Source organism: Lissotriton helveticus, chromosome 11 (genome assembly GCF_964261635.1).
Source record: "Lissotriton helveticus chromosome 11, aLisHel1.1, whole genome shotgun sequence".
Taxonomy (NCBI): Eukaryota; Metazoa; Chordata; class Amphibia; order Caudata; family Salamandridae; genus Lissotriton; species Lissotriton helveticus.
Window position 1 is genome coordinate 365976671 of NC_136072.1, and position 70378 is coordinate 366047048.

Below are 70378 nucleotides of genomic sequence, written 5' to 3' on the forward strand. Positions count from 1 at the left end.
AGATTTTACTCTTGACAGGCAGACTGTCTCCAGTGTCAACATCATGGGTACACCAATCAGTTTGGCTGGGTGTCAGAGAGAACATATGTCTGAAGGATTGCAAGACTGGCCTGCAATCCTGTTGCTGAGGTTCAGTGAGGCTGCCACAAAAGACAACACCATCAACTGATCCATCATCAGGATTCTGAGTGAGCAGGTCTGGGAGAGGGTCACTCTCTTCCTCCTGTCCCTCATCTGTGGCCATGAGCAAGCTCATGTCCTTCCTGTCAACATATGCCTTGAGCCTGTTAACATGGAGCACTCTGAGAGGGCTCCTGGGAGTTCCAAGGTCCACCAAGTAGGTAACCTCTCCCTTTTGCTCAATGATGGTGTGGGGCCCAGACCATTTGTCTTTCAGAGCTGCTGGGGCCACTGGCTCCAGCACCCACACCTTCTGTCCTGGCTGGTACACAGTCAGAACAGCCTTTTGGTCATGCCAGGCTTTTTGAAGTTCCTGGCTGGCCTCAAGGTTTTTAGATGCCTTTTCCATGTACTCAGCCATCCTGGAGCGGAGACCAAGTACATAGTCCACTATGTTGGTTGCAGGCTTTTTGAGAGGTCTCTCCCATCCTTCCTTCACCAAACACAGGGGTCCTCTCACAGGATGCCCATACAGAAGCTCAAAAGGGCTGTAGCCAACCCCCTTCTGTGGGACCTCTCTGTAAGCAAACAAGAGGCAGGGGATCAGGACATCCCATCTTCTCCTAAGAGGTTCAGGTAGTCCATGAATCATCCCTTTGAGGGTCCTGTTGAATCTCTCAACAAGCCCATTGCATTGTGGATGATAGGGTGTGGTGAACTTGTAGTTCACACCACACTCTTTCCACATTGCAGTCAGATATCCTGACATGAAGTTTGTACCTCTGTCAGAAACGACCTCCTTTGGAAAACCCACTCTGGAGAACACTCCAACTAGGGCTCTTGCCACCACAGGGGCTGTGGTGGTCCTCAGGGGAATAGCTTCAGGATACCTGGTGGCATGGTCCACCACCACCAGTATAAACTTGTGCCCTGATGCTGTCTGGGGTTCCATTGGACCAACAATGTCAATCCCCACTCTTTCAAAGGGGACCCCCACCACAGGTAGTGGTATGAGGGGGGCCTTTGTTGTGCCACCTGACTTACCACTGGCTTGGCAAGTGACACAGGAGCGACAAAACTCCTTGGTATTCTCATTCATATGGGGCCAGTGAAAGTGTGAGACAAGCCTGTCCCAAGTCTTTGTCTGACCTAAGTGACCTGCAAGGGGAATCTCATGGGCCAAGGTGAGAAGGAAACCTCTCAGAGACAAGGGGATGACCAGCCTCCTGGTTGCACCAGGCTGGGGGTCTCTTGACTCAGAGTACAGGAGTCCATCTTCCCAGTATACCCTGTGGGCACCTGTGGCATTCCCTGCAGCCTCAGCAGCAGCCTGCTGTCTGAGGGGTTCAAGGGAAGGGCAGCTCAACTGTTCCTTCCCCAGGTCTGCTCTGGAGGGTCCCCCTGAGCCCAGAAACTCAACTTGATCAAGTTCAAGCTCTTTAGGCTCAGTTTCCCTCAGTTCTCTCAGATCAGCCTCCTCAGAGACTTGATCCTCAACCTGGGGTAAGGGGGGAGGCAAAGCCTTACCCTTACTGCTCTTCTTCTTGGAAGGTGTCTGGTCCATAATTTCAGGATCCAGCACCTGTTCAGTGGGGCATCTTCTGGCCTGTGACCTAGTCACAGCAAGCACATGTGCTGGCAAGCCTAACATCTCCATGTGAGTCCTCTGCTCCACTTCTGACCATTGTGATGACTCCAAATAATTGCCCAACAAACAATCAACTGGGAGGTCTGAACTGACTACAACTTTCTTTTGTCCCTTCACTCCACCCCAGGAGAAAGCCACAATTGCCACACTATGACTAGTAGTGACATTGCTAGCATTGGTCACCAGGAAATCAGTACCTGGCATGATCTGTCCAGGGTCCACAAAGTTAGGTGTCACCATGGTGACACTGGCACAAGTGTCCCTATAGGCCTGAGCCATCTTGCCATTAATCAAAGGTGTCTGCCTGTATTTGCCCAAAGTATTGGGACTTATTTCAGGGGACATATCCACATCCCCTGTACAGACAAGGACAGCCTGAGTGAGTGTGCCACTAGGTTGTCAGACCCCTCAGTACCCAAGGTTAACCCAACTAATGCCTTGGGAGGTACACTACCACTACTGACTGTACTAGGGGGTGCAGTTGCCTTAGGGGCTGTAGTGGCAGGAGTTTGTCCTCCTCTTTTGGTGCACTCACTAAACCAGTGAGATTTACTTTTACAGTACTGGCACCACCTTTTTGACTGGCCTTCTTGAGTCTTCTTCTTCTGGGAAGCCTGACCCCCACCCTCTTTGGTTTGTTGGGGACCTGGTGAAGACTTCTGGTCATTTTGCTCATTCTTAACATTACCCTTCTGGTCTGCTTTCTTCTGACCACCCTGGTTCTGGTTCTGGTTCTGCTTGATCCTTGTCCTGACCCATTTGTCTGCCTTCTTTCCCAATTCTTGGGGAGAGGTCAGATCTGAATCAACAAGGTGCTGGTGCAGCAACTGGTTCTGACAATTGTTTAAAATTTGTTCTCTCATCATTAGATTATACAATCCTGTGTAATCTGTAACCTTGCTACCCAGCAACCAGCCCTCCAAAGCCTTAGTGGCACAATCCACAAAGTCAGACCAGTCCTGAGACTGAGTTTTCTGGGTGTCTCTGAACAGCAACCTGTACTGCTCAGTGGTTAAACCAAACCCATCAACCAGTGTATTCTTCAGGACCTGGTAATTGTTAGCATCCTCTACTCTTGTAGTGAGGAGCTTATCTCTACCTTTACCATCAAAGGAGAGCCACAGTATAGCTGCCCACTGACTCTGGGGAATGCACTGCACAGTGCAGGCCCTCTCCAGAGCAGCCATCCATTTCTGGATATCATCCCCTTGCTTAAAGGGGGGCACTATTTTAGTCAGGTGTTTAGTATCTAAACCCTTCTCTCTATCTCTTGGGAGATTGCTGCCACCAGTGGGAGCTAACCCACTCATCTGCTGCTCTCTTGCCAGGGCAAGCTTCTCTTTGGCCAGGGCAATTTCTTCCCTTTCAATCCTCAGTTCAGCTTGTCTCATCCTAGCTTCATGCTCCCTTCTCTGATGGGAAGTAAATCTCCTCTGGGGAGGATTCCTTCTCCCCTGAGAAGAGGCATTAGAGTGCAGAGATCTATTGGAGTCCCTAGAAAGAGATCTATCTCTCCTAACTCCAAGGTTAGGCCCACTTCGGGTTAGTACTGGGGGTCCCCCAGATCCTAGCCCAAGTAAGTCTAAGTTGGCCCTGGTTAGCCTTCTGACTACCTCAAGACCTTTGTCTACCTCATCCCCAGAGAGTTCCTCTTGATCCTCCTCCTCAACTGCAGTAGCAATGTTGGGGAGATCTGGATCCCCAGAGGTTCCCTCTAAGGCTGGCATGTTCTCATGTAACTGAGAAAGCTTTCTGGCATCATATGTCTCTAAGAGACCTATCAGAAAGGGAATGGTGGGGTTAGACCCCTGCTTCAGTTTTCTGGAGATACAGATCTGTCTCATCTCCTGGAAACTGAGAGCTGCATATCTTGAAGTGACCTGTGGAGGGTCAACACTGACCAGGGGAGTCTCAGTAGAATCTCCCTGGGTAGACATGCTTTTCTAGTGAGGTGTAAGTGGTGCACTTACCTACACTATATGTTTGCCTACTGATCCCTTGCTAGAGTTGTAGTTTAGGGTGTGCTAGGCCCTAGGAGCTACAACAGCTGGTTCAGTAGAACTCAGAGTATTCTAAGCTAAGTTATATGTACCTTTAGTACTTATGTGATCTTTCACAAGATATTCTTAGGGCATGTGTGGTAAAACAACAGCAAGCTCAAATCCCAACCGCTGCTCACCAATGTGAGAAGTTGGCCTGATGTGCAGTGTTCACTATCCTAGTGATCACTATATATCAGTCCAAACAACCCTTATTGATGATTGGTTGTAAGTCAACCTTATAGACCAGCTATCCTAGTAGCATGGATACGAGCAGTCTAAGGCTAAGACTCTAGAGGGCGTGTTAAGCCAGCTGTTTTACCATCACATTACCCCTTGAACACCCAGTGAAAGGACACCACACAAGTGTTATGAAAATAAACAATGTATTCATTAGAATCACAACAACCCTGTACTCATTATGAGGACAGGGTGCTAAGCACACAACAAAACTCTTATGAAAATACTTAAGTTAGCACGTTATACACAAATGCCCGAGGGGCACGAAAAACCATATACTTAAAAAGTGGAATGCGAAATTACTAGCAGGTAAGTACAGTACTAATAGGCTTTGGAATCGCTAGGACTTGACTATAGAATCGTTAGATAACTTCTAGGAGACCTAGGGGACTCGGGTGCAGAGTGTGCACTCTCACGCGGGATGCGGGACAAAGTCTATGGGAGCTAGTAAAGGCAAAGTTAGTGTTCACGGGCGAACCCGACCTGGTAGGAAGAAAACGACAGTGGATCCTGACCCTAGGATAGTGAGGCTATGCTGGGACACCGAAGTGCCGAAGTTACCTAGCCCAGGGGCTGCAGCTGCATAGGTCTGAAAAGACGTCGGGAATCTCGTTGCCGGACCAGGAGCCTGGAAGAAGGAAGTTGCTGGCAGGCGACCAGTGAAGGAAAGTTCGATGGATCCAAGCCTGGATCAAGGAAGAAGAAAACCTGAAAGCAGAGGGGACCAAGTTCTTGAATCACTAGCCAGTGATTAAGTGGGCACCAGGATGGCACCGGGCGAAGTCACCTCGACTAGGTGAGTGGGCGACGCTGACTCTGCAGATCTCACGGACCAGGAGGCGTTGTCGGCGACCAGGATGGAGAGGCGAGCTGTCCCACGGTGGATGAAGCTGTCGGCGTCGAAGTTACCCAGGATTGGGCAACAAGCCTTGGCTAATTCAAGCCCACGCGGTGGACTCAAAATGGCGTCTTGAGTGGACCAGGAGGGTCCGGGGTGCTCCTCTTTTGGAAGGGAGCAAGGGCCAGCCTGGAGCAACCAGACCAGCAGCAGAAATGTCGTCGGGCGTCGTTCAGAAGGCCACAAGCCAGCGGGCTAGTAGCCAAACAACGCGGTGAGCAGCAAAAAGCAGAAGGGCCCCACGCAGGTCGTGGAGATGCTGGGAGGCTGCACTTCGGTGCTGGAGCTGCTCAGGGTCGGGGCTTCTCGGACCCCAAAGCACTCACCAGGAAATTACTCGGCGGGCTTGCTGGAAAGAAGTCGTGCAGTCTTGAAGATGGCCGGTCCCTCGAGGTCTCGTCACACCCACGAATCTCAGCGTGACTGATGATGTAGGTAGAGGTCAGAGGTGCCAGGGAAGCCGGTTCTCGTCGAGCTGGGCAGTCTTGATCCGGAGGAGAGACTTGCAGCAGACCGCAGTGTTCTTAAGATGGTGCCTGCGGATGCAGGGTGACTACTCCTTAGTCACAAGGGAGAAATCTTAGGAAGAAGTCTTGAGTTCCTTTCGTGGAAAGTAGTTTCAGGATTCAAAGATGATCTGATTTGGAAGGGGGCCAGTTCCTACCTTTATCCTGTAAAAAGGGGCTGGCACGCGACTAAGTCCTGCCCTAGGGGTGGGACCAGGAGGGGGGTGGTTACACCCACTTCCTTGGCGGGCTTTTCCCCAGCACAGGGTCTGGAGTGACCCTGGAACTGGTTCCAGCCAGCCTATGCACAGTGAGCACCGGGGTGCCACGTGCAGTCACCTTCCTCTAAAGCCCTGCCTACCTACAATACACAAAACCCTGTCTGGGACGGTGCTGGCACCGCCCCTGGCAGGAAACCCTTTGTCCTTATCTCCTGCTCTGGGAGGACTCCCAGCAGCAGGAGGGCAGACTTGTGTCTCGGTGGCAGCATCCATTTTGTGGAGCTGAGGCTCTGTTTGACTTTAACCGGGGTTAGGGGTTACATACATGTCGTGTCCCTCTAGAAGGGTGGAATGCTAACCCCGTCGCCAGAATTGGCGAGGGGTTAGTATTCCAATTCGTATGACACCTTACTCGACATGTTTTGATAAAGCGATACCAGAGTTGGCATTTAACCGCGAGGATTATAATGCACTTAAGAGTATATGGTATGCGATATCATGGAAACGGCTAAGGGATGGATCCCGAAAGCCGCAGACAGGCTCAGCTCATGCCAGAGCACCATCTCACACGATTCCAAGCACTCTGCCTTCAGGATTGTTAAGGCCTGCCATAGGAGTGACTGATAGGAGATCTGTGTGTCCATTTTAGGGCTAGATATAGGTATACTATATCTAAAGCAAAGGGTGAGTACACCACCTTGCCCCAGCTGTTGTGCAGCCAGTTGTGTCAGTTTAGTTAGTCAGCCCAGGGGTGGCATAATACATGCTTCAGCCCCTGGGAGACTTCTGGGTACCTCAGCCCTGGGTACAGGGACTTAGAGAGGGCCCAGTGCCAATTCAGTACCTGAGTACAATTTGGATAGAGAGAACAGCTAGGCTGTGGGTCTGATTAGCAGGCCCACAGCCAGGGAAAGTCGTAAACCAGTGCAGCAAAAAGCAAAAAATCTGGGTGATCATAGGATTGCAGACCCTACTCTCCTACAATGAGTTAGACTTGGCACGACTCAGATTAGACGGAGAATTGAAACTGGCGGAACAAAAAATAAACTTAGAACACTTACGGCTCAGAGAAGAGCGAGAGGAAAAACAGAGACAGAGAGACCTCGAAGAAAAAAGACTGGCATACGAGCACGAGTGCAAACTAGCGGTGATAGAAATACGCAAACTGAACAAAAACCTAGGGGTGCCCGAGCAACCGCACTCCCCGGGTCCTACCGAGCAGAAGGTCCACATCCCCAAGGATGTGGTCCGAGAATATCACCGGAACGACGACATACAGCAGTGGTTCAAGGCCTATGAGATTGCCATGACCGCCCACCGGGTCGCTCGAAGTGACTGGGGAGCCGGTCTATGGGGGAGATTCGTCAACGAGGGTCGTGATGCCCTGCTGCAGCTTCCGGACCATCAAATGACGTCCTATGACCACATGAAGGCCGCCCTCCTCAGTCGATATGGGCTTACACCCGAAATGTATCGCCAGAGGTTCCGCAACTGCACCCGGATCCCAGGTACGACGTGGTTGGAATACGTGAACTATTTCAGCCGAGCCTTCGAGGGGTGGATCAAGGGTAACAACGTAACCACTTACGAACAACTCTTCAATCTCATTGTGTGGGAGCACCTCTCCAACAACTGCTTCGTCGAGCTCAGGCAGCACCTCCTCGACAGTAAATTGACTGAACCCCGGCAGCTCGCCACCGAGGCTGACCGGTGGGAGAGCACCCGAGTGGCCCGGAGTGGGCCGAATGAGCAGAACAGAACCAACCAAGGTCATCATCGTCCCCGAGGAGGAGGAGGAGGAGGCCCGGGCCGGGGCCGAGATGCCGTCCCGGCCGCGCCCACTAACGCCACCCCGGCCCCAGCAGGCCGGGGAAACCCCCCGATGCGCCCGGGGTTCCGAGCTAACGTGACGTGTCATCGATGCCAGCGAGTCGGCCACTATGCCAGTGACCCGACCTGCCCGAAGAACCAGGTCCCCTGCCCCGCCAGATGGCGGCCGCCGCCCTGGGAGAAGAACAAGTCTCCGAAGACACGGAGACCTATGAGTCGGAGCAGTTCGAGTGGGAACCCGCCGCCATGACCCTGGCATGCCTGGGAGGAAGAGACATGGTCCCGCGGACTCCCCTGCCCGCCAACACTCGGAAGTACAGCCAATGGGTGAGCATCAATGGGCGCAAGGCCGAGGCCCTGCGTGACACCGGGGCCAGTGTGACGGCCGTCCGTTGTCACCTGGTGACCCCAGAACAAATCCTACCAAACGTACTTTGCCCCGTCCGATCGGCAGATAACTCGGAGAGCCTGTGTCGGATGGCCTGCGTCCCCTTCGAATGGGGAGGAGTGTCCGGCATGCTGAAAGTAACTGTCCGCGACGATGCCCCCGTGGACTGCCTCCTGGGGAACGATCTCGAGAGCTCCCCGTGGGCCGCTGTGGAAAGAAGAGAGCATCTGGGGATGTTGGGTCTCCCGGACTGGGCGTGCGTAACCACCCGGTCCATGGCCACCCGCACCATCCCTAGACCAGAAGAACCAGAATGGGCAGCACCTCCGCCCTCGATCACTCCAGAAGAAGACTTCCTCCAGACCGACCACCCGGACCCCACCACAGAGGGGTCCACACAGCCCCCCGAGCTTCCCGACCTGGCTCAGTGGCGTCAAGAAGGGGGGCCCACCCAGGAACAATTCCGGCAGGAGCAAAAGACCTGCCCCTCCCTCGAGGGATTGCGACAGCAAGCGCTCGCCCAGAGCCAAGGAGACACCACCGGGGCCCACTGGGTTTATTGGGACAATGATCTCTTGTACAGCGAGCAGAAAATCGCAGAACTGGGGGCCGGACGAGTGCTGGTGGTGCCCCTCCACTTCAGAGACTTCCTGTTGAACCTAGCCCATGATGTCCCCCTGGCCGGGCACCTGGGCCAAGACAAGACCTACCACCGCCTGGTGACTCACTTTTTTTGGCCCAAAATGAGAAATGACGTCTCCAACCATTGCCGGTCCTGCCCGACCTGCCAGGCCAGCGGGAAGAGCGGCCGCAAACTCAAGGCACCCCTACAACCATTCCCCGTGGTGACCACCCCGTTCGAAAAGGTGGGAATAGACATTGTGGGGCCCCTGGACCCCCGAACAGCACAGGGGCATCGCTTCATCCTGGTCCTGGTGGACCACGCCACCCGCTATCCTGAGGCGGTCCCCCTTCGTACTATAACAGCCCCAGTAGTGGGTCGAGCCTTGATGGGGATCTTCTCTCGAGTGGGCTTCCCCCGGGAAGTCGTCAGCGACAGGGGTACGAACTTTATTTCAAAGTATATGAAATCCCTCTGGCAGCAGTGCGGAGTCACTTACCGCTTCACCACCCCCTATCACCCCCAGGGGAACGGACTGGTCGAGCGGTTCAACCGCACCCTCAAGGGAATGATCATGGGGCTGGAAGAACCCCTACGCCGCCAGTGGGACGTGCTACTACCGTGCCTCCTCTTCGCCTACCGAGAAGTCCCCCAGAAGTCCCTCGGCTTCAGCCCCTTCGAACTCCTGTACGGACACCCCGTTCGCGGGCCTCTCAGCCTAGTGAAGGAGGAATGGGAAATGGCCCCCCTAAAGACCCCTCCGGACGTCTACAAATACCTCCTGACCCTCCGAAATCAGACCCGGAAATTCAGGGAGATCGCTAAAGCCAATCTGGAGGCCAGTCAAGAGGACATGAAGAAGTGGTACGACCAACATGCCTCCTCCATCGAGTTTGAACCGGGTCAGCAGGTATGGGTGATGTCCCCCATCGAACCGTGTGCCTTGCAAGACAAATGGACGGGGCCCTTCAAGGTGATCGAGCGCAGGAGTCCCGTCACCTATCTCATCGACCTGGAGTCCCCCCGGAACCCCCTCCGGATCCTCCACGCCAACAGGCTCAAACCCCACTTCATGCGCTCAGAGCTCAGCCTGCTGATGGTGACCGACAGTGGCACAGAAGGAGACTCCGAGCCCCTCCCTGACCTACTGAGGACTCGGGAAAGAGATGGCTCGGTAGACGGGGTCCGACTCTCCGAGGCCCTGACCCCAGAGCAGCGTCATGATTGCCGGGCCCTCCTGCTGCCGTTCGCAAACCTGTTCTCCCTCGCACCCGGAGTCACCTCCTGGTGCCTGCACGACGTGGACACGGGGGACAGTCCTCCTGTCCGACACCGGGCGTACCGAGTACCGGATCGGGTACGTACATGCATCCAAGAAGAAGTCTCCAAGATGCTCGCCCTCGGGGTCATCGAGCCTTCGGACAGTCCCTGGGCCAGCCCGGTTGTCCTGGTCCCCAAGGCCGCGGCACCGGGCACCACGCCGGAGCTCCGATTCTGCATCGACTATCGGGGGCTGAACGCGGTCACCCGAACCGACGCTCACCCTATCCCCCGAGCAGATGAACTAGTCGACCGCATGGGGGCAGCCCGCTACCTAAGCATCTTTGACCTGACAGCGGGCTACTGGCAGATCGGCCTCACCCCCAGGGCCCAAGAACGTTCCGCTTTCTCCACCCCGGATGGGCACTACCATTTCAGAGTGATGCCCTTCGGCATGAAGAACGCTCCAGCCACCTTTCAAAGACTGGTGAACCAGGTATTGGCGGGCCTCGAAGAATTCAGCGCCGCCTACCTGGACGACATCGCGGTATACAGCCGCCACTGGGCAGACCACCTCCACCACCTCAGAGCGGTCCTGCAGGCCCTCCAACAGGCCGGCCTCACCATAAAGGCCAGCAAGTGCCAAATCGGCCAGGGGTCCGTGACCTACCTCGGACACCAAGTGGGGAGCGGTCTGGTGGCCCCCCTCCAACTCAAGGTAGCTGCCATCCAGTCCTGGCAACCCCCTGAAACACAAACAGAGGTCCGAGCCTTCCTGGGGCTCACCGGATACTACCGGCGGTTTGTGAGGGACTATGGCAGCATTGTGGGGCCCCTCACGGAACTCACGTCTAAGAACAACCCAAAACGAGTCAACTGGACTCCCGACTGTCACGCGGCCTTCGAGACGCTGAAGGCCACCATGTGCACCGCTCCGGTGCTCCAGGCCCCCGACTACAGCCGCGAGTTCATCGTGCAGACCGATGCCTCCGACCATGGTATTGGGGCCGTCCTCTCCCAACTGAACCCCGAAGGAGTGGACCAACCCGTGGCCTTCATCAGCAGACGCCTACTGCCCCGAGAACAGTGCTGGAGCACCATTGAGCGAGAGGCCTTCGCAGTGGTATGGGCCCTCAAGAAGCTCCGGCCGTACCTCTTCGGAACCCATTTCCGGGTACAGACAGATCATCGGCCCCTGCAATGGCTCATGCAGATGCGGGGGGAGAACCCCAAACTATTGCGATGGTCCATCTCCCTGCAGGGGATGGACTTCACTGTGGAGCATCGCCCTGGCCAAGACCACGCCAACGCGGATGGCCTGTCCCGCTTTTTCCGCCTCGACGAGGAAAGTCCCCAAGAAGATGGGTGACTCTCCCCGCCTTCAGCTGGGGGGGACGCATGTTGGACAGGCCACATGAAGGGCTCGCTCCCTCCCCGCAGGACAGGGCCCGGGCCGCCGTCAGCACCATTGCCCGGCCCAGCCGCCATCTTGGACACGGCACCACGCGGCCGCGCGGCCTCAGCCCGACCCCAACCCTGGGCCTGGCCAGGCCCCGACATCCCGGCACCACCCTCCACCCAGGAGGTGAACGGACCACTTGGCAGGTCAATGGGAGTAAGAAGTGTCGATGGCTCTCCCCCGCCAGGTGCCGAGCACCCCCAGCCTCCTCGGGCGCTGGCTCCACCCCCCTGCTGGGTGTCTGGACTCCCTCATCCCAGACCTCCCGACCTCCAAGAGCGAGGGTCCGGACATCAAAGGGCGCCAGACCTATAACTGAGGCCGCCCCAGGACAGGAAGGCAGTTGTATCCTGGAGTCGAGAGACACCGCAACGAACTCATCCTTGACGGACTGCTGGCGCTGCCACAGCCCTGCCTTGTGAACTATTGTCCTGCCTGCTGGCGCTGCCGCGGCCCTCTGCAACCTTCATCCTCGTGGGACCTGCTGGCGCTGCCGCGGCCCTCTGCAACCTTCATCCTCGTGGGACCTGCTGGCGCTGCCGCGGCCCGTTGTAACCTTCATCCTCGTGGGACCTGCTGGCGCTGCCGCGGCCCGTTGCAACCTGCATTCCCGTGGGACCTGCTGGCGCTGCCGCGGCCCGTTGTAACCTTCATCCTCGTTGGGACCTGCTGGCGCTGCCGCGGCCCGTTGCCACCTACGACCTCTTCGGGACCTGCCGGCGCTGCCGCGGTCTGACCCATCCGAACACCGAGCTCGAGGATTGTGAGCTATCACCGTTACACCTCAGTACCCGTGGGTACCAAGACTGTCCCGCTACCCCCTTCCCTTACTAGAGACTAGAATTGAGAGGATCATCGTGTCCTGATCGCCTTGTATCGTACCACTCTACTACCAGAAGTGCCTATAAAAGGTGTTACCCTGATCTTTGTGTGGTGTCCATCTGTGGGGGGGAAGTTACCTGTCTGTGCGATCACTGTGCTCGGCCGACCCTCCAGGTCCCCGTCTAACAGCAGGTGACTTGTACGGGCCGTTGGCGGGGGCGTTTCTTGGTCGCTTGAGGGGGGTGTGCGTGTCATACTTGTGCGTGCGGTTGACTTGTAAGGGCCGTTGGTGGATGGGGGGGTTCGCGTAGGCTTGATGGGGGTGTGTGCGTGTCGTACTTGTGCGTGCGGGTGACTTGTACGGGCCGTTGGTGGGGGGGTTCGCGTAGGCTTGATCGGGGTGTGTGCTTGTCGTACTTGTGCGTGCGGGTGACTTGTACGGGCCGTTGGCGGGGGGTTCTTGGTCGCTTGAGGGGGGGTGTGCGTGTCGTACTTGTGCGTGCGGTTGACTTGTACGGGCTGTTGGCGGGTGGGGGGGTTCACGTAGGCTTGATGGGGGGTTGTGCGTGTTGTACTTGTGCGTGCAAATGACTTGTACGGGCCGTTGGCGGGTGGGGGTGTTTGCGTAGGCTTGATGGGGGTGTGTGCGTGTCGTACTTGTGCGTGCGGTTGACTTGTATGGGCCGTTGGCGGGTGAAGGGTTCGCGTAGGCTTGATCGGGATGTGTGCGTGTCGTACTTGTGCATGCGGGTGACTTGTACGGGTCGTTGGCAGGTGGGGGGTTCGCGTAGGCTTGATCGGGGGGTGTGGGTGTCGTACTTGTGCGTGCGGATGACTTGTACGGGCCGTTAGTGGGTCGGGGGGTTTGCGTAGGCTTGATGGGGGTGTGTGCGTGTCGTACTTGTGCGTGCGGGTGACTTGTACGGGCCGTTGGCGGGTGGGGGGGTTCGCGTAGGCTTTATGGGGGTGGGTGCCTGTCGTACTTGTGCGTGCGGTTGACTTGTACGGGCCATTGGCGGGTGGGGGGGTTCGTGTAGGCTTGATGGGGGTGTGTGCGTGTCGTACTTGTGCGTGCGGGTGACTTGTACGGGCCATTGGCGGGTGGGGGGTTCGCGTAGGCTTTATGGGGGTGTGTGCCTGTCGTACTTGTACGTGCGGGTGACTTGTACGGGCCGTTGGTGGGTGGGGGGTTCGCGTAGGCTTGATCGGGGGGTGTGCGTGTCGTACTTGTGCGTGCAGTTGTCTTGTACGGGCCGTTGGCGGGTGGGGGGGTTCGCGTAGGCTTGATCGCGGTGTGTGCGTGTCGTACTTGTGCGTGCGGGTGACTTGTACGGGCCGTTGGCGGGGGGGGTTCTTGGTCACTTGAGGGGGGTGTGCGTGTCGTACTTGTGCGTGCGGTTGACTTGTACGGGCCGTTGGTGGATGGGGGAGTTCGCGTAGGCTTGATGGGGGTGTGTGCGTGTCGTACTTGTGCGTGCAGGTGACTTGTACAGGCCGTTGGCAGGTGGGGGGGTTCGCGTAGGCTTGATGGGGGTGTGTGCGTGTCGTACTTGTGCGTGTGGGTGACTTGTACGGGCCATTGGCGGGGGGGGTTCTTGGTCCCTTGAGGGGGGTGTGCGTGTCATACTTGTGCGTGCGGTTGATTTGTACGGACCGTTGGCGGGTGGGGGGGTTCGCGTAGGCTTGATGGGGGTGTGTGTGTGTCGTACTTGTGCGTGCGGGTGACTTGTATGGGCCGTTGGCGGGTGGGGGGGTTCGCGTAGGCTTGATGGGGGTGTGTGCGTGTCGTACTTGTGCGTGCGGGTGACTTGTACGGGCCGTTGGCGGTTGGGGGGTTCGCGTAGGCTTTATAGGGGTGTGTGCCTGTCGTACTTGTGCGTGCGGGTGACTTGTACGGGCCGTTGGTGGGTGGGGGGTTCACGTAGGCTTGATCAGGGGGGTGTGCGTGTCGTACTTGTGCGTGCAGTTGTCTTGTACGGGCCGTTGGCGGGTGGGGGGGGTTCGCGTAGGCTTGATCGCGGTGTGTGTGTGTCGTACTTGTGCGTGCGGGTGACTTGTACGGAACGTTGGCGGGGGGGTTCTTGGTCGCTTGAGGGGGGTGTGCATGCCGTACTTGTGCGTGCGGTTGATTTGTACGGACCGTTGGCGGGTGGGGGCGTTCGCGTAAGCTTGATGGGGGTGTGTGTGTGTCGTACTTGTGCGTGCGGGTGACTTGTATGGGCCGTTGGCGGGTGGGGGGGTTCGCGTAGGCTTGATGGGGGTGTGTGCGTGTCGTACTTGTGCGTGTGGGTGACTTGTACGGGCCGTTGGCGGGTGGGGGGTTCACGTAGGCTTGATGGTGGGGTGTGCGTGTCGTACTTGTGCGTGCGGTTGACTTGTACAGGCCGTTGGCGGGTGGGGGGGTTCACGTAGGCTTGATGGGGGGGTGTGCGTGTCGTACTTGTGCGTGCGGGTGACTTGTACGGGCCATTGGCGGGTGGGGGGTTCGCGTAGGCTTGATGGGGGTGTGTGCGTGTCGTACTTGTGTGTGCGGTTGACTTGTATGGGCCGTTGGCGGGTGGGGGGGTTTGCGTAGGCTTGTTCACGGTGTGTGCGTGTCGTACTTGTGCGTGCGGGTGACTTGTATGGTATGTAGGAAGGTAGAACCCTGACTATGGTTGCCCCCAACTTTTTGCCTGGTGTTTTGCTGGTTTTCTGCCTTAGTTGACCTGGGGCCCTGCTATTCAGGACCCCAGGCCTACTGCTCTCTCTGTAAAATGGATTCCATGTACCTTAGGTACATATCTAAATTGGATACTGAGTCACCTTATCAGTCCCTGTACTGTGTACCTTAGGTACCCAGGGCATAGGTGTACCCAGGGCCTACCAGGGGCTGCAGCATGTATTATGCCACCCCTGGATGGCCATCCAAATCTGACACAACTGGCTGCTTGACAGCTGGGGCAAGGTGGTGTAATCACCCTTTGCTTTAGATATAGTATACCTATATCTAACCCTAAAAATGGACACACAGATCTCCTATCAGTCACTCCTATGGCAGGCCTTAACAATCCTGAAGGCAGAGTGCTTGGAATCGTGTGAGATGGTGCTCTGGCATGAGCTGAGCCTGTCTGCGGCTTTCGGGATCCATCCCTTAGCCGTTTCCATGATATCGCATACCATATACTCTTAAGTGCATTATAATCCTCGCGGTTATGTGCCAACTCTGGTATCGCTTTATCAAAACATGTCGAGTAAGGTGTCATACGAATTGGAATACTAACCCCTCGCCAATTCTGGCGACGGGGTTAGCATTCCACCCTTCTAGAGGGACACGACATGTATGTAACCCCTAACCCCGGTTAAAGTCAGACAGAGCCTTAGCATCCACAAAATGGATGCTGCCACCGAGACACAAGTCTGCCCTCCTGCTGCTGGGAGTCCTCCCAGAGCAGGAGATAAGGACAAAGGGTTTCCTGCCAGGGGCGGTGCCAGCACCGTCCCAGACAGGGTTTTGTGTATTGTAGGTAGGCAGGGCTTTAGAGGAAGGTGACTGCAAGTAGCACCCCGGTGCTCACTATGCATAGGCCGGCTTGAACCAGTTCCAGGGTCACTCCAGACCCTGTGCTGGGGAAAAGCCCGCCAAGGAAGTGGGTGTAACCACCCCCCTCCTAGTCCCACCCATAGGGCAGGACTTAGTCGCGTGCCAGCCCCTTTTTACAGGATAAAGGTAGAGACTGGCCCCCTTCCAAATCAGATCATCTTTGAATCCTGAAACTACTTTCTGCGAAAGGAACTCAAGACTTCTTCCTAAGATTTCTCCCTTGTGACTAAGGAGTAGTCACCCTGCACCCGCAGGCACCATCTACAGAACACTGCGGTCTGCTGCACGTCCTTCCTCCGGAATCCGACTGCCCAGCTCGACGAGACCCGGCTTCCCTGGCACCTCTGACCTCTACCCACCTCTACAGCACAGCTGAGAACCGTGGGTGCGACGAGACCTCGAGGGACCGGCCATCGCCAAGACTGCACGACTTCTGCACAGCAAGCCCGCCGAGTATTCCACTGGTGAGTGCTTTGGGGTCCGAGAAGCCCCGACTCTGAGCAGCTCCAGCTCCGAAGTGCAGCCCCCCAGCATCTCCACGATCTGCGTGGGGCCCTTCTGCTTTCCGCTGCTCACCGCGTTGTTTGGCTACTAGCCCGTTGGCTTGTGGCCTTCCTGACGACGCCCGACGACATTTCTGCTGCTGGTCTGGTTGCTCCAGACTGGCCCTTGCTCCCTCCCAGAAGAGGAGCACCCCGGACCCTCCTGGTCCACTCAAGACGCCATTTTGAGTCCACCGCGTGGGCTTGAATTAGCCAAGGCTTGTTGCCCAATCCTGGGTAACTTCGACGCCAAAGACTTCATCCTTCGTGGGACAGCTCGCACCTCCATCCTGGTCGCCGACAACGCCTCCTGGTCCGAGAGACTGCAGAGCCCAGCAGCGCCCACTCACCTGACTGCGGTGACTTCGCCCGGTGCCATCCTGGTGCCCACTTAATCACTGGCTAGTGATTCAAGAACTTGGTCCCCTCTGCTTTCAGGTTTTCTTCTTCCTTGATCCAGGCTTGGATCCATCGAACTTTCCTTCACTGGTCGCCTGCCAGCAACTTCTTCCTTCCAGGCTCCCGGTCCGGCAACGAGATCCCCGACGTCTTTTCAGGCCTATGCAGCTGCAGCCCCTGGGCTAGGTAACTTCGGCACTCCGGTGTCCCAGCATAGCCTCACTATCCAAGGGTCAGGATCCACTGTCGTTTTCTTCCTACCAGGTCGGGTTCGCCCGTGAACACTAACTTTGCCTTTACTAGCCTCCCTAGACTTTGTCCCGCATCCCGCGTGAGAGTGCACACTCTGCACCCGAGTCCCCTGGGCCTCCTAGTAGTAATCTAACGATTCCCTAGTCCAGTCCTAGCGATTCCAAAGCCTATTAGAACTGTTACTTACCTGCTAGTAATTCGCATTCCACTTTTAGTGTATATGGTTTTTCGTGCCCCTCGGGCATTTGTGTAACGTGCTAACTTAAAAGTATTTTCGTAAGAGTTTTGTTGTGTGCCTAGCACCCTGTCCTCATAAAGAGTACAGGGTTGTTGTGATTCTAATAAATACATTGTTTATTTTCATAACACTTGTGTGGTGTCCTTTCACTGGGTGTTCAAGGGGTAATGTGATGGTAAAACAGCTGGCTTAACACGCCCTCTAGAGTCTTAGCCTTAGACTGCTCGTATCCATGCTACTAGGATAGCTGGTCTATAAGGTTGACTTACAACCAATCATCAATAAGGGTTGTTTGGACTGATATATAGTGATCACTAGACTAGTGAGCACTGCACATCAGGCCAACTTCTCACAGGGCCGTTAGCGGGGGGGTTTCTTGGTCACTTGAGGGGGGTGTGCGTGTCGTACTTGTGCGTGCGGTTGACTTGTACGGGCCGTTGGTGGATGGGGGGGTTCGCGTAGGCTTGATAGGGGTGTGTGCGTGTCGTACTTGTGCGTGTGGGTGACTTGTACGGGCCGTTGGCGGGTGGGGGGTTCACGTAGGCTTGATGGGGGGTGTGCGTGTCGTACTTGTGTGTGCGGTTGACTTGTACAGGCCGTTGGCGGGCGGGGGGGTTCACGTAGGCTTGATGGGGGGTTGTGCGTGTCGTACTTGTGCATGCGGGTGACTTGTACGGGCCGTTGGCGGGTGGGGGTGTTTGCGTAGGCTTGATGGGGGTGTGTGCGTGTCGTACTTGTGCGTGCGGTTGACTTGTATGGGCCGTTGGCGGGTGGGGGGTTCGCGTAGGCTTGATCGAGGTATGTGCGTGTCGTACTTGTGCGTGCGGGTGACTTGTACGGGTCGTTGGCGGGTGGGGGGTTCGCGTAGGCTTGATCGGGGGGTGTGCGTGTCGTACTTGTGCGTACGGATGACTTGTATGGGCCGTTAGTGGGTCGGGGGGTTCGCGTAGGCTTGATGGGGGTGTGTGCGTGTCTTACTTGTGCGTGCGGGTGACTTGTATTGGCCGTTGGCGGGTGGGGGGTGTGAGAAGTTGGCCTGATGTGCAGTGCTCACTATTCTAGTGATCACTATATATCAGTCCAAACAACCCTTATTGATGATTGGTTGTAAGTCAACCTTATAGACCAGCTATCCTAGTAGCATGGATACGAGCAGTCTAAGGCTAAGACTCTAGAGGGCGTGTTAAGCCAGCTGTTTTACCATCACATTACCCCTTGAACACCCAGTGAAAGGACACCACACAAGTGTTATGAAAATAAACAGTGTATTTATTAGAATCACAACAACCCTGTACTCTTTATGAGGACAGGGTGCTAGGCACACAACAAAACTCTTACGAAAATACTTAAGTTAGCACGTTATACAAAAATGCCCGAGGGGCACGAAAGACCATATACTTTAAAAGTGGAATGCGAAATTACTAGCAGGTAAGTACAGTACTAATAGGCTTTGGACTCGCTAGGACTTGACTATAGAATCGTTAGATTACTTCTAGGAGACCTAGGGGACTCGGGTGCAGAGTGTGCACTCTCACGCGGGATGCGGGACAAAGTCTATGGGAGCTAGTAAAGGCAAAGTTAGTGTTCACGGGCGAACCCGACCTGGTAGGAAGAAAACGACAGTGGATCCTGACCCTAGGATAGTGAGGCTATGCTGGGACACCGAAGTGCCGAAGTTACCTAGCCCAGGGGCTGCAGCTGCATAGGTCTGAAAAGACGTCGGGGATCTCGTTGCCGGACCAGGAGCCTGGAAGAAAGAAGTTGCTGGCAGGCGACCAGTGGAGGAAAGTTCGTTGGATCCAAGCCTGGATCGAGGAAGAAGAAACCTGAAAGCAGAGGGGACCAAGTTCTTGAATCACTAGCCAGTGATTAAGTGGGCACCAGGATGGCACCGGGCGAAGTCACCTCGACTAGGTGAGTGGGCGACGCTGGCTCTGCAGATCTCACGGACCAGGAGGCGTTGTCGGCGACCAGGATGGAGAGGCGAGCTGTCCCACGATGGATGAAGCTGTCGGCGTCGAAGTTACCCAGGATTGGGCAACAAGCCTTGGCTAATTCAAGCCCACGCGGTGGACTCAAAATGGCGTCTTGAGTGGACCAGGAGGGTCCGGGGTGCTCCTCTTTTGGAAGGGAGCAAGGGCCAGCCTGGAGCAACCGGACCAGCAGCAGAAATGTCGTCGGGCGTCGTTCAGAAGGCCACAAGCCAGCGGGCTAGTAGCCAAACAACGCGGTGAGCAGCAAAAAGCAGAAGGGCCCCACGCAGATCGTGGAGATGCTGGGAGGCTGCACTTCGGTGCTGGAGCTGCTCAGGGTCGGGGCTTCTCGGACCCCAAAGCACTCACCAGGAAATTACTCGGCGGGCTTGCTGGAAAGAAGTCGTGCAGTCTTGAAGATGGCCGGTCCCTCGAGGTCTCGTCACACCCACGAATCTCAGCGTGACTGATGATGCAGGTAGAGGTCAGAGGTGCCAGGGAAGCCGGTTCTCGTCGAGCTGGGCAGTCTTGATCCGGAGGAGAGACTTGCAGCAGACCGCAGTGTTCTTTAAGATGGTGCCTGCGGATGCAGGGTGACTACTCCTTAGTCACAAGGGAGAAATCTTAGGAAGAAGTCTTGAGTTCCTTTCGTGGAAAGTAGTTTCAGGATTCAAAGATGATCTGTTTTGGAAGGGGGCCAGTTCCTACCTTTATCCTGTAAAAAGGGGCTGGCACGCGACTAAGTCCTGCCCTAGGGGTGGGACTAGGAGGGGGGTGGTTACACCCACTTCCTTGGCGGGCTTTTCCCCAGCACAGGGGCTGGAGTGACCCTGGAACTGGTTCCAGCCAGCCTATGCACAGTGAGCACCGGGGTGCCACGTGCAGTCACCTTCCTCTAAAGCCCGGCCTACCTACAATACACAAAACCCTGTCTGGGACGGTGCTGGCACCGCCCCTGGCAGGAAACCCTTTGTCCTTATCTCCTGCTCTGGGAGGACTCCCAGCAGCAGGAGGGCAGACTTGTGTCTCGGTGGCAGCATCCATTTTGTGGAGCTGAGGCTCTGTTTGACTTTAACCGGGGTTAGGGGTTACATACATGTCGTGTCCCTCTAGAAGGGTGGAATGCTAACCCCGTCGCCAGAATTGGCGAGGGGTTAGTATTCCAATTCGTATGACACCTTACTCGACATGTTTTGATAAAGCGATACCAGAGTTGGCATATAACCGCGAGGATTATAATGCACTTAAGAGTATATGGTATGCGATATCATGGAAACGGTTAAGGGATGGATCCCGAAAGCCGCAGACAGGCTCAGCTCATGCCAGAGCACCATCTCACACGATTCCAAGCACTCTGCCTTCAGGATTGTTAAGGCCTGCCATAGGAGTGACTGATAGGAGATCTGTGTGTCCATTTTAGGGTTAGATATAGGTATACTATATCTACAGCAAAGGGTGAGTACACCACCTTGCCCCAGCTGTCGTGCAGCCAGTTGTGTCAGTTTAGTTAGTCAGCCCAGGGGTGGCATAATACATGCTTCAGCCCCTGGGAGACTTCTGGGTACACCTCAGCCCTGGGTACAGGGACTTGGAGAGGGCCCAGTGCCAATTCAGTACCTGAGTACAATTTGGATAGAGAGAACAGCTAGGCTGTGGGTCTGATTAGCAGGCCCACAGCCAGGGAAAGTCGTAAACCAGTGCAGCAAAAAGCTAAAAATCTGGGTGATCATAGGATTGCAGACCCTACTCTCCTACATGACCCCCCCCCAAACTTTGGGACAATAAACTAACCTTGACCAGGTGAGTCTTCTTGCTCTAAGTGGAAATACCTGGAGAGCCCATCAGCATTGCTGTGATCAGTACCAGGTCTATGCTCCACTGTAAAATCCATCCCCTGTAGGGAAATGGACCACCTAAGCAGTTTGGGGTTTTCACCCTTCATCTGATTTAGCCACAAGAGGGGCTTATGGTCTGTCTGAATGGTGAAGTGAGTGCCAAACAAGTAGGCCCTCAGCTTCTTCAGGGCCCAGACCACAGCAAAGGCCTCCCTCTCAATAGCTGACCAATTTTTCTCTCTGGGTGTCAACCTCCTACTAATGAAAGCAATAGGCTGATCATTACCATCAAAATTCAGTTGAGACAGAACAGCCCCCACACCCAACTCAGAAGCATCTGTTTGGACAATGAATGGCTTGGAGTAATCTGGACTCTTTAGGATAGGTGCTGTGCACATGGCCTGCTTTAGGTCATTGAATGCTTTCTGACAGCTTGCTGTCCACTGAACTTTCTTTGGCATCTTTTTGCTTGTCAGGTCATTAAGAGGGGTCACTATGGACCCATAATTTCTGACAAACTTCCTATAGTACCCAGTCAGGCCCAAGAAAGCTCGAACCTGAGTCTGGGTGATTGGAGGAGTCCAGTCCTTGATGGCCTGTATCTTACTCTCCAGTGGCTGAACCTGGCCTCCACCTACAAGGTGGCCCAGGTATACAACCTGTGTCTGCCCTATCTGGCACTTGGTGGCCTTGATAGTGAGGCCTGCCTTTTGCAGGGCCTCTAACACTTTCCTCAGGTGGACCAGGTGATCCTCCCAGGTGGAGCTAAAGACAGCAATATCGTCTAGATATGCTGCACAGAAGTCATCCAGCCCAGTGAGGACTTGATTCACCAACCTTTGGAAGGTGGCAGGTGCATTTTTCAGTCCAAAGGGCATTACCACAAATTGATAATGCCCTCCAGGGGTAGAAAATGCTGTCTTGGGTTTGGCCTCCTCAGCTAACCTGATTTGCCAATACCCAGCTGTCAAATCAAATGTACTTAAGAAGTTGGCAGAAGCCAATTTATCTATAAGTTCATCTGCTCTTGGTATTGGGTGGGCATCAGTCTTAGTGACTGCATTGAGGCCTCTGTAGTCTACGCAAAACCTCATCTCTCTCTTACCACCCTGGGTGTGAGGCTTTGGCACTAGAACTACTGGGCTAGCCCAAGGGCTATCTGAGGGCTCAATGACTCCCAGCTCCAACATTTTCTGCACTTCAGTTTTGATGCAGTCTCTAACATGATCAGGCTGTCTGTAGATTTTACTCTTGACAGGCAGACTGTCTCCAGTGTCAACATCATGGGTACACCAATCAGTTTGGCTGGGTGTCACAGAGAACATATGTCTGAAGGATTGCAAGACTTGCCTGCAATCCTGTTGCTGATGTTCAGTGAGGCTGCCACAAAAGACAACACCATCAACTGATCCATCATCAGGATTCTGAGTGAGCAGGTCTGGGAGAGGGTCACTCTCTTCCTCCTGTCCCTCATCTGTGGCCATGAGCAAGCTCATGTCCTTCCTGTCAACATATGCCTTGAGCCTGTTAACATGGAACACTCTGAGAGGGCTCCTGGGAGTTCCAAGGTCCACCAAGTAGGTAACCTCTCCCTTTTGCTCAATGATGGTGTGGGGCCCAGACCATTTGTCTTTCAGAGCTGCTGGGGCCACTGGCTCCAGCACCCACACCTTCTGTCCTGGCTGGTACACAGTCAGAACAGCCTTTTGGTCATGCCAAGCTTTTTGAAGTTCCTGGCTGGCCTCAAGGTTTTTAGATGCCTTTTCCATGTACTCAGCCATCCTGGAGCGGAGACCAAGTACATAGTCCACTATGTTGGTTGCAGGCTTTTTGAGAGGTCTCTCCCATCCTTCCTTCACCAAACACAGGGGTCCTCTCACAGGATGCCCATACAGAAGCTCAAAAGGGCTGTAGCCAACCCCCTTCTGTGGGACCTCTCTGTAAGCAAACAAGAGGCAGGGGATCAGGACATCCCATCTTCTCCTAAGAGGTTCAGGTAGTCCATGAATCATCCCTTTGAGGGTCCTGTTGAATCTCTCAACAAGCCCATTGCATTGTGGATGATAGGGTGTGGTGAACTTGTAGTTCACACCACACTCTTTCCACATGGCAGTCAGATATCCTGACATGAAGTTTGTACCTCTGTCAGAAACGACCTCCTTTGGAAAACCCACTCTGGAGAACACTCCAACTAGGGCTCTTGCCACCACAGGGGCTGTGGTGGTCCTCAGGGGAATAGCTTCAGGATACCTGGTGGCATGGTCCACCACCACCAGTATAAACTTGTGCCCTGATGCTGTCTGGGGTTCCATTGGACCAACAATGTCAATCCCCACTCTTTCAAAGGGGACCCCCACCACAGGTAGTGGTATGAGGGGGGCCTTTGTTGTGCCACCTGACTTACCACTGGCTTGGCAAGTGACACAGGAGCGACAAAACTCCTTGGTATTCTCATTCATATGGGGCCAGTGAAAGTGTGAAACAAGCCTGTCCCAAGTCTTTGTCTGACCTAAGTGACCTGCAAGGGGAATCTCATGGGCCAAGGTGAGAAGGAAACCTCTCAGAGACAAGGGGATGACCAGCCTCCTGGTTGCACCAGGCTTGGGGTCTCTTGACTCAGAGTACAGGAGTCCATCTTCCCAGTATACCCTGTGGGCACCTGTGGCATTCCCTGCAGCCTCAGCAGCAGCCTGCTGTCTGAGGGGTTCAAGGGAAGGGCAGCTCAACTGTTCCTTCCCCAGGTCTGCTCTGGAGGGTCCCCCTGAGCCCAGAAACTCAACTTGATCAAGTTCAAGCTCTTTAGGCTCAGTTTCCCTCAGCTCTTCTAGATCAGCCTCCTCAGAGACTTGATCCTCAACCTGGGGCAAGGGGGAAGGCAAAGCCTTACCCTTACTGCTCTTCTTCTTGGAAGGTGTCTGGTCCATAATTTCAGGATCCAGCACCTGTTCAGTGGGGCATTTTCTGGCCTGTGACCTAGTCACAGCAAGCACATGTGCTGGCAAGCCTAACATCTCCATGTGAGTCCTCTGCTCCACTTCTGACCACTGTGATGACTCCAAATCATTGCCCAACAAACAATCAACTGGGAGGTCTGAACTGACTACAACTTTCTTTTGTCCCTTCACTCCACCCCAGGAGAAAGCCACAATTGCCACACTATGACTAGTAGTGACATTGCTGGCATTGGTCACCAGGAAATCAGTACCTGGCATGATCTGTCCAGGGTCCACAAAGTTAGGTGTCACCATGGTGACACTGGCACAAGTGTCCCTATAGGCCTGAGCCATTTTGCCATTAATCAAAGGTGTCTGCCTGTATTTGCCCAAAGTATTGGGGCTTATTTCAGGGGACATATCCATATCCCCTGTACAGACAAGGACAGCCTGAGTGAGTGTGCCAACTAAGTTGTCAGACCCCTCAGTACCCAAGGTTAACCCAACTAATGCCTTGGGAGGTACACTACCACTACTGACTGTACTAGGGGGTGCAGTTGCCTTAGGGGCTGTAGTGGCAGGAGTTTGTCCTCCTCTTTTGGTGCACTCACTAAACCAGTGAGATTTACTTTTACAGTACTGGCACCACCTTTTCGACTGGCCTTCTTGAGTCTTCTTCTTCTGGGAAGCCTGACCCCCACCCTCTTTGGTTTGTTGGGGACCTGGTGAAGACTTCTGGTCATTTTGCTCGTTCTTAACATTACCCTTCTGGTCTGCTTTCTTCTGACCACCCTGGTTCTGGTTCTGGTTCTGCTTGATCCTTGTCCTGACCCATTTGTCTGCCTTCTTTCCCAATTCTTGGGGAGAGGTCAGATCTGAATCAACAAGGTGCTGGTGCAACAACTGGTTCTGACAATTGTTTAAAATGTGTTCTCTCATCATTAGATTATACAATCCTGTGTAATCTGTAACCTTGCTACCCAGCAACCAGCCCTCCAAAGCCTTAGTGGCACAATCCACAAAGTCAGACCAGTCCTGAGACTGAGTTTTCTGGGTGTCTCTGAACAGCAACCTGTACTGCTCAGTGGTTAAACCAAACCCATCAACCAGTGTATTCTTCAGGACCTGGTAATTGTTAGCATCCTCTACTCTTGTAGTGAGGAGCTTATCTCTACCTTTACCATCAAAGGAGAGCCACAGTATAGCTGCCCACTGACTCTGGGGAATGCCCTGCACAGTGCAGGCCCTCTCCAGAGCAGCCATCCATTTCTGGATATCATCCCCTTGCTTAAAGGGGGGCACTATTTTAGTCAGGTGTTTAGTGTCTAAACCCTTCTCTCTATCTCTTGGGAGATTGCTGCCACCAGTGGGAGCTAACCCACTCATCTGCTGCTCTCTTGCCAGGGCAAGCTTCTCTTTGGCCAGGGCAATTTCTTCCCTTTCAATCCTCAGTTCAGCTTGTCTCATCCTAGCTTCATGCTCCCTTCTCTGAGGGGAAGTAAATCTCCTCTGTGGAGGATTCCTTCTCCCCTGAGAAGAGGCATTAGAGTGCAGAGATCTATTGGAGTCTGTGAGAAGTTGGCCTGATGTGCAGTGCTCACTATTCTAGTGAACACTATATATCAGTCCAAACAACCCTTATTGATGATTGGTTGTAAGTCAACCTTATAGACCAGCTATCCTAGTAGCATGGATACGAGCAGTCTAAGGCTAAGACTCTAGAGGGCGTGTTAAGCCAGCTGTTTTACCATCACATTACCCCTTGAACACCCAGTGAAAGGACACCACACAAGTGTTATGAAAATAAACAATGTATTTATTAGAATCACAACAACCCTGTACTCTTTATGAGGACAGGGTGCTAGGCACACAACAAAACTCTTACGAAAATACTTTTAAGTTAGCACGTTACACAAATGCCCGAGGGGCACGAAAAACCATATACACTAAAAGTGGAATGCGAATTACTAGCAGGTAAGTAACAGTTCTAATAGGCTTTGGAATCGCTAGGACTGGACTAGGGAATCGTTAGATTACTACTAGGAGGCCCAGGGGACTCGGGTGCAGAGTGTGCACTCTCACGCGGGATGCGGGACAAAGTCTATGGAGGCTAGTAAAGGCAAAGTTAGTGTTCACGGGCGAACCCGACCTGGTAGGAAGAAAACGACAGTGGATCCTGACCCTTGGATAGTGAGGCTATGCTGGGACACCGAAGTGCCGAAGTTACCTAGCCCAGGGGCTGCAGCTGCATAGGCCTGAAAAGACGTCGGGGATCTCGTTGCCGGACCGGGAGCCTGGAAGAAAGAAGTTGCTGGCAGGCGACCAGTGAAGGAAAGTTCGATGGATCCAAGCCTGGATCAAGGAAGAAGAAAACCTGAAAGCAGAGGGGACCAAGTTCTTGAATCACTAGCCAGTGATTAAGTGGGCACCAGGATGGCACCGGGCGAAGTCACCGCAGTCAGGTGAGTGGGCGCTGCTGGGCTCTGCAGTCTCTCGGACCAGGAGGCGTTGTCGGCGACCAGGATGGAGGTGCGAGCTGTCCCACGAAGGATGAAGTCGTTGGCGTCGAAGTTACCCAGGATTGGGCAACAAGCCTTGGCTAATTCAAGCCCACGCGGTGGACTCAAAATGGCGTCTTGAGTGGACCAGGAGGGTCCGGGGTGCTCCTCTTCTGGAAGGGAGCAAGGGCCAGTCTGGAGCAACTAGACCAGCAGCAGAAATGTCGTCGGGCGTCGTCAGGAAGGCCACAAGCCAACGGGCTAGTAGCCAAACAACGCGGTGAGCAGCGGAAAGCAGAAGGGCCCCACGCAGATCGTGGAGATGCTGGGGGGCTGCACTTCGGAGCTGGAGCTGCTCAGAGTCGGGGCTTCTCGGACCCCAAAGCACTCACCAGTGGAATACTCGGCGGGCTTGCTGTGCAGAAGTCGTGCAGTCTTGGCGATGGCCGGTCCCTCGAGGTCTCGTCGCACCCACGGTTCTCAGCTGTGCTGTAGAGGTGGGTAGAGGTCAGAGGTGCCAGGGAAGCCGGGTCTCGTCGAGCTGGGCAGTCGGATTCCGGAGGAAGGACGTGCAGCAGACCGCAGTGTTCTGTAGATGGTGCCTGCGGGTGCAGGGTGACTACTCCTTAGTCACAAGGGAGAAATCTTAGGAAGAAGTCTTGAGTTCCTTTCGCAGAAAGTAGTTTCAGGATTCAAAGATGATCTGATTTGGAAGGGGGCCAGTCTCTACCTTTATCCTGTAAAAAGGGGCTGGCACGCGACTAAGTCCTGCCCTATGGGTGGGACTAGGAGGGGGGTGGTTACACCCACTTCCTTGGCGGGCTTTTCCCCAGCACAGGGTCTGGAGTGACCCTGGAACTGGTTCAAGCCGGCCTATGCATAGTGAGCACCGGGGTGCTACTTGCAGTCACCTTCCTCTAAAGCCCTGCCTACCTACAATACACAAAACCCTGTCTGGGACGGTGCTGGCACCGCCCCTGGCAGGAAACCCTTTGTCCTTATCTCCTGCTCTGGGAGGACTCCCAGCAGCAGGAGGGCAGACTTGTGTCTCGGTGGCAGCATCCATTTTGTGGATGCTAAGGCTCTGTCTGACTTTAACCGGGGTTAGGGGTTACATACATGTCGTGTCCCTCTAGAAGGGTGGAATGCTAACCCCGTCGCCAGAATTGGCGAGGGGTTAGTATTCCAATTCGTATGACACCTTACTCGACATGTTTTGATAAAGCGATACCAGAGTTGGCACATAACCGCGAGGATTATAATGCACTTAAGAGTATATGGTATGCGATATCATGGAAACGGCTAAGGGATGGATCCCGAAAGCCGCAGACAGGCTCAGCTCATGCCAGAGCACCATCTCACACGATTCCAAGCACTCTGCCTTCAGGATTGTTAAGGCCTGCCATAGGAGTGACTGATAGGAGATCTGTGTGTCCATTTTTAGGGTTAGATATAGGTATACTATATCTAAAGCAAAGGGTGATTACACCACCTTGCCCCAGCTGTCAAGCAGCCAGTTGTGTCAGATTTGGATGGCCATCCAGGGGTGGCATAATACATGCTGCAGCCCCTGGTAGGCCCTGGGTACACCTATGCCCTGGGTACCTAAGGTACACAGTACAGGGACTGATAAGGTGACTCAGTATCCAATTTAGATATGTACCTAAGGTACATGGAATCCATTTTACAGAGAGAGCAGTAGGCCTGGGGTCCTGAATAGCAGGGCCCCAGGTCAACTAAGTCAGAAAACCAGCAAAACACCAGGCAAAAAGTTGGGGGCAACCATAGTCAGGGTTCTACCTTCCTACATAACCCCCCCCCAAACGAAAGGAGATAAGGCTATCCTTGTCCAGGTAAGCCTATATTGCCTAAGTGGCCATTTAAGGAAGTACCAGCACTGGCATGGTTACCCCCTATGTCATGGTCCACTAAGCAATCCCTCACCCTAAGGGTGTCTGAGGGTCTCCACCATAGGGAATCCCTACCTGTGGTGTGTTTTGTCAAAGAAAAAGGCTGGTGCTGAAATGGAGTACTGAAGTGAGGCTCCACTAATTTTGGGCTCAGCTTCCTCCAATCATTTTCCACCATATAGGCCTTTCTTTCCAAGACTGAGTTGTTTTGGGCTCTCAGGGTCAACCTCTGGCTACCTACAGCTGGAGGTTGGGTCCCTCTGTTTGGCTTACTGGAGGGACAGGTCAGGTCTGGGGCCCTCAGGTCCCAAGTTTGGCTGTGCCCAACAGTGTCCATCTGTGGGAGGTCCCTAACTAATTTTAAGGGGGATCCCTCAGGAATGTGTCTTATTTTCACTTGGCTAGTACTACTAGCTTCAGTGCCCTTAATCTGTTGATTGGGAGATTCTTTTGGACAGGGGGCCCTTTGGGGTCCAACACTGGCCTCCCTGACCTCTACAGCCCTGGGCTGACTGAGGCAGGGTAGAGAGGGGCAGGTTACCTGCTCCAGACTGGGTCCCACCTTGGAAGGGTCCACTGACATCAGGAGTTCTGCCAGGCTAGGCCTGACTACCTCTGTGGCAGTTTCTTCACAAGGGGTCAGATCAGTTCCCTGAGGAGGCTGATCCTTTCCTAAAGTCTGGTGGGAGGGAGATTTCTCTTCCTCCTCAATACTCTCTGTCTGAGTGGAGTGATCCATAGTTTCAGGCTTCACAACACTGTCATCTGTCTGAGTTTGAGCTGTGGCCATCACAACTCTCCCAACCTTTTCAGGAGGGGGCTCAGTTTGGGTGTGGGCTGTGACCATCACAGCCTTGACAACCTGTTCTGGGAAGGAAGTTGTCTGAGATTGGGTTGTGACTGGCACAACCCTCCTGACCTGTTCAGGGAGGATATCTTGGACTGGGGCTGTGGCTACCACTGCCCCGCTAACCTTACCATGGATGTTCACCATTCTAGAATGGGTCTCTTGCTCTACCTCAGCCCAGGCTGAGAGCTCTAAATCATTCCCCAGTAGGCAATCTACAGGCAAGTTTGGTGACACTGCCACTCTCTTGTGGCCAGTGACACCTCCCCAGCTGAGATTGACCACTGCCATGGGATGATCTCTCTGTACTCCATCAATATTGGTCACCTGGTATGTGGCACCAGGTAAAAGTTGCCTGGAGGGGACTAGACTCTCAGTCACCATAGTGATGCTAGCCCCTGTATCTCTATAGGCCTCAACTTTTATACCATTGATGAGGGGCTCCTGTCTGTACTTGCCCAAAGTGTTGGGACAAGTTGTGAAGTTGGCAAACCCCATGCCAGTCTCACAGACAAGAGTATCTAAGTTTGGGGACCTGGTTAGGCCAGAGTCCCCATGAACTCCCAAAGTAAATGCACCCAAATTCTTGGGGGCACTCCCACCACCTGGGGGATTACTACTAGTAGTAACAGGAGGTTTGGGAAGGTTACTTGGGGGTATGTTTTCCTTATTGTTATTCTTTGGGCAACTGCTGTCAGTTTTTAAGTGACCCACCTGTTTACAGGGATAACAATAAGGTTTCTTCTGGTTGTTGGAAGGATTCTGGGACCCACCCCCCTCAGAGGATTTTTGGGGCCCTGATGTGGTTTGATCTGGAGATTTATTCCCACCCTTCTCTTGAGGCTTGGTTGATTCCTTTTTCTGGTCACCACCTTGGTTCTTGGGCCTAATCCTGGTTCTGACCCATTTGTCTGCCCTCTTACCCAATTCTTGTGGAGAGGTCAGATCAGAGTCTACCAGGTGCTGGTGTAATAACTGGTTCTGACAATTATTTAAGACTTGCTCTCTCATAATTAGATTATACAATCCCTTGAAATCAGTAACCTTACTACCCAGTAGCCAGCCTTCCAAAGCCTTAGTGGCACAATCAACAAAGTCTGACCAGTCCTGAGACTGAGTTTTCTGGGTGTCTCTGAACAGCAACCTGTACTGCTCAGTGGTTAAACCAAACCCATCAACCAGTGCATTTTTCAGGACCTGGTAATTGTTAGCATCCTCCACTCTTGTAGTGAGGAGCTTATCTCTACCTTTACCATCAAAGGAGAGCCACAGTATAGCTGCCCACTGACTCTGGGGAATGCACTGCACAGTGCAGGCCCTCTCCAGAGCAGCCATCCATTTCTGGATATCATCCCCTTGCTTAAAGGGGGGCACTATTTTAGTCAGGTGTTTAGTATCTAAACCCTTCTCTCTATCTCTTGGGAGATTGCTGCCACCAGTGGGAGCTAGCCCACTCATCTGCTGCTCTCTTGCCAGGGCAAGCTTCTCTTTGGCCAGGGCAATTTCTTCCCTTTCAATCCTCAGTTCAGCTTGTCTCATCCTAGCTTCATGCTCCTTTCTCTGAGGGGAAGTAAATCTCCTCTGTGGAGGATTCCTTCTCCCCTGAGAAGAGGCATTAGAGTGCAGAGATCTATTGGAGTCCCTAGAAAGAGATCTATCTCTCCTAACTCCAAGGTTAGGCCCACTTCGGGTTAGTACTGGGGGGCCCCCAGATCCTAGCCCAAGTAAGTCTAAGTTGGTCCTAGTTAGCCTTCTGACTACCTCAAGACCCTTGTCTACCTCATCCCCAGAGAGTACCTCCTGATCCTCCTCCTCAACTGCTGAATCAGTGTTGTGGAGATCTGGATCCCCAGAGGTTCCTTCTAAGGCTGGCATGTTCTCATGTAACTGAGAAAGCTTTCTGGCATCATATGTCTCTAAGAGACCTATCAGAAAGGAAGTGGTGGGGTTAGACCCCTGCTTCAGTTTTCTGGAGACACAGATCTGTCTCATCTCATGGAAACTGAGAGCTGCATATCTTGAAGTGACCTGTGGAGGGTCAACACTGACCAGGGGAGTCTCAGTAGAGTCCTCCTGAGTCGACATGCTTTTCTAGTGAGGTGTAAGTGGTGCACTTACCTACACTATATGTTTGCCTACTGATCCCTTGCTAGAGTTGTAGTTTAGGGTGTGCTAGGCCCTAGGAGCTACAACAGCTGGTTCAGTAGAACTCAGAGTATTCTAAGCTAAGTTATATGTACCTTTAGTACTTATGTGATCTTTCACAAGATATTCTTAGGATATGTGTGGTAAAACAACAGCAAGCTCAAATCCCAACCGCTGCTCACCAATGTGAGAAGTTGGCCTGATGTGCAGTGCTCACTATTCTAGTGAACACTATATATCAGTCCAAACAACCCTTATTGATGATTGGTTGTAAGTCAACCTTATAGACCAGCTATCCTAGTAGCATGGATACGAGCAGTCTAAGGCTAAGACTCTAGAGGGCGTGTTAAGCCAGCTGTTTTACCATCACATTACCCCTTGAACACCCAGTGAAAGGACACCACACAAGTGTTATGAAAATAAACAATGTATTTATTAGAATCACAACAACCCTGTACTCTTTATGAGGACAGGGTGCTAGGCACACAACAAAACTCTTACGAAAATACTTTTAAGTTAGCACGTTACACAAATGCCCGAGGGGCACGAAAAACCATATACACTAAAAGTGGAATGCGAATTACTAGCAGGTAAGTAACAGTTCTAATAGGCTTTGGAATCGCTAGGACTGGACTAGGGAATCGTTAGATTACTACTAGGAGGCCCAGGGGACTCGGGTGCAGAGTGTGCACTCTCACGCGGGATGCGGGACAAAGTCTATGGAGGCTAGTAAAGGCAAAGTTAGTGTTCACGGGCGAACCCGACCTGGTAGGAAGAAAACGACAGTGGATCCTGACCCTTGGATAGTGAGGCTATGCTGGGACACCGAAGTGCCGAAGTTACCTAGCCCAGGGGCTGCAGCTGCATAGGCCTGAAAAGACGTCGGGGATCTCGTTGCCGGACCGGGAGCCTGGAAGAAAGAAGTTGCTGGCAGGCGACCAGTGAAGGAAAGTTCGATGGATCCAAGCCTGGATCAAGGAAGAAGAAAACCTGAAAGCAGAGGGGACCAAGTTCTTGAATCACTAGCCAGTGATTAAGTGGGCACCAGGATGGCACCGGGCGAAGTCACCGCAGTCAGGTGAGTGGGCGCTGCTGGGCTCTGCAGTCTCTCGGACCAGGAGGCGTTGTCGGCGACCAGGATGGAGGTGCGAGCTGTCCCACGAAGGATGAAGTCGTTGGCGTCGAAGTTACCCAGGATTGGGCAACAAGCCTTGGCTAATTCAAGCCCACGCGGTGGACTCAAAATGCGTCTTGAGTGGACCAGGAGGGTCCGGGGTGCTCCTCTTCTGGAAGGGAGCAAGGGCCAGTCTGGAGCAACTAGACCAGCAGCAGAAATGTCGTCGGGCGTCGTCAGGAAGGCCACAAGCCAACGGGCTAGTAGCCAAACAACGCGGTGAGCAGCGGAAAGCAGAAGGGCCCCACGCAGATCGTGGAGATGCTGGGGGGCTGCACTTCGGAGCTGGAGCTGCTCAGAGTCGGGGCTTCTCGGACCCCAAAGCACTCACCAGTGGAATACTCGGCGGGCTTGCTGTGCAGAAGTCGTGCAGTCTTGGCGATGGCCGGTCCCTCGAGGTCTCGTCGCACCCACGGTTCTCAGCTGTGCTGTAGAGGTGGGTAGAGGTCAGAGGTGCCAGGGAAGCCGGGTCTCGTCGAGCTGGGCAGTCGGATTCCGGAGGAAGGACGTGCAGCAGACCGCAGTGTTCTGTAGATGGTGCCTGCGGGTGCAGGGTGACTACTCCTTAGTCACAAGGGAGAAATCTTAGGAAGAAGTCTTGAGTTCCTTTCGCAGAAAGTAGTTTCAGGATTCAAAGATGATCTGATTTGGAAGGGGGCCAGTCTCTACCTTTATCCTGTAAAAAGGGGCTGGCACGCGACTAAGTCCTGCCCTATGGGTGGGACTAGGAGGGGGGTGGTTACACCCACTTCCTTGGCGGGCTTTTCCCCAGCACAGGGTCTGGAGTGACCCTGGAACTGGTTCAAGCCGGCCTATGCATAGTGAGCACCGGGGTGCTACTTGCAGTCACCTTCCTCTAAAGCCCTGCCTACCTACAATACACAAAACCCTGTCTGGGACGGTGCTGGCACCGCCCCTGGCAGGAAACCCTTTGTCCTTATCTCCTGCTCTGGGAGGACTCCCAGCAGCAGGAGGGCAGACTTGTGTCTCGGTGGCAGCATCCATTTTGTGGATGCTAAGGCTCTGTCTGACTTTAACCGGGGTTAGGGGTTACATACATGTCGTGTCCCTCTAGAAGGGTGGAATGCTAACCCCGTCGCCAGAATTGGCGAGGGGTTAGTATTCCAATTCGTATGACACCTTACTCGACATGTTTTGATAAAGCGATACCAGAGTTGGCACATAACCGCGAGGATTATAATGCACTTAAGAGTATATGGTATGCGATATCATGGAAACGGCTAAGGGATGGATCCCGAAAGCCGCAGACAGGCTCAGCTCATGCCAGAGCACCATCTCACACGATTCCAAGCACTCTGCCTTCAGGATTGTTAAGGCCTGCCATAGGAGTGACTGATAGGAGATCTGTGTGTCCATTTTTAGGGTTAGATATAGGTATACTATATCTAAAGCAAAGGGTGATTACACCACCTTGCCCCAGCTGTCAAGCAGCCAGTTGTGTCAGATTTGGATGGCCATCCAGGGGTGGCATAATACATGCTGCAGCCCCTGGTAGGCCCTGGGTACACCTATGCCCTGGGTACCTAAGGTACACAGTACAGGGACTGATAAGGTGACTCAGTATCCAATTTAGATATGTACCTAAGGTACATGGAATCCATTTTACAGAGAGAGCAGTAGGCCTGGGGTCCTGAATAGCAGGGCCCCAGGTCAACTAAGTCAGAAAACCAGCAAAACACCAGGCAAAAAGTTGGGGGCAACCATAGTCAGGGTTCTACCTTCCTACAGAGTCCCTAGAAAGAGATCTATCTCTCCTAACTCCAAGGTTAGGCCCACTTCGGGTTAGTACTGGGGGTCCCCCAGATCCCAGCCCAAGTAAGTCTAAGTTGGCCCTGGTTAGCCTTCTGACTACCTCAAGACCTTTGTCTACCTCATCCCCAGAGAGTTCCTCTTGATCCTCCTCCTCAACTGCAGTAGCAATGTTGGGGAGATCTGGATCCCCAGAGGTTCCCTCTAAGGCTGGCATGTTCTCATGTAACTGAGAAAGCTTTCTGGCATCATATGTCTCTAAGAGACCTATCAGAAAGGGAATGGTGGGGTTAGACCCCTGCTTCAGTTTTCTGGAGACACAGATTTGTCTCATCTCCTGGAAACTGAGAGCTGCATATCTTGAAGTGACCTGTGGAGGGTCAACACTGACCAGGGGAGTCTCAGTAGAATCTCCCTGGGTAGACATGCTTTTCTAGTGAGGTGTAAGTGGTGCACTTACCTACACTATATGTTTGCCTACTGATCCCTTGCTAGAGTTGTAGTTTAGGTTGTGCTAGGCCCTAGGAGCTACAACAGCTGGTTCAGTAGAACTCAGAGTATTCTAAGCTAAGTTATATGTACCTTTAGTACTTATGTGATCTTTCACAAGATATTCTTAGGGCATGTGTGGTAAAACAACAGCAAGCTCAAATCCCAACCGCTGCTCACCAATGTGAGAAGTTGGCCTGATGTGCAGTGCTCACTATTCTAGTGATCACTATATATCAGTCCAAACAACCCTTATTGATGATTGGTTGTAAGTCAACCTTATAGACCAGCTATCCTAGTAGCATGGATACGAGCAGTCTAAGGCTAAGACTCTAGAGGGCGTGTTAAGCCAGCTGTTTTACCATCACATTACCCCTTGAACACCCAGTGAAAGGACACCACACAAGTGTTATGAAAATAAACAGTGTATCTATTAGAATCACAACAACCCTGTACTCTTTATGAGGACAGGGTGCTAGGCACACAACAAAACTCTTACGAAAATACTTAAGTTAGCACGTTATACAAAAATGCCCGAGGGGCACGAAAGACCATATACTTTAAAAGTGGAATGCGAAATTACTAGCAGGTAAGTACAGTACTAATAGGCTTTGGACTCGCTAGGACTTGACTATAGAATCGTTAGATTACTTCTAGGAGACCTAGGGGACTCGGGTGCAGAGTGTGCACTCTCACGCGGGATGCGGGACAAAGTCTATGGGAGCTAGTAAAGGCAAAGTTAGTGTTCACGGGCGAACCCGACCTGGTAGGAAGAAAACGACAGTGGATCCTGACCCTAGGATAGTGAGGCTATGCTGGGACACCGAAGTGCCGAAGTTACCTAGCCCAGGGGCTGCAGCTGCATAGGTCTGAAAAGACGTCGGGGATCTCGTTGCCGGACCAGGAGCCTGGAAGAAAGAAGTTGCTGGCAGGCGACCAGTGGAGGAAAGTTCGTTGGATCCAAGCCTGGATCGAGGAAGAAGAAACCTGAAAGCAGAGGGGACCAAGTTCTTGAATCACTAGCCAGTGATTAAGTGGGCACCAGGATGGCACCGGGCGAAGTCACCTCGACTAGGTGAGTGGGCGACGCTGGCTCTGCAGATCTCACGGACCAGGAGGCGTTGTCGGCGACCAGGATGGAGAGGTGAGCTGTCCCACGATGGATGAAGCTGTCGGCGTCGAAGTTACCCAGGATTGGGCAACAAGCCTTGGCTAATTCAAGCCCACGCGGTGGACTCAAAATGGCGTCTTGAGTGGACCAGGAGGGTCCGGGGTGCTCCTCTTTTGGAAGGGAGCTAGGGCCAGCCTGGAGCAACCGGACCAGCAGCAGAAATGTCGTCGGGCGTCGTTCAGAAGGCCACAAGCCAGCGGGCTAGTAGCCAAACAACGCGGTGAGCAGCAAAAAGCAGAAGGGCCCCACGCAGATCGTGGAGATGCTGGGAGGCTGCACTTCGGTGCTGGAGCTGCTCAGGGTCGGGGCTTCTCGGACCCCAAAGCACTCACCAGGAAATTACTCGGCGGGCTTGCTGGAAAGAAGTCGTGCAGTCTTGAAGATGGCCGGTCCCTTGAGGTCTCATCACACCCACGAATCTCAGCGTGACTGATGATGCAGGTAGAGGTCAGAGGTGCCAGGGAAGCCGGTTCTCGTCGAGCTGGGCAGTCTTGATCCGGAGGAGAGACTTGCAGCAGACCGCAGTGTTCTTTAAGATGGTGCCTGCGGATGCAGGGTGACTACTCCTTAGTCACAAGGGAGAAATCTTAGGAAGAAGTCTTGAGTTCCTTTCGTGGAAAGTAGTTTCAGGATTCAAAGATGATCTGTTTTGGAAGGGGGCCAGTTCCTACCTTTATCCTGTAAAAAGGGGCTGGCACGCGACTAAGTCCTGCCCTAGGGGTGGGACTAGGAGGGGGGTGGTTACACCCACTTCCTTGGCGGGCTTTTCCCCAGCACAGGGGCTGGAGTGACCCTGGAACTGGTTCCAGCCAGCCTATGCACAGTGAGCACCGGGGTGCCACGTGCAGTCACCTTCCTCTAAAGCCCGGCCTACCTACAATACACAAAACCCTGTCTGGGACGGTGCTGGCACCGCCCCTGGCAGGAAACCCTTTGTCCTTATCTCCTGCTCTGGGAGGACTCCCAGCAGCAGGAGGGCAGACTTGTGTCTCGGTGGCAGCATCCATTTTGTGGAGCTGAGGCTCTGTTTGACTTTAATTGGGGTTAGGGGTTACATACATGTCGTGTCCCTCTAGAAGGGTGGAATGCTAACCCCGTCGCCAGAATTGGCGAGGGGTTAGTATTCCAATTCGTATGACACCTTACTCGACATGTTTTGATAAAGCGATACCAGAGTTGGCATATAACCGCGAGGATTATAATGCACTTAAGAGTATATGGTATGCGATATCATGGAAACGGTTAAGGGATGGATCCCGAAAGCCGCAGACAGGCTCAGCTCATGCCAGAGCACCATCTCACACGATTCCAAGCACTCTGCCTTCAGGATTGTTAAGGCCTGCCATAGGAGTGACTGATAGGAGATCTGTGTGTCCATTTTAGGGTTAGATATAGGTATACTAATCTACAGCAAAGGGTGAGTACACCACCTTGCCCCAGCTGTCGTGCAGCCAGTTGTGTCAGTTTAGTTAGTCAGCCCAGGGGTGGCATAATACATGCTTCAGCCCCTGGGAGACTTCTGGGTACACCTCAGCCCTGGGTACAGGGACTTGGAGAGGGCCCAGTGCCAATTCAGTACCTGAGTACAATTTGGATAGAGAGAACAGCTAGGCTGTGGGTCTGATTAGCAGGCCCACAGCCAGGGAAAGTCGTAAACCAGTGCAGCAAAAAGCAAAAATCTGGGTGATCATAGGATTGCAGACCCTACTCTCCTACAGGGGGGTTCACGTAGGCTTTATGAGGGTGGGTGCCTGTCGTACTTGTGCGTGCGGTTGACTTGTACGGACCGTTGGCGGGTGGGGGGGTTCGTGTAGGCTTGATGGGGGTGTGTGCGTGTCATACTTGTGCGTGCGGGTGACTTGTACGGGCCATTGGCGGGTTCGCATAGGCTTTATGGGGGTGTGTGCCTGTCGTACTTGTGCGTGCGGGTGACTTGTACGGGCCGTTGGTGGGTGGGGGGTTCGCGTAGGCTTGATCGGGGGGGTGTGCGTGTCGTACTTGTGCATGCAGTTGTCTTGTACGGGCCGTTGGCGGGTGGGGGCGTTCGCGTAGGCTTGATCGCAGTGTGTGCGTGTCGTACTTGTGCGTGCGGGTGACTTGTACGGGCCGTTGGCGGGGGGGGTTCTTGGTCACTTGAGGGGGGTGTGCGTGTCGTACTTGTGCGTGCGGTTGACTTGTACGGGCCGTTGGTGGATGGGGGAGTTCGCGTAGGCTTGATGGGGGTGTGTGCGTGTCGTACTTGTGCGTGCAGGTGACTTGTACAGGCCGTTGGCAGGTGGGGGGTTCACGTAGGCTTGATGGGGGTGTGTGCGTGTCGTACTTGTGCGTGTGGGTGACTTGTACGGGCCATTGGCGGGGGGGTTCTTGGTACCTTGAGGGGGGTGTGCGTGTCGTACTTGTGCGTGCAGTTGATTTGTACGGACCGTTGGCGGGTGGGGGGGTTCGTGTAGGCTTGATGGGGGTGTGTGTGTGTGTCGTACTTGTGCGTGCGGGTGACTTGTATGGGCCGTTGGCGGGTGGGGGGGTTCGCGTAGGCTTGATGGGGGTGTGAGCGTGTCGTACTTGTGCGTGTGGGTGACTTGTACGGGCCGTTGGCGATTGGGGGTTCACGTAGGCTTGATGGGGGGGGTGTGCGTGTCGTACTTGTGCGTGCGGTTGACTTATACAGGCCGTTGGCGGGTGGGGGGGTTTACGTAGGCTTGATGGGGGGTGTGCGTGTCGTACTTGTGCGTGCGGGTGACTTGTATGGGCCGTTGGCGGGTGGGGGGTTCGCGTAGGCTTGATCGGGGTGTCTGCGTGTCGTACTTGTGCGTGCGGGTGACTTGTGTGGGCCGTTGGCGGGTAGGGGGTTCGCGTAGGCTTGATCGGGGGATGTGCGTGTCGTACTTGTGCATGCGGATGACTTGTACGGGCCGTTAGTGGGTCGGGGGGTTCGCGTAGGCTTGATGGGGGTGTGTGCGTGTCATACTTGTGCGTGCGGGTGACTTGGCGGGCCGTTGGCGGGTGGGGGGTTCGCGTAGGCTTTATGGGGGTGTGTGCCTGTCGTACTTGTGCATGCGGTTGACTTGTACGGGCCGTTGGTGGGTGGGGGGGTTCGCTTAGGCATGATTGGGGTGTGTGCGTGTCGTACTTGTGCGTGCGGGTGACTTGTACGGGCCGTTGGTGGGTGGGGGGTTCGCGTAGGCTTGATCAGGGGAGGTGTGCGTGTCGTACTTGTGCGTGCAATTGTCTTGTACGGGCCGTTGGCGGGTGGGGGGTTCGCGTAGGCTTGATGGGGTGTGCGCATGTCATACTTGTGCATGCAGGTGACTTGTACGGGCCGTTGGCGGGGGCGTTTCTTGGTCGCTTGAGGGGGGTGTGCGTGTCATACTTGTGCGTGCGGTTGACTTGTAAGGGCCATTGGTGGATGGGGGGGTTCGCGTAGGCTTGATGGGGGTGTGTGCGTGTCGTACTTGTGCGTGCGGGTGACTTGTACGGGCCGTTGGCGGGGGGGGTTTCTTGGTCACTTGAGGGGGGTGTGCGTGTCGTACTTGTGCGTGCGGTTGACTTGTACGGGCCGTTGGTGGATGGGGGGTTCGCGTAGGCTTGATGGGGGTGTGTGCGTGTCGTAGTTGTGCATGTGGGTGACTTGTACGGGCCGTTGGCGGGTGGGGGGTTCAAGTAGGCTTGATGGGGGGTGTGCGTGTCGTACTTGTGTGTGCAGTTGACTTGTACAGGCCGTTGGCGGGCGGGGGGGTTCACGTAGGCTTGATGGGGGGTTGTGCGTGTCGTACTTGTGCGTGCGGGTGACTTGTACGGGCCGTTGGCGGGTGGGGGTGTTTGCGTAGGCTTGATGGGGGTGTGTGCGTGTCGTACTTGTGCGTGCGGTTGACTTGTATGGGCCGTTGGCGGGTGGGGGGTTCGCGTAGGCTTGATCGGGGTGTGTGCGTGTCGTACTTGTGCGTGCGGGTGACTTGTACGGGTCGTTGGCGGGTGGGGGGGTTCGCGTAGGCTTGATCGGGGGGTGTGCGTGTCGTACTTGTGCGTGCGGATGACTTGTACGGGCCGTTAGTGGGTCGGGGGGTTTGCGTAGGCTTGATGGGGGTGTGTGCGTGTCGTACTTGTGCGTGCGGGTGACTTGTACGGGCCGTTGGCGGGTGGGGGGGTTCGCGTAGGCTTTATGGGGGTGGGTGCCTGTCGTACTTGTGCGTGCGGTTGACTTGTACGGGCCGTTGGCGGGTGGGGGGGTTCGTGTAGGCTTGATGGGGGTGTGTGCGTGTCGTACTTGTGCGTGCGGGTGACTTGTACGGGCCATTGGCGGGTGGGGGGTTCGCGTAGGCTTTATGGGGGTGTGTGCCTGTCGTACTTGTACGTGCGGGTGACTTGTACGGGCCGTTGGTGGGTGGGGGGTTCGCGTAGGCTTGATCGGGGGGTGTGCATGTCGTACTTGTGCGTGCAGTTGTCTTGTACGGGCCGTTGGCGGGTGGGGGGGTTCACGTAGGCTTGATCGCGGTGTGTGCATGTCGTACTTGTGCGTGCGGGTGACTTGTACGGGCCGTTGGCGGGGGGGGGTTCCTGGTCACTTGAGGGGGGTGTGCGTGTCGTACTTGTGCGTGCGGTTGACTTGTACGGGCCGTTGGTGGATGGGGGAGTTCGCGTAGGCTTGATGGGGGTGTGTGCGTGTCGTACTTGTGCGTGCAGATGACTTGTACAGGCCGTTGGCAGGTGGGGGGGTTCGCGTAGGCTTGATGGGGGTGTGTGCGTGTCGTACTTGCGCGTGTGGGTGACTTGTACGGGCCGTTGGCGGGGGGGGTTCTTGGTCCCTTGAGGGGGGTGTGCGTGTCATACTTGTGCGTGCAGTTGATTTGTACGGACCGTTGGCGGGTGGGGGGGTTCGCGTAGGCTTGATGGGGGTGTGTGTGTGTCGTACTTGTGCGTGCGGGTGACTTGTATGGGCCGTTGGCGGGTGGGGGGGTTCGCGTAGGCTTGATGGGGGTATGTGCGTGTCGTACTTGTGCATGTGGGTGACTTGTATGGGCCGTTGGCGATTGGGGGGTTCACGTAGGCTTGATGGGGGGGGTGTGCGTGTTGTACTTGTGCGTGCGGTTGACTTATACAGGCCGTTGGCGGGTGGGGGGGTTTACGTAGGCTTGATGGGGGGTGTGTGTGTCGTACTTGTGCGTGCGGGTGACTTGTACGGGCCGTTGGCGGGGGGGGTTCTTGGTCGCTTGAGGGGGGTGTGCGTGCCGTACTTGTGCGTGCGGTTGATTTGTACGGACCGTTGGCGGGTGGGGGGGTTCGCGTAGGCTTGATGGGGGTGTGTGTGTGTCGTACTTGTGCGTGCGGGTGACTTGTATGGGCCGTTGGCGGGTGGGGGGGTTCGCGTAGGCTTGATGGGGGTGTGTGCGTGTCGTACTTGTGCGTGTGGGTGACTTGTACGGGCCGTTGGCGGGTGGGGGGTTCACGTAGGCTTGATGGTGGGGTGTGCGTGTCGTACTTGTGCGTGCGGTTGACTTGTACAGGCCGTTGGCGGGTGGGGGGGTTCACGTAGGCTTGATGGGGGGGTGTGCGTGTCGTACTTGTGCGTGCGGGTGACTTGTACGGGCCATTGGCGGGTGGGGGGTTCGCGTAGGCTTGATGGGGGTGTGTGCGTGTCGTACTTGTGTGTGCGGTTGACTTGTATGGGCCGTTGGCGGGTGGGGGGGTTCGTGTAGGCTTGTTCACGGTGTGTGCGTGTCGTACTTGTGCGTGCGGGTGACTTGTACGGGCCGTTAGCGGGGGGGTTTCTTGGTCACTTGAGGGGGGTGTGCGTGTCGTACTTGTGCGTGCGGTTGACTTGTACGGGCCGTTGGTGGATGGGGGGGTTCGCGTAGGCTTGATGGGGGTGTGTGCGTGTCGTACTTGTGCGTGTGGGTGACTTGTACGGGCCGTTGGCGGGTGGGGGGTTCACGTAGGCTTGATGGGGGGTGTGCGTGTCGTACTTGTGTGTGCAGTTGACTTGTACAGGCCGTTGGCGGGCGGGGGGGTTCACGTAGGCTTGATGGGGGGTTGTGCGTGTCGTACTTGTGCGTGCGGGTGACTTGTACGGGCCGTTGGCGGGTGGGGGTGTTTGCGTAGGCTTGATGGGGGTGTGTGCGTGTCGTACTTGTGCGTGCGGTTGACTTGTATGGGCCGTTGGCGGGTGGGGGGTTCGCGTAGGCTTGATCGAGGTATGTGCGTGTCGTACTTGTGCGTGCGGGTGACTTGTACAGGTCGTTGGCGGGTGGGGGGTTCGCGTAGGCTTGATCGGGGGGTGTGCGTGTCGTACTTGTGCGTACGGATGACTTGTATGGGCCGTTAGTGGGTCGGGGGGTTCGCGTAGGCTTGATGGGGGTGTGTGCGTGTCTTACTTGTGCGTGCGGGTGACTTGTATGGGCCGTTGGCGGGTGGGGGGGTTCGCGTAGGCTTTATGGGGGTGGGTGCCTGTCGTACTTGTGCGTGCGGTTGACTTGTACGGGCCGTTTGCGGGTGGGGGGGTTCGTGTAGGCTTGATGGGGGTGTGTGCGTGTCATACTTGTGCGTGCGGGTGACTTGTACGGGCCATTGGCGGGTGGGGGGTTCGCGTAGGCTTTATGGGGGTGTGTGCCTGTCGTACTTGTGCGTGCGGGTGACTTGTACGGGCCGTTGGTGGGTGGGGGGTTCGCGTAGGCTTGATCGGGGGGGTGTGCGTGTCGTACTTGTGCGTGCAGTTGTCTTGTACGGGCCGTTGGCGGGTGGGGGCGTTCGCGTAGGCTTGATCGCGGTGTGTGCGTGTCGTACTTGTGCGTGCGGGTGACTTGTACGGGCCGTTGGCGGGGGGGGTTCTTGGTCACTTGAGGGGGGTGTGCGTGTCGTACTTGTGCGTGCGGTTGACTTGTACGGGCCGTTGGTGGATGGTGGAGTTCGCGTAGGCTTGATGGGGGTGTGTGCGTGTCGTACTTGTGCGTGCAGGTGACTTGTACAGGCTGTTGGCAGGTGGGGGGGTTCACGTAGGCTTGATGGGGGTGTGTGCGTGTCATACTTGTGCGTGTGGGTGACTTGTACGGGCCGTTGGCGGGGGGGTTCTTGGTACCTTGAGGGGGGTGTGCGTGTCGTACTTGTGCGTGCAGTTGATTTGTACGGACCGTTGGCGGGTGGGGGGGTTCGTGTAGGCTTGATGGGGGTGTGTGTGTGTGTCGTACTTGTGCGTGCGGGTGACTTGTATGGGCCGTTGGCGGGTGGGGGGGGTTCGCGTAGGCTTGATGGGGGTGTGTGCGTGTCGTACTTGTGCGTGTGGGTGACTTGTACGGGCCGTTGGCGATTGGGGGTTCACGTAGGCTTGATGGGGGGGGTGTGCGTGTCGTACTTGTGCGTGCGGTTGACTTATACAGGCCGTTGGCGGGTGGGGGGGTTTACGTAGGCTTGATGGGGGGTGTGCGTGTCGTACTTGTGCGTGCGGGTGACTTGTATGGGCCATTGGCGGATGGGGGGGTTCGCGTAGGCTTGATGGGGGTGTGTGCGTGTCGTACTTGTGCGTGCGGTTGACTTGTATGGGCCATTGGCGGGTGGGGGGTTCGCGTAGGCTTGATCGGGGTGTCTGCGTGTCGTACTTGTGCGTGCGGGTGACTTGTGTGGGCCGTTGGCGGGTAGGGGGTTCGCGTAGGCTTGATGGGGGTGTGTGCGTGTCATACTTGTGCGTGCAGGTGACTTGGCGGGCCGTTAGCGGGTGGGGGGTTCGCGTAGGCTTTATGGGGATGTGTGCCTGTCGTACTTGTGCATGCGGTTGACTTGTACGGGCCGTTGGTGGGTGGGGGGTTTCGCTTAGGCATGATTGGGGTGTGTGCGTGTCGTACTTGTGCGTGCGGGTGACTTGTACGGGCCGTTGGTGGGTGGGGGGTTCGCGTAGGCTTGATCAGGGGAGGTGTGCGTGTCGTACTTGTGCGTGCAATTGTCTTGTACGGGCCGTTGGCGGGTGGGGGGTTCGCGTAGGCTTGATGGGGTGTGTGCATGTCGTACTTGTGCATGCAGGTGACTTGTACGGGCCGTTGGCGGGGGCGTTTCTTGGTCGCTTGAGGGGGGTGTGCGTGTCATACTTGTGTGTGCGGTTGACTTGTAAGGGCCATTGGTGGATGGGGGGTTCGCGTAGGCTTGATGGGGGTGTGTGCGTGTCGTACTTGTGCGTGCGGGTGACTTGTACGGGCCGTTGGCGGGGGGGGTTTCTTGGTCACTTGAGGGGGGTGTGCGTGTCGTACTTGTGCGTGCGGTTGACTTGTACGGGCCGTTGGTGGATGGGGGGGTTCGCGTAGGCTTGATGGGGGTGTGTGCGTGTCGTAGTTGTGCGTGTGGGTGACTTGTACGGGCCGTTGGCGGGTGGGGGGTTCACGTAGGCTTGATGGGGGTGTGCGTGTCGTACTTGTGTGTGCAGTTGACTTGTACAGGCCGTTGGCGGGCGGGGGGGTTCACGTAGGCTTGATGGGGGGTTGTGCGTGTCGTACTTGTGCGTGCGGGTGACTTGTACGGGCCGTTGGCGGGTGGGGGTGTTTGCGTAGGCTTAATGGGGGTGTGTGCGTGTCGTACTTGTGCGTGCGGTTGACTTGTATGGGCCGTTGGCGGGTGGGGGGTTCGCGTAGGCTTGATCGGGGTGTGTGCGTGTCGTACTTGTGCGTGCGGGTGACTTGTACGGGTCGTTGGTGGGTGGGGGGGTTCGCGTAGGCTTGATCGGGGGGTGTGCGTGTCATACTTGTGCGTGCGGATGACTTGTACGGGCCGTTAGTGGGTCGGGGGGTTTGCGTAGGCTTGATGGGGGTGTGTGCGTGTCGTACTTGTGCGTGCGGGTGACTTGTACGGGCCGTTGGTGGGTGGGGGGGTTCGCGTAGGCTTTATGGGGGTGGGTGCCTGTCGTACTTGTGCGTGCGGTTGACTTGTACGGGCCGTTGGCGGGTGGGGGGGTTCGTGTAGGCTTGATGGGGGTGTGTGCGTGTCGTACTTGTGCGTGCGGGTGACTTGTACGGGCCATTGGCGGGTGGGGGGTTCGCGTAGGCTTTATGGGGGTGTGTGCCTGTCGTACTTGTACGTGCGGGTGACTTGTACGGGCCGTTGGTGGGTGGGGGGTTCGCGTAGGCTTGATCGGGGGGTGTGCGTGTCGTACTTGTGCGTGCAGTTGTCTTGTACGGGCCGTTGGCGGGTGGGGGGGTTCGCGTAGGCTTGATCGCGGTGTGTGCGTGTCGTACTTGTGCGTGCGGGTGACTTGTACGGGCCGTTGGCGGGGGGGGTTCTTGGTCACTTGAGGGGGGTGTGCGTGTCGTACTTGTGCGTGCGGTTGACTTGTACGGGCCGTTGGTGGATGGGGGAGTTCGCGTAGGCTTGATGGGGGTGTGTGCGTGTCGTACTTGTGCGTGCAGGTGACTTGTACAGGCCGTTGGCAGGTGGGGGGGGTTCGCGTAGGCTTGATGGGGGTGTGTGCGTGTCGTACTTGTGCGTGTGGGTGACTTGTACGGGCCGTTGGCGGGGGGGGTTCTTGGTCCCTTGAGGGGGGTGTGCGTGTCATACTTGTACGTGCGGTTGATTTGTACGGACCGTTGGCGGGTGGGGGGGTTCGCGTAGGCTTGATGGGGGTGTGTGTGTGTCGTACTTGTGCGTGCGGGTGACTTGTATGGGCCGTTGGCGGGTGGGGGGGTTCGCGTAGGCTTGATGGGGGTGTGTGCGTGTCGTACTTGTGCGTGCGGGTGACTTGTACGGGCCGTTGGCGGTTGGGGGGTTCGCGTAGGCTTTATAGGGGTGTGTGCCTGTCGTACTTGTGCGTGCGGGTGACTTGTACGGGCCGTTGGTGGGTGGGGGGTTCACGTAGGCTTGATCAGGGGGGTGTGCGTGTCGTACTTGTGCGTGCAGTTGTCTTGTACGGGCCGTTGGCGGGTGGGGGGGTTCGCGTAGGCTTGATCGCGGTGTGTGTGTGTCGTACTTGTGCGTGCGGGTGACTTGTACGGAACGTTGGCGGGGGGGTTCTTGGTCGCTTGAGGGGGGTGTGCGTGCCGTACTTGTGCGTGCGGTTGATTTGTACGGACCGTTGGCGGGTGGGGGGGTTCGCGTAAGCTTGATGGGGGTGTGTGTGTGTCGTACTTGTGCGTGCGGGTGACTTGTATGGGCCGTTGGCGGGTGGGGGGGTTCGCGTAGGCTTGATGGGGGTGTGTGCGTGTCGTACTTGTGCGTGTGGGTGACTTGTACGGGCCGTTGGCGGGTGGGGGGTTCATGTAGGCTTGATGGTGGGGTGTGCGTGTCGTACTTGTGCGTGCGGTTGACTTGTACAGGCCGTTGGCGGGTGGGGGGGGTTCACGTAGGCTTGATGGGGGGGTGTGCGTGTCGTACTTGTGCGTGCGGTGTGACTTGTACGGGCCATTGGCGGGTGGGGGGTTCGCGTAGGCTTGATGGGGGTGTGTGCGTGTCGTACTTGTGTGTGCGGTTGACTTGTATGGGCCGTTGGCGGGTGGGGGGGTTCGCGTAGGCTTGTTCACGGTGTGTGCGTGTCGTACTTGTGCGTGCGGGTGACTTGTAACGGGCCGTTAGCGGGGGGGGTTTCTTGGTCACTTGAGGGGGGTGTGCGTGTCGTACTTGTGCGTGCAGTTGACTTGTATGGGCTGTTGGTGGATGGGGGGGTTCGCGTAGGCTTGATGGGGGTGTGTGCGTGTCGTACTTGTGCGTGTGGGTGACTTGTACGGGCCGTTGGCGGGTGGGGGGTTCACGTAGGCTTGATGGGGGGGTGTGCGTGTCGTACTTGTGTGTGCGGTTGACTTGTACAGGCCGTTGGCGGGCGGGGGGGTTCACGTAGGCTTGATGGGGGGTTGTGCGTGTCGTACTTGTGCGTGCGGGTGACTTGTACGGGCCTTTGGCGGGTGGGGGTGTTTGCGTAGGCTTGATGGGGGTGTGTGCGTGTCATACTTGTGCGTGCGGTTGACTTGTATGGGCCGTTGGCGGGTGGGGGGTTCGCGTAGGCTTGATCGAGGTATGTGCGTGTCGTACTTGTGCGTGCGGGGTGACTTGTACGGGTCGTTGGCGGGTGGGGGGTTCGCGTAGGCTTGATCGGGGGGTGTGCGTGTCGTACTTGTGCGTACGGATGACTTGTATGGGCCGTTAGTGGGTCGGGGGGTTCGCGTAGGCTTGATGGGGGTGTGTGCGTGTCTTACTTGTGCGTGCGGGTGACTTGTATGGGCCGTTGGCGGGTGGGGGGGTTCGCGTAGGCTTTATGGGGGTGGGTGCCTGTCGTACTTGTGCGTGCGGTTGACTTGTACGGGCCGTTGGCGGGTGGGGGGGTTCGTGTAGGCTTGATGGGGGTGTGTGCGTGTCATACTTGTGCGTGCGGGTGACTTGTACGGGCCATTGGCGGGTGGGGGGTTCGCGTAGGCTTTATGGGGGTGTGTGCCTGTCGTACTTGTGCGTGCGGGTGACTTGTACGGGCCGTTGGTGGGTGGGGGGTTCGCGTAGGCTTGATCGGGGGGTGTGCGTGTCGTACTTGTGCGTGCAGTTGTCTTGTACGGGCCGTTGCGGGTGGGGGCGTTCGCGTAGGCTTGATCGCGGTGTGTGCTTGTCGTACTTGTGCGTGCGGGTGACTTGTACGGGCCGTTGGCGGGGGGGGTTCTTGGTCACTTGAGGGGGGTGTGCGTGTCGTACTTGTGCGTGCGGTTGACTTGTATGGGCCGTTGGTGGATGGGGGAGTTCGCGTAGGCTTGATGGGGGTGTGTGCGTGTCGTACTTGTGCGTGCAGGTGACCTGTACAGGCCGTTGGCAGGTGGGGGGTTCACGTAGGCTTGATGGGGGTGTGTGCGTGTCGTACTTGTGCGTGTGGGTGACTTGTACGGGCCGTTGGCGGGGGGGTTCTTGGTACCTTGAGGGGGGTGTGCGTGTCGTACTTGTGCGTGCAGTTGATTTGTACGGACCGTTGGCGGGTGGGGGGGTTCGTGTAGGCTTGATGGGGGTGTGTGTGTGTGTCGTACTTGTGCGTGCGGGTGACTTGTATGGGCCGTTGGCGGGTGGGGGGGTTCGCGTAGGCTTGATGGGGGTGTGTGCGTGTCGTACTTGTGCGTGTGGGTGACTTGTGCGGGCCGTTGTCGATTGGGGGTTCACGTAGGCTTGATGGGGGGGGTGTGCGTGTCGTACTTGTGCGTGCGGTTGACTTATACAGGCCGTTGGCGGGTGGGGGGGTTTACCGTAGGCTTGATGGGGGTGTGCGTGTCGTACTTGTGCGTGCGGGTGACTTGTATGGGCCATTGGCGGATGGGGGGGTTCGCGTAGGCTTGATGGGGGTGTGTGCGTGTCGTACTTGTGCGTGCGGTTGACTTGTATGGGCCATTGGCGGGTGGGGGGTTCGCGTAGGCTTGATCGGGGTGTCTGCGTGTCGTACTTGTGCGTGCGGGTGACTTGTGTGGGGCCGTTGGCGGGTAGGGGGTTCGCGTAGGCTTGATCGGGGGATGTGCGTGTCGTACTTGTGCATGCGGATGACTTTTACGGGCCGTTAGTGGGTCGGGGGGTTCGCGTAGGCTTGATGGGGGTGTGTGCGTGTCATACTTGTGCGTGCGGGTGACTTGGCGGGCCGTTGGCGGTGGGGGGTTCGCGTAGGCTTTATGGGGGTGTGTGCCTGTCATACTTGTGCATGCGGTTGACTTGTACGGGCCTTTGGTGGGTGGGGGGGTTCGCTTAGGCATGATTGGGGTGTGTGCGTGTCATACTTGTGCGTGCGGGTGACTTGTACGGGCCGTTGGTGGTTGGGGGGGTTCTCGTAGGCTTGATCAGGGGAGGTGTGCGTGTCGTACTTGTGCGTGCAATTGTCTTGTACGGGCCGTTGGCGGGTGGGGGGTTCGCGTAGGCTTGATGGGGTGTGTGCATGTCGTACTTGTGCATGCAGGTGACTTGTACGGGCCGTTGGCGGGGGCGTTTCTTGGTCGCTTGAGGGGGGTGTGCGTGTCATACTTGTGCGTGCGGTTGACCTGTAAGGGCCATTGGTGGATGGGGGGGTTCGCGTAGGCTTGATGGGGGTGTGTGCGTGTCGTACTTGTGCGTGCGGGTGACTTGTACGGGCCGTTGGCGGGGGGGGGTTTCTTGGTCACTTGAGGGGGGTGTGCGTTTCGTACTTGTGCGTGCGGTTGACTTGTACGGGCCGTTGGTGGATGGGGGGGTTCGCGTAGGCTTGATGGGGGTGTGTGCGTGTCGTAGTTGTGCGTGTGGGTGACTTGTACGGGCCGTTGGTGGGTGGGGGGTTCACGTAGGCTTGATGGGGGGTGTGCGTGTCGTACTTGTGTGTGCAGTTGACTTGTACAGGCCGTTGGCGGGCGGGGGGATTCACGTAGGCTTGATGGGGGGTTGTGCGTGTCGTACTTGTGCGTGCGGGTGACTTGTACGGGCCGTTGGCGGGTGGGGGTGTTTGCGTAGGCTTGATGGGGGTGTGTGCGTGTCGTACTTGTGCGTGCGGTTGACTTGTATGGGCCGTTGGCGGGTGGGGGGTTCGCGTAGGCTTGATCGGGGTGTGTGCGTGTCGTACTTGTGCGTGCGGGTGACTTGTACGGGTCGTTGGCGGGTGGGGGGGTTCGCGTAGGCTTGATCGGGGGGTGTGCGTGTCGTACTTGTGCGTGCGGATGACTTGTACGGGCCGTTAGTGGGTCGGGGGGTTTGCGTAGGCTTGATGGGGGTGTGTGCGTGTCGTACTTGTGCGTGCGGGTGACTTGTACGGGCCGTTGGCGGGTGGGGGGGTTCGCGTAGGCTTTATGGGGGTGGGTGCCTGTCGTACTTGTGCTTGCGGTTGACTTGTACGGGCCGTTGGCGGGTGGGGGGGTTCGTGTAGGCTTGATGGGGGTGTGTGCGTGTCGTACTTGTGCGTGCGGGTGACTTGTACGGGCCATTGGCGGGTGGGGGGTTCGCGTAGGCTTTATGGGGGTGTGTGCCTGTCGTACTTGTACGTGCGGGTGACTTGTACGGGCCGTTGGTGGGTGGGGGGTTCGCGTAGGCTTGATCGGGGGGTGTGCGTGTCGTACTTGTGCGTGCAGTTGTCTTGTACGGGCCGTTGGCGGGTGGGGGGGTTCGCGTAGGCTTGATCGCGGTGTGTGCGTGTCGTACTTGTGCGTGCGGGTGACTTGTACGGGCCGTTGGCGGGGGGGGTTCTTGGTCACTTGAGGGGGGTGTGCGTGTCGTACTTGTGCGTGCGGTTGACTTGTACGGGCCGTTGGTGGATGGGGGAGTTCGCGTAGGCTTGATGGGGGTGTGTGCGTGTCGTACTTGTGCGTGCAGGTGACTTGTACAGGCCGTTGGCAGGTGGGGGGGTTCGTGTAGGCTTGATGGGGGTGTGTGCGTGTCGTACTTGTGCGTGTGGGTGACTTGTACGGGCCGTTGGCGGGTGGGGGGGTTCGCGTAGGCTTTATGGGGGTGGGTGCCTGTCGTACTTGTGCGTGCGGTTGACTTGTACGGGCCGTTGGCGGGTGGGGGGGTTCGTGTAGGCTTGATGGGGGTGTGTGCGTGTCGTACTTGTGCGTGCGGGTGACTTGTACGGGCCATTGGCGGGTGGGGGGTTCGCGTAGGCTTTATGGGGGTGTGTGCCTGTCGTACTTGTACGTGCGGGTGACTTGTACGGGCCGTTGGTGGGTGGGGGGTTCGCGTAGGCTTGATCGGGGGGTGTGCGTGTCGTACTTGTGCGTGCAGTTGTCTTGTACGGGCCGTTGGCGGGTGGGGGGGTTCGTGTAGGCTTGATCGCGGTGTGTGCGTGTCGTACTTGTGCGTGCGGGTGACTTGTATGGGCCGTTGGCGGGGGGGGTTCTTGGTCACTTGAGGGGGGTGTGCGTGTCGTACTTGTGCGTGCGGTTGACTTGTACGGGCCGTTGGTGGATGGGGGAGTTCGCGTAGGCTTGATGGGGGTGTGTGCGTGTCGTACTTGTGCGTGCAGGTGACTTGTACAGGCCGTTGGCAGGTGGGGGGGTTCGCGTAGGCTTGATGGGGGTGTGTGCGTGTTGTACTTGTGCGTGTGGGTGACTTGTACGGGCCGTTGGCGGGGGGGGGGGTTCGCGTAGGCTTGATGGGGGTATGTGCGTGTCGTACTTGTGCGTGTGGGTGACTTGTACGGGCCGTTGGCGATTGGGGGGTTCACGTAGGCTTGATGGAGGGGGTGTGCGTGTTGTACTTGTGCGTGCGGTTGACTTATACAGGCCGTTGGCGGGTGGGGGGGTTTACGTAGGCTTGATGGGGTGTGTGCATGTCGTACTTGTGCATGCAGGTGACTTGTACGGGCCGTTGGCGGGGGCGTTTCTTGGTCCCTTGAGGGGGGTGTGCGTGTCATACTTGTGCGTGCGGTTGATTTGTACGGACCGTTGGCGGGTGGGGGGGTTCGCGTAGGCTTGATGGGGGTGTGTGTGTGTCGTACTTGTGCGTGCGGGTGACTTGTATGGGCCGTTGGCGGGTGGGGGGGTTCGCGTAGGCTTGATGGGGGTATGTGCGTGTCGTACTTGTGCGTGTGGGTGACTTGTACGGGCCGTTGGCGATTGGGGGGTTCACGTAGGCTTGATGGAGGGGGTGTGCGTGTTGTACTTGTGCGTGCGGTTGACTTATACAGGCCGTTGGCGGGTGGGGGGGTTTACGTAGGCTTGATGGGGGGTGTGCGTGTCGTACTTGTGCGTGCGGGTGACTTGTACGGGCCATTGGCGGATGGGGGGGTTCGCGTAGGCTTGATGGGGGTGTGTGCGTGTCGTACTTGTGCGTGCGGTTGACTTGTATGGGCCGTTGGCGGGTGGGGGGTTCGCGTAGGCTTGATCGGGGTGTCTGCGTGTCGTACTTGTGCGTGCGGGTGACTTGTGTGGGCCGTTGGCGGGTGGGGGGTTCGCGTAGGCTTGATCGGGGGGTGTGCGTGTCGTACTTGTGCATGCGGATGACTTGTACGGGCCGTTAGTGGGTCGGGGGGTTCGCGTAGGCTTGATGGGGGTGTGTGCGTGTCGTACTTGTGCATGCGGGTGACTTGGCGGGCCGTTGGCGGGTGGGGGGTTCGCGTAAGCTTTATGGGGGTGTGTGCCTGTCGTACTTGTGCATGCGGTTGACTTGTACGGGCCGTTGGCGGGTGGGGGGGTTCGCTTAGGCATGATTGGGGTGTGTGCGTGTCGTACTTGTGCATGCGGGTGACTTGTACGGGCCGTTGGTGGGTGGGGGGTTCGCGTAGGCTTGATCAGGGGAGGTGTGCGTATCGTACTTGTGCGTGCAATTGTCTTGTACGGGCCGTTGGCGGGTGGGGGGTTCGCGTAGGCTTGATGGGGTGTGTGCATGTCGTACTTGTGCATGCAGGTGACTTGTACGGGCCGTTGGCGGGGGCGTTTCTTGGTCGCTTGAGGGGGGTGTGCGTGTCATACTTGTGCGTGCGGTTGACTTGTAAGGGCCGTTGGTGGATGGGGGGGTTCGCGTAGGCTTGATGGGGGTGTGTGCGTGTCGTACTTGTGCGTGCGGGTGACTTGTACGGGCCGTTGGTGGGGGGGTTTGCGTAGGCTTGATCGGGGTATGTGCGTGTCGTACTTGTGCGTGCGGGTGACTTGTACGGGCCGTTGGTGGGGGGGGTTCTTGGTCGCTTGAGGGGGGGTGTGCGTGTCGTACTTGTGCGTGCGGTTGACTTGTACGGGCTGTTGGCGGGTGGGGGGGTTCACGTAGGCTTGATGGGGGGTGTGCGTGTCGTACTTGTGCGTGCAAATGACTTGTACGGGCCGTTGGCGGGTGGGGGTGTTTGCGTAGGCTTGATGGGGGTGTGTGCGTGTCGTACTTGTGCGTGCGGTTGACTTGTATGGGCCGTTGGCGGGTGAAGGGTTCGCGTAGGCTTGATCGGGGTGTGTGCGTGTCGTACTTGTGCATGTGGGTGACTTGTATGGGTCGTTGGCGGGTGGGGGGTTCGCGTAGGCTTGATGGGGGGGTGTGGGTGTCGTACTTGTGCGTGCGGATGACTTGTACGGGCTGTTAGTGGGTCAGGGGGTTCGCGTAGGCTTGATGGGGGTGTGTGCGTGTCGTACTTGTGCGTGCGGGTGACTTGAACGGGCCGTTGGCGGGTGGGGGGGTTCGCGTAGGCTTTATGAGGGTGTGTGCCTGTCGTACTTGTGCGTGCGGTTGACTTGTACGGGCCGTTGGCGGGTGGGGGGGTTCGCGTAGGCTTGATGGGGGTGTGTGCGTGTCGTACTTGTGCGTGCGGGTGACTTGTACGGGCCGTTGGCGGTTGGGGGGGTTCGCGTAGGCTTTATAGGGGTGTGTGCCTGTCGTACTTGTGCGTGCGGGTGACTTGTACGGGCCGTTGGTGGGTGGGGGGTTCACGTAGGCTTGATCAGGGGGGTGTGCGTGTCGTACTTGTGCGTGCAGTTGTCTTGTATGGGCCGTTGGCAGGTGGGGGGGTTCGCGTAGGCTTGATCGCGGTGTGTGTGTGTCGTACTTGTGCGTGCGGGTGACTTGTACGGGCCGTTGGCGGGGGGGTTCTTGGTCGCTTGAGGGGGGTGTGCGTGCCGTACTTGTGCGTGCGGTTGATTTGTACGGACCGTTGGCGGGTGGGGGGGTTCGCGTAGGCTTGATGGGGGTGTGTGTGTGTCGTACTTGTGCGTGCGGGTGACTTGTATGGGCCGTTGGCGGGTGGGGGGGTTCGCGTAGGCTTGATGGGGGTGTGTGCGTGTCGTACTTGTGCATGTGGGTGACTTGTACGGGCCGTTGGCGGGTGGGGGTTCACGTAGGCTTGATGGTGGGGTGTGCGTGTCGTACTTGTGCGTGCGGTTGACTTGTACAGGCCGTTGGCGGGTGGGGGGGTTCACGTAGGCTTGATGGGGGGGTGTGCGTGTCGTACTTGTGCGTGCGGGTGACTTGTACGGGCCATTGGCGGGTGGGGGGGTTCGCGTAGGCTTGATGGGGGTGTGTGCGTGTCGTACTTGTGCGTGCGGTTGACTTGTATGGGCCGTTGGCGGGTGGGGGGGTTCGCGTAGGCTTGTTCACGGTGTGTGCGTGTCGTACTTGTGCGTGCGGGTGACTTGTACGGGCCGTTAGCGGGGGGGGTTTCTTGGTCACTTGAGGGGGGTGTGCGTGTCGTACTTGTGCGTGCGGTTGACTTGTACGGGCCGTTGGTGGATGGGGGGGTTCGCGTAGGCTTGATGGGGTGTGTGCGTGTCGTACTTGTGCGTGTGGGTGACTTGTACGGGCCGTTGGCGGGTGGGGGGTTCACGTAGGCTTGATGGGGGTGTGCGTGTCGTACTTGTGTGTGCGGTTGACTTGTACAGGCCGTTGGCGGGTGGGGGGGTTCACGTAGGCTTGATGGGGGGTTGTGCGTGTCGTACTTGTGCGTGCGGGTGACTTGTACGGGCCGTTGGCGGGTGGGGGTGTTTGCGTAGGCTTGATGGGGGTGTGTGCGTGTCGTACTTGTGCGTGCGGTTGACTTGTATGGGCCGTTGGCGGGTGGGGGGTTCGCGTAGGCTTGATCGAGGTATGTGCGTGTCGTACTTGTGCGTGCGGGTGACTTGTACGGGTCGTTGGCGGGTGGGGGGTTCGCGTAGGCTTGATCGGGGGGTGTTCGTGTCGTACTTGTGCGTACGGATGACTTGTATGGGCCGTTAGTGGGTCGGGGGGTTCGCGTAGGCTTGATGGGGGTGTGTGCGTGTCGTACTTGTGCGTGCGGGTGACTTGTATGGGCCGTTGGCGGGTGGGGGGGTTCGCGTAGGCTTTATGGGGGTGGGTGCCTGTCGTACTTGTGCGTGCGGTTGACTTGTACGGGCCGTTGGCGGGTGGGGGGGTTCGTGTAGGCTTGATGGGGGTGTGTGCGTGTCGTACTTGTGCGTGCGGGTGACTTGTATGGGCCGTTGGCGGGTGGGGGGGTTCGTGTAGGCTTTATGGGGGTGGGTGCCTGTCGTACTTGTGCGTGCAGGTGACTTGTACGGGCCGTTGGCGGGGGCGTTTCTTGGTCGCTTGAGGGGGGTGTGCGTGTCATACTTGTGCGTGCGGTTGACTTGTAAGGGCCGTTGGTGGATGGGGGGGTTCGCGTAGGCTTGATGGGGGTGTGTGCGTGTCGTACTTGTGCGTGCGGGTGACTTGTACGGGCCGTTGGTGGGGGGGTTTGCGTAGGCTTGATCGGGGTATGTGCGTGTCGTACTTGTGCGTGCGGGTGACTTGTACGGGCCGTTGGCGGGGGGGGTTCTTGGTCGCTTGAGGGGGGGTGTGCGTGTCGTACTTGTGCGTGCGGTTGACTTGTACGGGCTGTTGGCGGGTGGGGGGGTTCACGTAGGCTTGATGGGGGGTGTGCGTGTCGTACTTGTGCGTGCAAATGACTTGTACGGGCCGTTGGCGGGTGGGGGTGTTTGCGTAGGCTTGATGGGGGTGTGTGCGTGTCGTACTTGTGCGTGCGGTTGACTTGTATGGGCCGTTGGCGGGTGAAGGGTTCGCGTAGGCTTGATCGGGGTGTGTGCGTGTCGTACTTGTGCATGTGGGTGACTTGTACGGGTCGTTGGCGGGTGGGGGGTTCGCGTAGGCTTGATGGGGGGGTGTGGGTGTCGTACTTGTGCGTGCGGATGACTTGTACGGGCTGTTAGTGGGTCAGGGGGTTCGCGTAGGCTTGATGGGGGTGTGTGCGTGTCGTACTTGTGCGTGCGGGTGACTTGAACGGGCCGTTGGCGGGTGGGGGGGTTCGCGTAGGCTTTATGAGGGTGTGTGCCTGTCGTACTTGTGCGTGCGGTTGACTTGTACGGGCCGTTGGCGGGTGGGGGGGTTCGCGTAGGCTTGATGGGGGTGTGTGCGTGTCGTACTTGTGCGTGCGGGTGACTTGTACGGGCCGTTGGCGGTTGGGGGGGTTCGCGTAGGCTTTATAGGGGTGTGTGCCTGTCGTACTTGTGCGTGCGGGTGACTTGTACGGGCCGTTGGTGGGTGGGGGGTTCACGTAGGCTTGATCAGGGGGGTGTGCGTGTCGTACTTGTGCGTGCAGTTGTCTTGTATGGGCCGTTGGCAGGTGGGGGGGTTCGCGTAGGCTTGATCGCGGTGTGTGTGTGTCGTACTTGTGCGTGCGGGTGACTTGTACGGGCCGTTGGCGGGGGGGTTCTTGGTCGCTTGAGGGGGGTGTGCGTGCCGTACTTGTGCGTGCGGTTGATTTGTACGGACCGTTGGCGGGTGGGGGGGTTCGCGTAGGCTTGATGGGGGTGTGTGTGTGTCGTACTTGTGCGTGCGGGTGACTTGTATGGGCCGTTGGCGGGTGGGGGGGTTCGTGTAGGCTTGATGGGGGTGTGTGCGTGTCGTACTTGTGCATGTGGGTGACTTGTACGGGCCGTTGGCGGGTGGGGGGTTCACGTAGGCTTGATGGTGGGGTGTGCGTGTCGTACTTGTGCGTGCGGTTGACTTGTACAGGCCGTTGGCGGGTGGGGGGGTTCACGTAGGCTTGATGGGGGGGTGTGCGTGTCGTACTTGTGCGTGCGGGTGACTTGTACGGGCCATTGGCGGGTGGGGGGGTTCGCGTAGGCTTGATGGGGGTGTGTGCGTGTCGTACTTGTGCGTGCGGTTGACTTGTATGGGCCGTTGGCGGGTGGGGGGGTTCGCGTAGGCTTGTTCACGGTGTGTGCGTGTCGTACTTGTGCGTGCGGGTGACTTGTACGGGCCGTTAGCGGGGGGGGTTTCTTGGTCACTTGAGGGGGGTGTGCGTGTCGTACTTGTGTGTGCGGTTGACTTGTACGGGCCGTTGGTGGATGGGGGGGTTCGCGTAGGCTTGATGGGGTGTGTGCGTGTCGTACTTGTGCGTGTGGGTGACTTGTACGGGCCGTTGGCGGGTGGGGGGTTCACGTAGGCTTGATGGGGGTGTGCGTGTCGTACTTGTGTGTGCGGTTGACTTGTACAGGCCGTTGGCGGGTGGGGGGGTTCACGTAGGCTTGATGGGGGGTTGTGCGTGTCGTACTTGTGCGTGCGGGTGACTTGTACGGGCCGTTGGCGGGTGGGGGTGTTTGCGTAGGCTTGATGGGGGTGTGTGCGTGTCGAACTTGTGCGTGCGGTTGACTTGTATGGGCCGTTGGCGGGTGGGGGGTTCGCGTAGGCTTGATCGAGGTATGTGCGTGTCGTACTTGTGCGTGCGGGTGACTTGTACGGGTCGTTGGCGGGTGGGGGGTTCGCGTAGGCTTGATCGGGGGGTGTTCGTGTCGTACTTGTGCGTACGGATGACTTGTATGGGCCGTTAGTGGGTCGGGGGGTTCGCGTAGGCTTGATGGGGGTGTGTGCGTGTCGTACTTGTGCGTGCGGGTGACTTGTATGGGCCGTTGGCGGGTGGGGGGGTTCGCGTAGGCTTTATGGGGGTGGGTGCCTGTCGTACTTGTGCGTGCGGTTGACTTGTACGGGCCGTTGGCGGGTGGGGGGGTTCGTGTAGGCTTGATGGGGGTGTGTGCGTGTCGTACTTGTGCGTGCGGGTGACTTGTATGGGCCGTTGGCGGGTGGGGGGGTTCGTGTAGGCTTTATGGGGGTGGGTGCCTGTCGTACTTGTGCGTGCGGTTGACTTGTACGGGCCGTTGGCGGGTGGGGGGGTTCGTGTAGGCTTTATGGGGGTGTGTGCCTGTCGTACTTGTGCGTGCGGGTGACTTGTACGGGCCGTTGGTGGGTGGGGGGTTCGCGTAGGCTTGATCGGGGGGTTGTGCGTGTCGTACTTGTGCGTGCAGTTGTCTTGTACGGGCCGTTGGCGGGTGGGGGCGTTCGCGTAGGCTTGATCGCGGTGTGTGCGTGTCGTACTTGTGCGTGCGGGTGACTTGTACGGGCCGTTGGCGGGGGGGGTTCTTGGTCACTTGAGGGGGGTGTGGGTGTCGTACTTGTGCGTGCGGATGACTTGTACGGGCTGTTAGTGGGTCAGGGGGTTCGCGTAGGCTTGATGGGGGTGTGTGCGTGTCGTACTTGTGCGTGCGGGTGACTTGAACGGGCCGTTGGCGGGTGGGGGGGTTCGCGTAGGCTTTATGAGGGTGTGTGCCTGTCGTACTTGTGCGTGCGGTTGACTTGTACGGGCCGTTGGCGGGTGGGGGGGTTCGCGTAGGCTTGATGGGGGTGTGTGCGTGTCGTACTTGTGCGTGCGGGTGACTTGTACGGGCCGTTGGCGGTTGGGGGGGTTCGCGTAGGCTTTATAGGGGTGTGTGCCTGTCGTACTTGTGCGTGCGGGTGACTTGTACGGGCCGTTGGTGGGTGGGGGGTTCACGTAGGCTTGATCAGGGGGGTGTGCGTGTCATACTTGTGCGTGCAGTTGTCTTGTATGGGCCGTTGGCAGGTGGGGGGGTTCGCGTAGGCTTGATCGCGGTGTGTGTGTGTCGTACTTGTGCGTGCGGGTGACTTGTACGGGCCGTTGGCGGGGGGGTTCTTGGTCGCTTGAGGGGGGTGTGCGTGCCGTACTTGTGCGTGCGGTTGATTTGTACGGACCGTTGGCGGGTGGGGGGGTTCGCGTAGGCTTGATGGGGGTGTGTGTGTGTCGTACTTGTGCGTGCGGGTGACTTGTATGGGCCGTTGGCGGGTGGGGGGGTTCGCGTAGGCTTGATGGGGGTGTGTGCGTGTCGTACTTGTGCATGTGGGTGACTTGTACGGGCCGTTGGCGGGTGGGGGGTTCACGTAGGCTTGATGGTGGGGTGTGCGTGTCGTACTTGTGCGTGCGGTTGACTTGTACAGGCCGTTGGCGGGTGGGGGGGTTCACGTAGGCTTGATGGGGGGGTGTGCGTGTCGTACTTGTGCGTGCGGGTGACTTGTACGGGCCATTGGCGGGTGGGGGGGTTCGCGTAGGCTTGATGGGGGTGTGTGCGTGTCGTACTTGTGCGTGCGGTTGACTTGTATGGGCCGTTGGCGGGTGGGGGGGTTCGCGTAGGCTTGTTCACGGTGTGTGCGTGTCGTACTTGTGCGTGCGGGTGACTTGTACGGGCCGTTAGCGGGGGGGTTTCTTGGTCACTTGAGGGGGGTGTGCGTGTCGTACTTGTGCGTGCGGTTGACTTGTACGGGCCGTTGGTGGATGGGGGGGTTCGCGTAGGCTTGATGGGGTGTGTGCGTGTCGTACTTGTGCGTGTGGGTGACTTGTACGGGCCGTTGGCGGGTGGGGGGTTCACGTAGGCTTGATGGGGGTGTGCGTGTCGTACTTGTGTGTGCGGTTGACTTGTACAGGCCGTTGGCGGGTGGGGGGGTTCACGTAGGCTTGATGGGGGGTTGTGCGTGTCGTACTTGTGCGTGCGGGTGACTTGTACGGGCCGTTGGCGGGTGGGGGTGTTTGCGTAGGCTTGATGGGGGTGTGTGCGTGTCGTACTTGTGCGTGCGGTTGACTTGTATGGGCCGTTGGCGGGTGGGGGGTTCGCGTAGGCTTGATCGAGGTATGTGCGTGTCGTACTTGTGCGTGCGGGTGACTTGTACGGGTCGTTGGCGGGTGGGGGGTTCGCGTAGGCTTGATCGGGGGGTGTTCGTGTCGTACTTGTGCGTACGGATGACTTGTATGGGCCGTTAGTGGGTCGGGGGGTTCGCGTAGGCTTGATGGGGGTGTGTGCGTGTCGTACTTGTGCGTGCGGGTGACTTGTATGGGCCGTTGGCGGGTGGGGGGGTTCGCGTAGGCTTTATGGGGGTGGGTGCCTGTCGTACTTGTGCGTGCGGTTGACTTGTACGGGCCGTTGGCGGGTGGGGGGGTTCGTGTAGGCTTGATGGGGGTGTGTGCGTGTCGTACTTGTGCGTGCGGGTGACTTGTATGGGCCGTTGGCGGGTGGGGGGGTTCGTGTAGGCTTTATGGGGGTGGGTGCCTGTCGTACTTGTGCGTGCGGTTGACTTGTACGGGCCGTTGGCGGGTGGGGGGGTTCGTGTAGGCTTTATGGGGGTGTGTGCCTGTCGTACTTGTGCGTGCGGGTGACTTGTATGGGCCGTTGGTGGGTGGGGGGTTCGCGTAGGCTTGATCGGGGGGTTGTGCGTGTCGTACTTGTGCGTGCAGTTGTCTTGTACGGGCCGTTGGCGGGTGGGGGCGTTCGCGTAGGCTTGATCGCGGTGTGTGCGTGTCGTACTTGTGCGTGCGGGTGACTTGTACGGGCCGTTGGCGGGGGGGGTTCTTGGTCACTTGAGGGGGGTGTGCGTGTCGTACTTGTGCGTGCGGTTGACTTGTACGGGCCGTTGGTGGATGGGGGAGTTCGCGTAGGCTTGATGGGGGTGTGTGCGTGTCGTACTTGTGCGTGCAGGTGACTTGTACAGGCCGTTGGCAGGTGGGGGGGTTCACGTAGGCTTGATGGGGGTGTGTGCGTGTCGTACTTGTGCGTGTGGGTGACTTGTACGGGCCGTTGGCGGGGGGGGTTTTTGGTCCCTTGAGGGGGGTGTGCGTGTCGTACTTGTGCGTGCGGTTGATTTGTACGGACCATTGGCGGGTGGGGGGGTTCGTGTAGGCTTGATGGGGGTGTGTGTGTGTGTCGTACTTGTGCGTGCGGGTGACTTGTATGGGCCGTTGGCGGGTGGGGGGGTTCGCGTAGGCTTGATGGGGGTGTGTGCGTGTCGTACTTGTGCGTGTGGGTGACTTGTACAGGCCGTTGGCGATTGGGGGGTTCACGTAGGCTTGATGGGGGGGGGTGTGCGTGTCGTACTTGTGCGTGCGGTTGACTTATACAGGCCGTTGGCGGGTGGGGGGGTTTACGTAGGCTTGATGGGGGGTGTGCGTGTCGTACTTGTGCGTGCGGGTGACTTGTACGGGCCATTGGCGGATGGGGGGGTTCGCGTAGGCTTGATGGGGGTGTGTGCGTGTCGTACTTGTGCGTGCGGTTGACTTGTATGGGCCGTTGGCGGGTGGGGGGTTCGCGTAGGCTTGATCGGGGTGTCTGCGTGTCGTACTTGTGCGTGCGGGTGACTTGTGTGGGCCGTTGGCGGGTAGGGGGTTCACGTAGGCTTGATCGGGGGGTGTGTGTGTCGTACTTGTGCATGCGGATGACTTGTACGGGCCGTTAGTGGGTCGGGGGGTTCGCGTAGGCTTGATGGGGGTGTGTGCGTGTCGTACTTGTGCGTGCGGGTGACTTGGCGGGCCGTTGGCGGGTGGGGGGTTCGCGTAGGCTTTATGGGGGTGTGTGCCTGTCGTAATTGTGCATTCGGTTGACTTGTACGGGCCGTTGGTGGGTGGGGGGGTTCGCTTAGGCATGATTGGGGTGTGTGCGTGTCGTACTTGTGCGTGTGGGTGACTTGTACGGGCCGTTGGTGGGTGGGGGGTTCGCGTAGGCTTGATCAGGGGAGGTGTGCGTGTCGTACTTGTGCGTGCAATTGTCTTGTATCGGCCGTTGGCGGGTGGGGGGTTCGCGTAGGCTTGATGGGGTGTGTGCATGTCGTACTTGTGCATGCAGGTGACTTGTACGGGCCGTTGGCGGGGGCGTTTCTTGGTCGCTTGAGGGGGGTGTGCGTGTCATACTTGTGCGTGCGGTTGACTTGTAAGGGCCGTTGGTGGATGGGGGGGTTCGCGTAGGCTTGATGGGGGTGTGTGCGTGTCGTACTTGTGCGTGCGGGTGACTTGTACGGGCCGTTGGTGGGGGGGTTCGCGTAGGCTTGTCGGGGTGTGTGCGTGTCGTACTTGTGCGTGCTGGTGACTTGTATGGGCCGTTGGCGGGGGGGGTTCTTGGTCGCTTGAGGGGGGGTGTGCGTGTCGTACTTGTGCGTGCGGTTGACTTGTACGGGCTGTTGGCGGGTGGGGGGGTTCACGTAGGCTTGATGGGGGGTGTGCGTGTCGTACTTGTGCGTGCAAATGACTTGTACGGGCCGTTGGCGGGTGGGGGTGTTTGCGTAGGCTTGATGGGGGTGTGTGCGTGTCGTACTTGTGCATGCGGGTGACTTGTACGGGTCGTTGGTGGGTGGGGGGTTCGCGTAGGCTTGATGGGGGGGTGTGGGTGTCGTACTTGTGCGTGTGGATGACTTGTACGGGCCGTTAGTGGGTCAGGGGGTTCGCGTAGGCTTGATGGGGGTGTGTGCGTGTCGTACTTGTGCGTGCGGGTGACTTGTACGGGCCGTTGGCGGGTGGGGGGGTTCGCGTAGGCTTTATGGGGGTGTGTGCCTGTCGTACTTGTGCGTGCGGTTGACTTGTACGGGCCGTTGGCGGGTGGGGGGGTTCGCGTAGGCTTGATGGGGGTGTGTGCGTGTCGTACTTGTGCGTGCGGGTGACTTGTACGGGCCGTTGGCGGTTGGGGGGGTTCGCGTAGGCTTTATAGGGGTGTGTGCCTGTCGTACTTGTGCGTGCGGGTGACTTGTACGGGCCGTTGGTGGGTGGGGGGTTCACGTAGGCTTGATCAGGGGGGTGTGCGTGTCGTACTTGTGCGTGCAGTTGTCTTGTATGGGCCGTTGGCGGGTGGGGGGGTTCGCATAGGCTTGATCGCGGTGTGTGTGTGTCGTACTTGTGCGTGCGGGTGACTTGTACGGGCCGTTGGCGGGGGGGTTCTTGGTCGCTTGAGGGGGGTGTGCGTGCCGTACTTGTGCGTGCGGTTGATTTGTACGGACCGTTGGCGAGTGGGGGGGTTCGCGTAGGCTTGATGGGGGTGTGTGTGTGTCGTACTTGTGCGTGCGGGTGACTTGTATGGGCCGTTGGCGGGTGGGGGGGTTCGTGTAGGCTTGATGGGGGTGTGTGCGTGTCATACTTGTGCGTGTGGATGACTTGTACGGGCCGTTGGCGGGTGGGGGGTTCACGTAGGCTTGATGGTGGGGTGTGCGTGTCGTACTTGTGCGTGCGGTTGACTTGTACAGGCCGTTGGCGGGTGGGGGGGTTCACGTAGGCTTGATGGGGGGGTGTGCGTGTCGTACTTGTGCGTGCGGGTGACTTGTACGGGCCATTGGCGGGTGGGGGGGTTTGCGTAGGCTTGATGGGGGTGTGTGCGTGTCGTACTTGTGCGTGCGGTTGACTTGTATGGGCCGTTGGAGGGTGGGGGGGTTCGCGTAGGCTTGTTCACGGTGTGTGCGTGTCGTACTTGTGCGTGCGGGTGACTTGTACGGGCCGTTAGCGGGGGGGTTTCTTGGTCACTTGAGGGGGGTGTGCGTGTCGTACTTGTGCGTGCGGTTGACTTGTACGGGCCGTTGGTGGATGGGGGGGTTCGCGGAGGCTTGATGGGGGTGTGTGCGTGTCGTACTTGTGCGTGTGGGTGACTTGTACGGGCCGTTGGCGGGTGGGGGGTTCACGTAGGCTTGATGGGGGGTGTGCGTGTCGTACTTGTGTGTGCGGTTGACTTGTACCGGCCGTTGGCGGGCGGGGGGGTTCACGTAGGCTTGATGGGGGGTTGTGCGTGTCGTACTTGTGCGTGCGGGTGACTTGTACGGGCCGTTGGCGGGTGGGGGTGTTTGCGTAGGCTTGATGGGGGTGTGTGCGTGTCGTACTTGTGCGTGCGGTTGTGAGAAGTTGGCCTGATGTGCAGTGCTCACTATTCTAGTGATCACTATATATCAGTCCAAACAACCCTTATTGATGATTGGTTGTAAGTCAACCTTATAGACCAGCTATCCTAGTAGCATGGATACGAGCAGTCTAAGGCTAAGACTCTAGAGGGCGTGTTAAGCCAGCTGTTTTATCATCACATTACCCCTTGAACACCCAGTGAAAGGACACCACACAAGTTGTTATGAAAATAAACAGTGTATTTATTTATAACAAGACTACCCTGGCTCTTTATGAGACAGGGAGCTAAGCACACAACAAAACTCTTACGAAAATACTTAAGTTAGCACGTTATACACAAATGCCCGAGGGGCACGAAAAACCATATACGCTAAAAGTGGAATGCGAATTACTAGCAGGTAAGTAACAGTTCTAATAGGCTTTGGAATCGCTAGGACTGGACTAGGGAATCGTTAGATTACTACTAGGAGGCCCAGGGGACTCGGGTGCAGAGTGTGCACTCTCACGCGGGATGCGGGACAAAGTCTATGGAAGCTAGAATTCACAAAGTTAGTGTTCACGGGCGAACCCGACCTGGTAGGGAGAAAATGACAGTGGATCCTGACCCTTGGATAGTGAGGCTATGCTGGGACACCGGAGTGCCGAAGTTACCTAGCCCAGGGGCTGCAGCTGCATAGGTCTGAAAAGACGTCGGGGATCTCGTTGCCGGACCAGGAGCCTGGAAGGAAGAAGTTGCTGGCAGGCGACCAGTGAAGGAAAGTTCGATGGATCCAAGCCTGGATCAAGGAAGAAGAAAACCTGAAAGCAGAGGGGACCAAGTTCTTGAATCACTAGCCAGTGATTAAGTGGGCACCAGGATGGCACCGGGCGAAGTCACCGCAGTCAGGTGAGTGGGCACTGCTGGGCTCTGCAGTCTCTCGGACCAGGAGGCGTTGTCGGCGACCAGGATGGAGGTGCGAGCTGTCCCACGAAGGATGAAGTCGTTGGCGTCGAAGTTACCCAGGATTGGGCAACAAGCCTTGGCTAATTCAAGCCCACGCGGTGGACTCAAAATGGCGTCTTGAGTGGACCAGGAGGGTCCAGGGTGCTCCTCTTCGGGAAGGGAGCAAGGGCCAGTCTGGAGCAACCAGACCAGCAGCAGAAATGTCGTCGGGCGTCGTCAGGAAGGCCACAAGCCAACGGGCTAGTAGCCAAACAACGCGGTGAGCAGCGGAAAGCAGAAGGGCCCCACGCAGATCGTGGAGATGCTGGGGGGCTGCACTTCGGAGCTGGAGCTGCTCAGAGTCGGGGCTTCTCGGACCCCAAAGCACTCACCAGTAGATTACTCGGCGGGCTTGCTGGAAAGAAGTCGTGCAGTCTTGCAGATGGCCGGTCCCTTGAGGTCTCGTCGCACCCACGGTTCTCAGCTGGGCTGTAGAGGTGGGTAGAGGTCAGAGGTGCCAGGGAAGCCGGTTCTCGTCGAGCTGGGCAGTCGGATTCCGGAGGAAGGACTTACAGCAGACCGCAGTTGTGAGAAGTTGGCCTGATGTGCAGTGCTCACTATTCTAGTGATCACTATATATCAGTCCAAACAACCCTTATTGATGATTGGTTGTAAGTCAACCTTATAGACCAGCTATCCTAGTAGCATGGATACGAGCAGTCTAAGGCTAAGACTCTAGAGGGCGTGTTAAGCCAGCTGTTTTACCATCACATTACCCCTTGAACACCCAGTGAAAGGACACCACACAAGTGTTATGAAAATAAACAATGTATTTATTAGGATCACAACAACCCTGTACTCTTTATGAGGACAGGGTGCTAAGCACACAACAAAACTCTTACGAAAATACTTTTAAGTTAGCACGTTACACAAATGCCCGAGGGGCACGAAAAACCATATACACTAAAAGTGGAATGCGAATTACTAGCAGGTAAGTAACAGTTCTAATGGGCTTTGGAATCGCTAGGACTGGACTAGGGAATCGTTAGATTACTACTAGGAGGCCCAGGGGACTCGGGTGCAGAGTGTGCACTCTCACGCGGGATGCGGGACAAAGTCTATGGAGGCTAGTAAAGGCAAAGTTAGTGTTCACGGGCGAACCCGACCTGGTAGGAAGAAAACGACAGTGGATCCTGACCCTTGGATAGTGAGGCTATGCTGGGACACCGGAGTGCCGAAGTTACCTAGCCCAGGGGCTGCAGCTGCATAGGCCTGAAAAGACGTCGGGGATCTCGTTGCCGGACCGGGAGCCTGGAAGGAAGAAGTTGCTGGCAGGCGACCAGTGAAGAAAAGTTCGATGGATCCAAGCCTGGATCAAGGAAGAAGAAACCTGAAAGCAGAGGGGACCAAGTTCTTGAATCACTAGCCAGTGATTAAGTGGGCACCAGGATGGCACCGGGCGAAGTCACCGCAGTCAGGTGAGTGGGCGCTGCTGGGCTCTGCAGTCTCTCGGACCAGGAGGCGTTGTCGGCGACCAGGATGGAGGTGCGAGCTGTCCCACGAAGGATGAAGTCGTTGGCGTCGAAGTTACCCAGGATTGGGCAACAAGCCTTGGCTAATTCAAGCCCACGCGGTGGACTCAAAATGGCGTCTTGAGTGGACCAGGAGGGTCCAGGGTGCTCCTCTTCTGGGAGGGAGCAAGGGCCAGTCTGGAGCAACCAGACTAGCAGCAGAAATGTCGTCGGGCGTCGTCAGGGAGGCCACAAGCCAACGGGCTAGTAGCCAAACAACGCGGTGAGCAGCGGAAAGCAGAAGGGCCCCACGCAGATCGTGGAGATGCTGGGGGGCTGCACTTCGGAGCTGGAGCTGCTCAGAGTCGGGGCTTCTCGGACCCCAAAGCACTCACCAGTGGAATACTCGGCGGGCTTGCTGTGCAGAAGTCGTGCAGTCTTGGCGATGGCCGGTCCCTCGAGGTCTCGTCGCACCCACGGTTCTCAGCTGTGCTGTAGAGGTGGGTAGAGGTCAGAGGTGCCAGGGAAGCCGGGTCTCGTCGAGCTGGGCAGTCGGGTTCCGGAGGAAGGACGTGCAGCAGACCGCAGTGTTCTGTAGGTGGTGCCTGCGGGTGCAGGGTGACTACTCCTTAGTCACAAGGGAGAAATCTTAGGAAGAAGTCTTGAGTTCCTTTCGCAGAAAGTAGTTTCAGGATTCAAAGATGATCTGATTTGGAAGGGGGCCAGTCTCTACCTTTATCCTGTAAAAAGGGGCTGGCACGCGACTAAGTCCTGCCCTATGGGTGGGACTAGGAGGGGGGTGGTTACACCCACTTCTTTGGCGGGCTTTTCCCCAGCACAGGGTCTGGAGTGACCCTGGAACTGGTTCAAGCCAGCCTATGCACAGTGAGCACCGGGGTGCCACGTGCAGTCACCTTCCTCTAAAGCCCTGCCTACCTACAATACACAAAACCCTGTCTGGGACGGTGCTGGCACCGCCCCTGGCAGGAAACCCTTTGTCCTTATCTCCTGCTCTGGGAGGACTCCCAGCAGCAGGAGGGCAGACTTGTGTCTCGGTGGCAGCATCCATTTTGTGGAGCTGAGGCTCTGTTTGACTTTAACCGGGGTTAGGGGTTACATACATGTCGTGTCCCTCTAGAAGGGTGGAATGCTAACCCTGTCGCCAGAATTGGCGAGGGGTTAGTATTCCAATTCGTATGACACCTTACTCGACATGTTTTGATAAAGCGATACCAGAGTTGGCACATAACCGCGAGGATTATAATGCACTTAAGAGTATATGGTATGCGATATCATGGAAACGGCTAAGGGATGGATCCCGAAAGCCGCAGACAGGCTCAGCTCATGCCAGAGCACCATCTCACACGATTCCAAGCACTCTGCCTTCAGGATTGTTAAGGCCTGCCATAGGAGTGACTGATAGGAGATCTGTGTGTCCATTTTAGGGTTAGATATAGGTATACTATATCTAAAGCAAAGGGTGATTACACCACCTTGCCCCAGCTGTCAAGCAGCCAGTTGTGTCAGATTTGGATGGCCAGCCAGGGGTGGCATAATACATGCTGCAGCCCCTGGTAGGCCCTGGGTGCACCTATGCCCTGGGTACCTAAGGTACACTGTACAGGGACTGGTAAGGTGACTCAGTATCCAATTTAGATATGTACCTAAGGTACATGGAATCCATTTTACAGAGAGAGCAGTAGGCCTGGGGTCCTGAATAGCAGGGCCCCAGGTCAACTAAGTCAGAAAACCAGCAAAACACCAGGCAAAAAGTTGGGGGCAACCATAGTCAGGGGTCAACCTTCCTACATAACCCCCCCCCAAACGAAAGGAGATAAGGCTATCCTTGTCCAGGTAAGCCTATATTGCCTAAGTGGCCATTTAAGGAAGTACCAGCACTGGCATGGTTACCCCCTATGTCATGGTCCACTAAGCAATCCCTCACCCTAAGGGTGTCTGAGGGTCTCCACCATAGGGAATCTCTACCTGTGGTGTGTTTTGTCAAAGAAAAAGGCTGGTGCTGAAATGGAGTACTGAAGCGAGGCTCCACTAATTGTGGGCTCAGCTTCCTCCAATCATTTTCCACCATATAGGCCTTTCTTTCCAAGACTGAGTTGTTTTGGGCTCTCAGGGTCAACCTCTGGCTACCTACAGCTGGAGGTTGGGTCCCTCTGTTTGGCTTACTGGAGGGACAGGTCAGGTCTGGGGCCCTCAGGTCCCAAGTTTGGCTGTGCCCAACAGTGTCCATCTGTGGGAGGTCCCTAACTAATTTTAAGGGGGATCCCTCAGGAGAATGTTTTATTTTCACTTGGCTAGGACTACTAGCTTCAGTGCCCTTAATCTGCTGATTGGGAAATTCTTTTGGACAGGGGGCCCTTTGGGGTCCAACACTGGCCTCCCTGACCTCTACAGCCCTGGGCTGACTGAGGCAGGGTAGAGAGGGGCAGGTTACCTGCTCCAGACTGGGTCCCACCTCGGAAGGGTCCACTGACATCAGGGGTTCTGCCAGGCTAGGCCTGACTACCTCTGTGGCAGTTGCTTCACAAGGGGTCAGATCAGTTCCCTGAGGAGGCTGATCTGTTCCTAAAGTCTGGTGGGAGGGAGATTTCTCTTCCTCCTCAATGCTCTCTGTCTGAGTGGAGTGATCCATAGTTTCAGGCTTCACAACACTATCATCTGTCTGAGTTTGAGCTGTGGCCATCACAACTCTCCCAACCTTTTCAGGAGGGGGCTCAGTTTGGGTGTGGGCTGTTACCATGACAGCCTTGACAACCTGTTCTGGGAAGGAAGTTGTCTGAGATTGGGTTGTGACTGGCACAACCCTCCTGACCTGTTCAGGGAGGATATCTTGGACTGGGGCTGTGGCTACCACTGCCCCACTAACCTTACCATGGATGTTTACCATTCTAGAATGGGTTTCTTGCTCTACTTCAGCCCAGGCTGAGAGCTCTAAATCATTCCCCAGTAGGCAATCTACAGGCAAGTTTGGTGACACTGCCACTCTCTTGTGGCCAGTGACACCTCCCCAGCTGAGATTGACCACTGCCATGGGATGATCTCTCTGTACTCCATCAATATTGGTCACCTGGTATGTGGCACCAGGTAAAAGTTGCCTTGAGGGGACTAGACTCTCAGTCACCATAGTGATGCTAGCCCCTGTATCTCTATAGGCCTCAACTTTTATACCATTGATGAGGGGCTCCTGTCTGTACTTGCCCAAAGTGTTGGGACAAGTTGTGAAGTTGGCAAACCCCATGCCAGTCTCACAGACAAGAGTATCTAAGTTTGGGGACCTGGTTAGGCCAGAGTCCCCAGGAACTCCCAAAGTAAATGCACCCAAATTCTTGGGGGCACTCCCACCACCTGGGGGATTACTACTAGTAGTAACAGGAGGTTTGGGAATGTTACTTGGGGGTATGTTTTCCTTATTGTTATTCTTTGGGCAACTGCTGTCAGTTTTTAAATGACCCACCTGTTTACAGGGATAACAATAAGGTTTCTTTTGGTTATTGGAAGGATTCTGAGACCCACCCCCCTCAGAGGATTTTTGGGGCCCTGATGTGGTTTGATCTGTAGATTTATTCCCACCCTTCTCTTGAGGCTTGGTTGATTCCTTCTTCTGGTCACCACCTTGGTTCTTGGGCCTAATCCTGGTTCTGACCCATTTGTCTGCCCTCTTACCCAATTCTTGTGGAGAGGTCAGATCAGAGTCTACCAGGTGCTGGTGTAATAACTGGTTCTGACAATTATTTAAGACTTGCTCTCTCATAATTAGATTATACAATCCCTTGAAATCAGTAACCTTACTACCCAGTAGCCAGCCTTCCAAAGCCTTAGTGGCACAATCAACAAAGTCTGACCAGTCCTGAGACTGAGTTTTCTGGGTGTCTCTGAACAGCAACCTGTACTGCTCAGTGGTTAAACCAAACCCATCAACCAGTGCATTTTTCAGGACCTGGTAATTGTTAGCATCCTCCACTCTTGTAGTGAGGAGCTTATCTCTACCTTTACCATCAAAGGAGAGCCACAGTATAGCTGCCCACTGACTCTGGGGAATGTTCTGCACAGTGCAGGCCCTCTCCAGAGCAGCCATCCATTTCTGGATGTCATCCCCTTGCTTAAAGGGGGGCACTATTTTAGTCAGGTGTTTAGTATCTAAACCCTTCTCTCTATCTCTTGGGAGATTGCTGCCACCAGTGGGAGCTAGCCCACTCATCTGCTGCTCTCTTGCCAGGGCAAGCTTCTCTTTGGCCAGGGCAATTTCTTCCCTTTCAATCCTCAGTTCAGCTTGTCTCATCCTAGCTTCATGCTCCTTTCTCTGAGGGGAAGTAAATCTCCTCTGTGGAGGATTCCTTCTCCCCTGAGAAGAGGCATTAGAGTGCAGAGATCTATTGGAGTCCCTAGAAAGAGATCTATCTCTCCTAACTCCAAGGTTAGGCCCACTTCGGGTTAGTACTGGGGGGCCCCCAGATCCTAGCCCAAGTAAGTCTAAGTTGGTCCTAGTTAGCCTTCTGACTACCTCAAGACCCTTGTCTACCTCATCCCCAGAGAGTACCTCCTCATCCTCCTCCTCAACTGCTGAATCAGTGTTGGGGAGGTCTGGATCCCCAGAGGTTCCCTCTAAGGCTGGCATGCTCTCATGTAACTGAGAGAGCTTTCTGGCATCATATGTCTCTAAGAGACCTATCAGAAAGGGTAGGGTGGGGTTAGACCCCTGTTTCAGTTTCCTGGAGACACAGAGTTGCCTCATCTCCTGAAAATTGAGAGCTGCATATCTTGAAGTGACCTGTGGAGGGTCAACACTGACCAGGGAAGTCTCAGCAGAGTCCCCC